The sequence below is a fragment of the Molossus molossus genome, unplaced genomic scaffold, assembly GCF_014108415.1.
Source record: "Molossus molossus isolate mMolMol1 unplaced genomic scaffold, mMolMol1.p scaffold_m16_p_2, whole genome shotgun sequence".
Classification (NCBI taxonomy): Eukaryota; Metazoa; Chordata; class Mammalia; order Chiroptera; family Molossidae; genus Molossus; species Molossus molossus.
This window is the reverse complement of record NW_023425355.1, coordinates 29,521,545-29,593,633: the sequence shown is the minus strand read 5'-3', so window position 1 is coordinate 29,593,633 and position 72,089 is coordinate 29,521,545. Positions and strand designations below refer to the sequence as shown.

At 39.7% G+C, this 72,089-nt stretch overlaps 2 protein-coding genes and 1 pseudogene across 3 annotated transcripts; 2 read left to right on the top strand and 1 right to left on the bottom strand.

The window, feature by feature from the left end:
• Positions 1-19,212: 19,212 nt before the first annotated feature.
• Positions 19,213-20,769, bottom strand: BEX4 (brain expressed X-linked 4). 2 transcript variants are annotated; one of them, XM_036271254.1, is made up of 3 exons: positions 20,658-20,769; positions 20,152-20,229; positions 19,213-19,811 (listed from the first exon to the last, which is right to left on the bottom strand). In XM_036271254.1, the coding sequence occupies exon 3, from the start codon at positions 19,804-19,806 to the stop codon at positions 19,444-19,446; it is 363 nt and encodes a 120-aa protein (XP_036127147.1). In that variant the 5' UTR covers positions 19,807-19,811; positions 20,152-20,229; positions 20,658-20,769; the 3' UTR covers positions 19,213-19,443. The 2 variants fall into 2 exon arrangements, with proteins under 2 accessions (XP_036127147.1, XP_036127146.1); XM_036271253.1 differs by lacking the exon at positions 20,152-20,229 and having other exon boundaries at positions 20,658-20,744.
• Positions 20,770-30,107: 9,338 nt separating this feature from the next.
• On the top strand, positions 30,108-30,821 carry LOC118636384 (annotated as a pseudogene).
• Positions 30,822-44,013: 13,192 nt separating this feature from the next.
• On the top strand, positions 44,014-52,734 carry NXF3 (nuclear RNA export factor 3). The gene is given in 17 exon segments (XM_036271192.1): positions 44,014-44,206; positions 46,411-46,582; positions 46,803-46,956; positions 47,575-47,658; positions 47,753-47,857; positions 47,980-48,060; positions 48,206-48,384; positions 49,728-49,764; positions 50,366-50,434; positions 50,520-50,575; positions 50,695-50,802; positions 50,934-50,992; positions 51,098-51,213; positions 51,331-51,373; positions 51,932-52,004; positions 52,546-52,594; positions 52,597-52,734. Coding segments are annotated over 17 exon segments (1,716 nt in total).
• Positions 52,735-72,089: the final 19,355 nt, after the last annotated feature.

The following is a 72,089-nucleotide window of genomic DNA, read 5'->3' as shown; positions in this document are numbered from 1 at the left end:
TTTCTCTCCTTTGGCAAAGACACCTTATCTTGCTCTTTCCCATCTGATGGTGTCAGTACTGAATTGTTTGGGAATGGAAGAGATGAAGAAAAGAAACACAACTAGCATTTAAATTCTGTTTCATGACTGAACTATTTGAATATATTACAAAGCTAAAAATATAAAATATGCTGTGTTTAAGTTAAATTCCAAGGTAAATATAGCTTATATGTTGTGAAATTGCTCAGAAAACAGTACTTGATCACAAATTGATCACCACCTTCATAAACAGTTCAGGATATTCTCTATCAATAACTCCATTAAGATCATGTTAAGGTTGCCTCTGACTACTGACTACATGTAAGCAGAATAAGGAGAGGAGGAGTCAATAAAATCGCCGCTCCCAACTTTGTGTGGGCAGAAAGAAGATATACTGTGAGCTAATCAGCAACTAGCTTCTGATCCTCTAAGATTTCTGGAGATGCACAATTTAAACATAAACATAATTGACTGAAGCAAAATGAAAATGTGCACCTGACTTATCCTGGCACCTAACTTCTTGAGTAAATAACTTCTAGTCCCCTCTTACCCACACTGGAAAGGGGTAAGGGACAGGCCATCCTTTGTTAAGGACCACAAGGGGTGGAGACCCCATGTGTTGTGCATCAGTGACAGAGTTGGAAGTGATCACTTCTAGCTGGCATGGTCTCAGGTGCTGTGTGGCCAGAGCTGTACTTCACAGAATGAGCAGTACAAGGATCTAAGAGGAAGAGGAGTCCAAAAGAGGGAAGGAGAAATATGGAACTCTATCTCACTGTGCCATGATGTTTGATCCTTACTGGGTCTTCCTTAAAAGCCAAATTAGCCCCTCTTCCCTTGTATTGGTAAGGATGTTTCTCCCTTATTTGAAGACCTATAACAACCTGCCTGAAGGCACCTTTCAAGGGAGAACAATTGTTCTCATTCTCTTCCCATGGCCCCACAGACATATTTATTTTATCTAAATCTATAACAAGAATAAAACCCCAGCATTCCAGAGCTGAAGGGTGGGGTGGAGTGTAGGAGGACACTGCATTTAGAAAAATCACATAGACAACTCACACACCACATGAATTACAAACTTTTGAATATATATACTGTTATATTAGGAAATAAAACATTACCTATTTCAGTCTCATTTTGGGTTGAGGTTGAGGTACCGATGACTTCCAAATTCCAAGGTGTAGAACAAGGTGATGGAAATAGGTCTTGCAAAGGACTTGGATGAGTACTGACTTGGATACCCTTAGAAAACCACCCACTTCCAGACTACAAAAGACATTTGAGAGGCTAAGAAGATTTTTGGAGATTAGAACAGAATTTCTAATGAGAACTTTTGTGATTTCATGAATCTTTCCACCATAGAGGAGGAGTAGGGGTTCTTCTCTGTCACCTCAAGCGTAAGGCAAAAAGCCTCAATGGGACTAATCAAAGCCCCTGGAACTTGGTAATACAGTAGGTATTTAGCTCATTTCTGAGAAGTCTAAAAGACAAGAGACTGACTGGCCCACTTTGACATAACAATGAAGAAAATTTAAACAGAGACTAGACTTCTTTAACTTGGAAGTTACATCAAACAAAGGATACGTGAGCAGTTCTGTAGATGTAACATGAGCCATGCAGGAGACAGAACTAGTTTGGGGATGTCATAGATCTAGGTCAAGATGGCCTTCTGGAGGAACAAGAAAACGTCATCAGAAAGAACCTGGAGATATACTACTAAAAGCTTAAAAGTTAAAGAAGAAGCCAAAAGTGAGTAGACCAGGGATATGTATTTACCCATTTTTAAGAGAACAGCAGGTGAGAGTTTGTTAAGAAGGGGTGACTTCCTCCAGAACCTACAAAGAAACCACACAAGAGAAGGAGTCAACTTTAAATACCTTTTGTTTTTAAATATCTAAAAAACAAACTAACAAAGTGAGAGGCAACAAGCATTTATTAGAGATTCAAATGAATAGCTATTCTGGAAGCACAGATTTAGGCAGAAACTCAAATAGTGTTCCAATTATGAGGGGAAAGCAAGGGATATTTATGAGAAAGAAAAAGGTAATAATTATATAAATAGAAGAAAGGGATTCTATGAGTGTTAATAAGCCAAGGAAGGGATTTCTATAGGTACAAATAAGCTAACATAATGATGCTAATTCTAAAGCATGTAAAACATGTCTTTAATTTTCAGTTGGTAGTTGTAATGTCTGCTTTTCTGCTAGCTATGAAAATAGCTATTTGGAATACAATACTGTTTTAGGCCCAGTCCAAAGGTTATTTTGCTCAGTTTAAACATACCCAGAGTTTGAGGAGTAAGACATAAAAGGCAGTTCTGGGATGGTGGCTTTGACTCTGTATATATTTTTAAAATTTTATTTTTGTTACAGATGTTTCTCCTTTTTTACTCCATTGACACCCTCCTCCCCATCCCCCCGCCCCGTCCCCGGCGTTGTTGTCCATGTCCATTGGTTATGCGTACATGCATATAAGTTCTGTGGTTTATCTCTTTCCTCCCCCACCACACCTCTTCTGAGGGTTGTCAGTCTGTACCCTACTTCCATGTTTCTGGGTCTACTCTATTCCTCAGACTGTTATGTTCATTATATTTCACAAAAAGTGAGATCATGTGGTATTTGTCTTTTTCTGCTTGGCTTGTTTCCCTTAGGATAATACTTTACAGGTCCCTCCATGTCATCTCAAAGGATCAGAGACCTTTCTTTCTTACAGCTGCATAGTACTCCATGGTGTATATGTACCACTGCTTTTTTATCCATTCGTCTACTGATGTACACTTGGGCTGTTTCCAGATCTTAGCTATTGTAAATAGTGCTGCTATGAAAATGGGGCTATACTCTTTCTGATTGGTGTTTCAGGTTTATTAGGGTATATTCCTAGAAGTGGGATCACTGGGTCAAATGGCAGTTCAATTTTTAATTTTTTGAGGTAACACCATACTGTTTTCCACAGTGGCTGCACCAGTCTGCATTCCAACCAACAGTGTACTAGAGTCACCTTTTCTCCACACCCTCAACAACACTTGTTTGATGATTTGTTGATGGCGGCCATTCTGACAGGTGTGAGGTGATACCTCATTGTTGTTTTAATTTGCATCTCTCTGATGATTAGTGATGTTGAGCATTTCTTCATATGTATCTTAGTCATTTGTATCTCCTGTTTGGAGAAATGTCTATTCAGCTCCTCTGCCCATTAATTGGGTTCTTTGTCTTCCTCTTGTTGAGTTGTATCATCATTCTATATATTGAAAATTAACCCCTTATCTGATATATCATTGGCAATTATGCTCTCCCATATACTGGGTTGCCTTTCCATTTTTATGATTGTATCTTTTGCTGTGCAGAAGCTTTTGAGTTTGATGTAGTCCCATGTGTTCATTTTCTCCTTTGTTTCTGTTGCCTTAGGTGATGTATCAGTGAAAATTCTGCTGCGAATGATGTCTGAAATTTTGTTGCCTACATTTTCTTCCGGGATTTTTATGGATTCATGAGTCACATTTAAGTCTTTTATCCATTTTTAGTTTATTCTTGTGTATGGTGTAAGTTGATGGTCTACTTTCATTTTTTTTTGCATGTAGCTGTCCAATTCTCCCAACACCATTTATTAAAAGAGGCTGTCTTTTCTCTGCTGTATGCTCTTGCCACCTTTGTCAAATATTAATTGAGCATATTGCCTTGGGTCCATTTCTGGGTTCTCTGTTCTGTTCTACTAGTCCATATGCTTGTTCTTATGCCAGTAGCAGGCTGTTTTGATTATAGTGACTTTGTAGTATAACCTGAAATCTGGTAATGTGATCCCTCCAACTTTGTACTTTTTCAAGATTGCTGTGGCTGTTCGAGATCTTTTTTGATTCCATGTAAACTTTTGAAGTATTTTTTCTAGTTCTGTGAAGTATGTCGTTGACATTTTGATAGGGATTGCATTGAATCTATAGATTGCTTTTGGTAGTATGGACATTTTAATGATATTAATTCTTCCAATCCATGAACAAGGTATGTGCTTCCACTTTTTTACATCTTCCTCTATTTCTTTTTTCAATGACCTGAAAAAAGTTCCTAGTTTTCTGTGAATAGGTCCTTTATTTCTTTGGTTAAGTTTATTCCTAGGTATTTTAATTTGTTTGCCATGGTGGTGAATGGGAATTTTTTTTTAGTTTTTCTTTCTGTGAGTTCATCATTGGTGTATAAGAATGCCATCGATTTTTTGACATTAATTTTGTATCCTGCTACTTTGCCAAATTCATTTATTAAGTCCAGTACATTTTTGATGGAGTCTTTAGGGTTTTCTACGTATAGTATCATGTCATCTGTGAATAATGACAGTTTCACTTCCTCCTTTCCAATTTGGATCCCTTTTATTTTTTTCCTCCTGATTGCCGTGGCTAAGACATCTAATACTATGTTAAATAAGAGTGGGGAAAGTGGGCATTTTTGCTTTGTTCCTGTTCTTAAGGGAAATGCTTTTAATTTTTGCCCATTGAGTATGATGTTTTCTGTAGGTATTTCATATATAGCCGTTATTATGTTGAGATATGATCCCTCTATTCCCACATTTCTGAGCATTTTTATCAGAAATGGGTGCTGGATTTTTTTCAAATTCTTTTTCAGCATTTATTGATATGATCATATGATTTTTATCTTTCATTTTGTTTATGTGGTGTATCACATTTATTGATTTGCGAATATTGTACCATCCTTGCATTCTTGGGATGAATCCTACTTGGTCATGGTGAATAATTTTTTTGATGTATTGCTGGATTCAATTTGCTAGTATTTTGTTCAGGATTTTGGCATCTATGTTCATTAGGGGTATTGGCCTGTAGTTTTCTTTCTTTGTAGTGTCTTTTTCTGGTTTTGGAATTAGAGTTATGCTGGCCTCATAAAAGGAGTTTGGAAGTCTTCCTTCTTCTTGAATTTTATGAAATAGTTTGAGGAGAATGGGTATTAGTTCTTCTTTCAATGTTTGGTAAAATTCCCCTGTGAAGCCGTCTGGGCCTGGGATATGTGTGCTGGGAGAGTCTTGACTACATCTTCAATTTCTTCTGTTGTTATTGGTGTGTTTTAGTTTTCTGTCTTTTCTCAGTTCAGTTTTTGGAGACTATGTGTTTCTAGAAATTGGTCTCTTTTGCTTAGATTTTTGAATTTGTTGCCGTAAAGTTGTTCATAATATTTTTTAACAATCTGTCGTATTTATGTTATGTCAGTTATTATTTCTCTTCTTTCATTTCTGATTTTGTGTATTTGGGTTCTCTCTCTTTGTTTCTTGGTGAGTCTAGCTAAGGGTCCATCAATCTTGTTTATCTTTTCAAAGAACCAGCTCTTTGTTTAATTGATCCTTTGAATTTGTTTTTTGGTCTCCATGTCATTTCTGCTCTGATCTTTACCATTTCCTTTCTTCTACTTGCTCTAAGGTTTTCTTTTTGTTTGCTTTGTAGTTCTTTAAATTGTGAGGTAAGATAGTTTGCTAGAATTTTTTCTTGCTTCTTGAGGTAGGCTTGTAGTGCTCTGACCTTCCCTCTCAGAACTGCTTTCACTGCATCCCGTAGATTTTGTGGTGTTGTGTGTTCATTTTCATTGGTTTCCAGGAAGTTTTTAATTTCTTCCTTGATCTCCATGGTAACCCATTTATTGTTCAATAACATGCTATTTAGCCTCCATGTTTTCAAATGTCTTTGCATGTTCTTGTTGCAATTGATTTCTAGTTGCATGCCATTGTGATTTGAGAAGATGCTTAATATGATTTCAATCTTCTTGAAATGGTAGAGACTTAGTTTGTGTCCTAACATATGGTCCATCTTTGAGAATGTTCCATATGCACTTGAGAAGAATGTGAAATCTGCAGTTTTATGTTGTAATTCTCTGTAGATATCTATTAAATCCCTTTGATCTAGCGCTTTATTTAGAGTCAGTGTTTCCTTGTTAATTTTTTGTCTAGAATATCTATCCAATGATGTCAGAGAGGTGTTGAAGTCCCCTGCTATGATTGTATTGCTGTTGATTTCTCCTTTGAAGTCCTTCAAAAGATTTTTAACATATATTGTTGCTCCTATATTGGCTGCATATATATTTACCAAGATTATATCTTCCTGTTGGATAGATCCTTTCAATATTATGTAGTGGCCTTCTTTGTCTCTAGTTATGGCCTTCATTTTGAAATCTACTTTATCAGATATGAGTATTGCTACCCCAGCTTTTTGTTGTTGTTGTTTTTTGTTTGCTTGAAAGATTTTTTTTCCATCCCTTCACTTTCAACCTATGTGAGTTTTTTGTTGTGAGGTGGGTCTCTTATAAACCACATATATGCTTTCTTATACAGTCAACTACTCTGTCTTTTTATCGGAGCATTCAAACCATTCACATTTAAGGTCATAATTGATATGCACTTATTTATTGCCATTTTTGTTTAGTGTGGTTATATTTTTCTTTTTATTTCTTCTGTTAATTACAGCTTTCCTTTTAGCATATCTTGCAGTGCTGGTTTGGCCTTTTTTTGGTCTGGAAAGTTCTTTATTTGGCCTTTTATTTTCAATGATAGCCTTGATGAATAGAGTAGTCTTGGATTCAGAGCATTTTTTTTCATGACCTTGATTACTTTACCCCACTCCCTTCTGGCCTGTGGTGTTTCTGTTGAAAAGTCAGCTCAGAGCCTTATAGGGTTTCCTGTGTAGGTAACCTGTTGCTTATCTCTTGCTGCCTTTAGGATTCTCTGTTTGTCTTTAATTTTTGGATTTTACTTACTATGTGTCTTGGTGTGAGCCTGTTTGGGTTCTTCTTACTAGGGGCTCTCTGTGCTTCTTGAACTTGAATGCCTTCTTCCTTCACCAAGTTAGAAAAGTTTTCTGTCATTATTTCTTCAAATATATTCTCTAACCCTTGACTATTTTGTTCCTCTTCAGGGACTCCTATGATGCAAATGTTATTATGTTTCCAGTTGTCCCATAGTTCTCTTAAGCTATCTTCCTGTTTTTTAATTATTTTTTTCCTTTTGGTTTCCTGATTGGTTGATTTTTTTCTACCCTGTCTTCTAATTCACTGATCCACTCATCAGTTCCTTCTACTCTGCTGTGTAGTCCTTCCAATGTGTTCTTAATTTCTGCTATGTCATTCTTCATTTCCACTTGGTTGGTTTTCAATGTTTCTATATCTTTACTCATGGTGCTGATGTCCGTACTCATGCTGTTGAGCTTCCTCAAGATCATGGCTCTGAACTCTACCTCTGATAATTTTCTTAGCTGCATTTCATTTTTGATAGAGTTCTCTTGTTCTTTCATTTGGGATTTGTTTCTTTGTTTCACCATTTTGGCTATTTCAATGGGTTTGGAGCCTGCCAAATTTTCCCTGTGGGTGTTTTTGTTCTGCTGTTTGTGGCTCCCTCTACTGGGTTCAGATGAGCCTCGGTGGGCCCACATTAAACACCACTGTCAAGTTTTACTTTCCTGGGTAGATTTGCAATCCCAGTAAGGTTTCAGTTATCCTGTAGTTTTTTTTCTGGAGGCTAGTAGTCTCAATTACCTAGTGCCTTGGAATGTAGCCCTGGTGTTCTGCATAAGAGGATTTCCAGAGGGTGGGATAGATGCTGGTTGTTAATGAGTCTCAATTTACATTTATTTGCCTTGCGTGGAAAAGGCTGAATCTCTGAATTGGGGGGCTGCTTTTTCCCCCATAACTCTGGGAAGGAGCACACTGGCCACCATCTTTTGTGGCCGCAACTCAGCAAAAACTCTGAGTGCCCTCTAATTCCCAGGTGTTTCCACAGAGTTCCAGCCCAATCTGCCCTCCCTCAGCAGCAGTCCACAGGTGAGTGGCTGTGGCTATTTTAGTGCTCTGTCTGGGTTCTCTGAGCTGGGGAGTGGGCTTGGTTTTTATTCCCCAAGGGCGCTGCTCACAGCTATGACTGCTTGTGACTGCTGTTGTCCATGGGCTCCCAGTCCGCCATCCTCTCGTGATTCCGCAGATCCTGCCAGTGTCCCTGGTTACATCGTCCTGTCCTGCTGTTTTTCTGTTGCTTTTTTCCCAAGGATTTGTCTATATTTTAGTTGTAATTCCCATTTGGTCCTGGGAGATTGTCTGTGTAGCTTCTATTCACTCAGCCTCAATTTTCACATCCTCTAAACCTATCTTGTGTGCAGCTGGGTTGCACAGGCCTTTCTGGTGCCCCTGCATACTGCAGGTCTCGTTGGTAACTGGATCGCACAGTCCCTTTGGGGACCCTGCTATATCCCTATTTTTTGGGCTGCTGGGTCCCACAGGCTTTTCTGGTGCTTCAGCACCCCACAGGTCCCTTGGGTAACTGGATGGCAGTCCCTCCTGCATTGTGCAGGCCTCTTTGGTGCTTCAACACCCCTCAGGCCCTGTGAGTAACTAGATCGCGCAGTCCCTTCTGGGTCGCAGAATCCTCTCTCATGCTTCAGCACCCCGCAGGTCCCGGGGGCAATTGGATGGCACAGTCACTGCTGGGTCTCACAGGCCTCTCTGGTGCTTCAGCATCTCACAGGTCCTGCAGGTAACTGTATTGCACAGTCCCTGCTGGGTTGCACAGGCCTCTCTGGTCCCTCCGCACTCTGCAATTCCAGTGGGAGGGCAGCTGGACTGCTCAGGCCTCTGTGGAGCCCCAGGGCCCGCTGCTGGCAGCTGGGGAGTGCTGCTGCCCAGTGGGGCTCAACTCCTGCTCAGCTTCTGCTGTAGATTTTGAGGATGGGTCTCAGCTGCTGGTCTGTGCTTCTGTTGCCTGGGGATGGATGTTTGCTCCCTAGCACTGTTCCTGGGGGTGTATCTGGACTCTGATTGGGCTGCTACTATGGGGGATGGTGCTGGGCTCCAGGCTGTCCACGGCTTCCACGACCAGCACCTTGGCAGCTCCACTACTGTGTACAGGTCTGTGTTGACACAGAGTGTCCACTGTTCCAGTGGTGCCAGGTGCACTGGTGGGCTCAGGTTGCTGGGCCCTAGGCGCTTTCACTGCCCCCTCCCAGGGAAGACCAGGGATCTTCCTAAATGGTGGGACCTCCCCGTGGCACAGGGAGAAGCCCCCTGAAGGGCTGCTTACCAAGGTAGCTGGCTGCTCCCGTCCACAGCACAGGAGCTTTCTGCTCCAAGTCTCTGCACTGCTTGGGTTTGGTCGTCCACCTTCATGTCCACTCACACTCTCTCCCACACTGGCTCACTCTCATATACACTCACCCTCCCTCCTGTCCTGCCCATCGAAAAGGTCTATACAGTTTTTCTTATTTATGTTCTTTTTAAAACTTATCAATTTTTTTTATCCTCACCTGAGGACATTCTTCCACCTTTTGTTCAGATAGAGTGGGAGGGAGGGAGAGGGAGAGAGAGAGAGAGACATCCACATGAAAGGGACACATCATGTCGCTGCCACCCGCACAACCCATCCAGGGCCATGAAAAGGACACATTGAGTGGCTGCCACCCACATGACCCATCCAGGGCCAAGGACAAACTGCAACCGAGGTATATGCCCCTAGCGGGAACCAAACCCGGGTCTCTCTGGACTGCAGGCTGACGCTCCAACCACTGAGCCAAACCGGCCAGGGCTTAAAACTTATCTTTATTGTTGGATGTATTACAGATGTTCCTCCTTTTTTCCCCCTTGACCTCCCCCACCGTCACCCCCCTCCTGCTCTCCCCACAGTGTTGTCTGTGTCCATTGGTTATGCATATTTGCATATAAGTTCTTTGGTTTCTCTCTTCCTGCCAAATCTCCCAGCTTCCTTTTGAAGTTCCTCAGTCTAACAATTTGTACTTTTTAATCCCTTCACTTTTTTCACCCATCCCCCCTCCCATCTGGCAACCAACCTAAAGTTGTCTGAATCTATGAGTCTGTCTCTGTTCTACTTGCTCATCTTGTTTGTAGATTTAATTGTTGAAAGATATGTATTTATTGCCATTTTATTGCTCATATTTTTTTATCTTCTTCAAGAAGACCCATCAACATTTTATATACTGGTTTGGTGGTGATGAACTCCTTTAGCTTTTTCTTATCTGGGAAACTCTTGATATGGCCATCAATTCTAAATGATAGCTTTGCAGAATAAAGTAATCCTCATTGTAGGTCATTGCTTTTCATCACTTTAAATATTTCTTGCCACTCTCTTCTGGCCTGCAAAGTTTCTTTTGAGAAATTGGCTGACAGTTTTATTGGAGTTCCTCTATAGGCAATTAACTGCTTTTCTTTTGCTGCTTTTTAGATTCACTCTTTGTCTTTAACCTTTTGTATTTTGGTGATGATGTGTCTTGGTGTGGGCCTCTTTGGGTTCATCTTGTTTGAGACTCTCTGTGCTTCCTGGACTTGTATGTCTGTTTCCTTCACCAAAGTAGGAAAGTTTTCTGTCATTATTGTTTCAAATAAGTTTTAAATTTCTTGCCCTCACTCTTCTCCTTCTGACACTCCCATGATGTGAATATTGGTACACTTGAAGTTGTCCCACAGGCTCTTTATATTGTCCTCATTGTTTTGGATTCTTTTTTCTTTTTGCTGTTCTGATTGGGTGTTTCTTTTTTCCTTATATTCAAAATCAATGGTTTGCTTCTTGGTTTCACCTATTCTACTATTGACAGCCTGTAAATTATTCTTTATTTCAGTTACTGCATCCTTCATTTCTTACTGGTCCTTTATTGTGCTCTTGAGGTCCTCACTAAGTTCATTGAGCATCTTTCTGAGCAGTGTTTTGAACTCTGCATCTGTTAGATCGTTTATCTCCATTTCATTTAGTTATTTTCCTGAAGTTTTGTTCTGTTCTTTCATTTAGGACATGTTTCTTTGTCTCCTCATTTTGGCTGCCTCTATGTGTTTGTTTCTATGTATTAGGTAGAATTTCTATGTCTCCTAGTTTTCCTTGGGTGGCCTGTAGAGTCCAGTGGCACAGCCTCCCTGGCCATCCAGCTGGGCCCTTAAGGTGCACCCATCGGGTGGACTTTATAGCCTTCTGGTTCACTTGAGTCTTGATTGCTGTTGGCATGTCAATGGGAGGGTTTTACTCAGGCTGATTAGCTGCAACAACTGGCTGTGCCCATTAACCAGTGATCTCTAACTACTTTGGAGGATCAGCTCTGCTGGGGCCACCATACAGAGCAAGACTTACTTCAGCAGGGCTCTGGTACCTACTGAGTCCACTCATTGAGTGTGTCACATGTGGAGGTGGTTGGGTGGTGGTGTTTTGATGTGTCCTGAAGCTGTCCACTGGGTGTGCTGGCTCTGGAGCAAGGTCAGCCGCTGACTGTGTTCTACCTGAGGCCATCAAGCATAAGCTATAGAGTGATCTGCTAATGGCTGCTTTTTGTGCTGGGCTTCTTGTGCCCCAGCAAAGCCAAGCTCTGAACCAAGGCCAGATGCTTCTATTGCTAGACCTGGGGCCACTTATTGAGAGGTATGGGGCTTGCTGTGACCAGATGATGCTTGCTTGAGAGAATTTAGAAAAATTTGAAACAGGAGCCAAAACAGGCCAGTCCTATGGTAAAGCCACTGGAAAATGCTTGGGTGGGCCCATAAGTTGGGCGGGGTAGGGCCTCAAGGAATCACCAGGGCATGGAAACCATATTAGTCAGGTTGCTGGAGTCCCAGATATGGTGCCCATCTTCCGGCCTCTTAGGGGAAGGGCTCAACAAAGGAACAAAGGCTCCCATCAGCATATCTGTGTGGGAGAAAGCTGCCTCTCCAGCTCTCACCCCAATGCCAAACAACTCAGTTTTTCCCCATATTCTCTGGTGCCTTTCAAGCTGCCTCCCCCATGCTGGAGCCTGGAGGGTTTGAGTCTGAGTAAGTTCATGCATGGGCCCTTTAAGAGGCCTGAAGCTCCAGCAGCCTCAGCCTCCTTCAGCCTCAGTTCCTGCTCGTTTTTGCAAACAGAAATTATGAGGCCTTCTCTTCCTGGCACTGGAACCCTGAGATGGGGGTCCTGGTGTGGGATGGGACCCCTCACTCCTCAGGGAGGACCTTCACAGCCAAGGTATCCTCCTGATTTTCATCTGCCACACTTGGGTGTGGGACCAGCCCATCTGCGCCTCTGCCCATCCTGCCAGTCTCGATGTGGTTGCTTCTTTAATTTCATAGTTGTAGGACTTCCGTTCAGCTTGATTTCAGGTGGTTCTGAAGGATGTTTGTTCTGTAGTTTAGTTGTAATTTTGATGTGGTTGTGGGAGGAGACGATACCACATTTACCTATACGGCCATCTTGACTGGAAGTCAGGAAAGGTTTATTGGTCAAGAAGCCCCAGTTTGAGAAGATGGGGGAGCTAGCAGATCCTCAAATCCATCCTAAGCTACCACCGAGTTTAGTCTTCTTTTATGTCAAGGCAAAGGAAGGGAAAAGGAGAAGGGAAAGAGGTGACTGACAACCACAGACATCTGGGCACCATCAGAGTTCATGGAAGACCTTAAAATCTCTAAATCTCTTTGTTCCCAGTTTACTGAACCTGACCAATCTGAGTACAATATTGAGGCTCTTGCAAATCTTTATTAAACAATTATTATTTTTGTACATATTTCTCCCACTGCCTCAGAGGAGGCACCTACCAGCAAGCAGCTGTTTTTAAAAAAAATCAAGCCACAAGCAAGATTCTTCTAATGATTAACACATCTATAAGCAGGAGTTATTAGCCTGCAGTCCATGGAAACAATGCACGCTGGGATAAAATAGAGTCAAAGAGACCTAGCATTTCACTCTGTTACACTAGAATTAATAAATTAACTTAGTAATTTTATAGGCTATAAGAATAATATAGAAAAAATCAATTGTATTCTTATATAGTAGTAACAAACCATTGGGAAATTAAATTTACAAATTATATTTACAATTGAGTCTTGATTGCTGTTGGCACATCAATGGAAGAGATTTGCTCAGGCTGATCAGTACAAGGACTGGCTATGCCCACTAACCACTGGCCTCTGACTCCCTTGGAAGATCAGCAGTGTAGGGGCCCAACACACAGAGCAAGAGTTACTTCAGCAGGGCTCTGGTACCCACTGAGTCCACTCATTGAGTGTGTCACTTGTGGAGGTGGTTGGGTGGTGGTGCTTCAATGTGGTCTGAAGCCGTCCACTGGGTTTTCTGGCTCTGGGGCAAGGTCAGCCTCTGCCTGTATTCTACCAGGGCCCTCTTGGCATAAGCTACAAAGTGATCTGCAGTCAGCTGCTTATTGTGCTGGGCTTGGAGGTGCCCAGGAAAAGCCAAGTTGTTAACCAAGGCTGGTTGCTTCTAGGGCTAGGCCTGGGGCCACTTATTACAATAGAAGCGTATGCAGTCCACACTTGGGGCGCACCTCAAGGGCCCACCCACGGTGATCAGGGAGGCTGTGCCACTGGACCCTACAGGTCACCTACAACAATAGGCCACCCTACAAAGTCTAGGAAACATAATAACTCTACCTAACACATAGAAACATCACAGGGAAGCAGCCAAAATGAGGAGACAAAGAATCATGTCCCAAGTGAAAGAACAGAACAAAATTCCAGGAAAAGAACTAAACAAAATGGAGATAAGCAATCAATCAGATGCAGAGTTCAAAGCACTGGTTATAAGGATGCTCAAGGAACTTAGTTAGACCTTCAAGGAACTTAAGGAGAACTCCAAGGAACTTAGTGAGAACAACAACATAAAAAAGAACCAGTCAGAAATGAAGGATGCACTAACTGAAATAAAGAATAATTTACAGAGAATCAATAGTAGAGTATTTGAATCCAAGAAATAAACCATCAAATTGGAATGTAAGTGAGCAAAAAACACCCAATCTGAACAGCAAATAGAAAACAAAAACAAAAACGAAAAATGAAGACAGTGTAAAGAGCCTCTGGGACAACTTCAAGCGTGCCAACATTTGCATCATGGGGGTGCCAGAAGGAGAAAAGAGAGAGCAAGAAATTTAAAACCTATTTGAAAAAAATAATAACAGAAAACTTCCCTAACTTGGTGAAGGAAATGGACATACAAGTCCAGGAAGCACAGAGAGTCCCAAACAAGATGAACCCAAAGAGGCCCACACCAAGACACATCATCATCAAAATGAAAAAGGTTAAAGACAAAGCGTGAATCTTAAAAGCAGCAAGAGAAAAGCAGTTCGTTACCTACAAAGGTGCTCCCATAAGATTATCAGCCGATTTCTCAAAAGAAATTTTGCAGGCCAGAAGGAAGTGGCAAGAGATGTTCAAGGTGATGGAAAGCAATGACCTACAAACAAGATTACGCTATCCTGCAAAGCTATCATTTAGAATCGATGAACATATCAAGAATGTTCCATACAAAAAAAGCTAAAGGAGTTCATCACCACCAAATCAGTATTATATGAAATATTAAAAGGTTTCCTTGAAGAACAAAAATATGAACAATAAAATGGCAATAAATACATATCTATCAATAATTGAATCTACAAACAGAAAGAGCAAGTAGAACAGAAGCAGACTCATAGATACAGAGAACTTTTTGTTGTTTGCCAGATGGGAGAGGGCTGGGAGGATGGGTGAAGAAGATGAAAGAATTAAGAAATACAAATTGGTTGTTAGACTAATGGACCTCAAAGGGAAGGGGGAGGGAGGGAAGGAGGAGATAAACCAAAGAACTTCTATGCATATATGCATAACTAGTGGACACTGACAATAGTGTGGGGAAGGCAGGAGGGAGGTGGGATTGGGGAGGAGAGGGTCAAGAGGGGAAAAAATAGGGACATCTGTAATACATTCAACAATAAAGATAAATTTTAAACAAACAAACAAAACAAAACACATTCAATTTACAGCAGCAACAAAACCCATAAAATACCTATGAGTAAATCCAATAAAATATTTCTAAGACCTCCACAAGGACAACTGTAAAATGTTGCTGAGAGAACTGAATAAGATCTGAATGGAAGATATACAAGGTTCATGTATTGAAAGACTCTATTAATATAGCTATTCTCACCAAATTTGTTTACAGATTCCTGATAAAAATTCCTGCAGGCTTAAAAAATTTATATGAAAATTCAAAGGACCTAAACTATCTAAAGCAATTATTTATTTTTATTTTTTAAAATCCTCACCCAAGGATATTTTTCCATTGATTTTCAGATAGAGTGGAAGGGAGGGAGAGAGAGAGAGAGAGAGAGAGAGAGAGAGAGAGAGAGAGAGAGAGAAAGAGAAACATCGATGTGTCACATAGATAGGTTGCCTCTCGAACAACCCCAACCAGGGCTGGGAATCCGTAAGGTGCCCATGACCAGACTCTAACTGCTGAGCAAAACTGGCCAGGGCTATCTAAAGCAATTTTAATAGAGAAGAACAAATTTGAAAGAACTTTCCCTACTTACTTTCAAGACTTACTATAAGGCTACAATAATCAAGACAGTTGGGTATTGGTGAAGAGATAGACATCTAGATCAATGAAAAAGAACAGAGAGTATAGAAACAGAGCTACATATGTATGAGCACTTGATTTTTGGCAAAGGTACAAAGGCTATATATACAATGGAGAAAGAAAAGTATTTTCAACAAATGGTGCTGTATTAATTGGATATCAAAATGGAACAAAATGAACACCATAGTTTACCTCATACTGTACACAAAAATTAACTTGAAATGGTTCATAGACCAAAATGAAAAGCTTAAAGTATAAAATTATCAGAAGAAAATATAGCAAATATTTGTAACATTGGCTTAGTCAGAACATTTCTTAAAAAGAACACAATTATAAAATAAGAAGTGGGTTAAATGAACTTCATAAAAATGTAAAACTTTTGTTTTTTGAAATCACTAAGTAAATGAAAAGGTAAGTCAGGACAGAGGAAATTCACAAACCATATATCAAAGAAATCAAATGTAGATTTTATAAAAAAAACTGTTGCAACTCAGTAATAAGAGGACAAACAACCAAATTTAAAAAGAACAAAATATCTGAACAGATTATTTTACAAAAAAATAACCCTAGCCGGTTTGGCTCAGCGGTTGTAGCATCAGCCCATGGACCAAAGAGTCGTGGGTTCAATTTTGGTCAGGGGCATTGCAGTTTGGTCCCTAGCCCTGGTCAGATCATGTGAGAGGCAACTGGTCGATGTGTCTCTTTCACATCAATGTTTATCTCTTTCTCTCTCTTTCCCTCCCATTCTATCTGAATATAAAAAAATATCCTTGAGTGAGGACTAAAAAAAATATATATGTATGTATGTATATATATGAATAGCCAATGAGTACATGTAAAGATGCCGAACATCATTAGTCATCAGAGAAACAGAAATTAGATCTACAAGATACCACTATGCACCCTTTAGAATGGTTACAATTTAAAAATATTAGCAAAAATACCTTGACCATTCTAAGTATTGGTAAGGATGAGGGGAAATTGGAACTCCAATTCTCTACTGATAAAAATGCAAAATGGTGAAACTCCCTTGGAAAAGACAGTTTGTAAATTTCTTAAAAATTAAACTTACAACTTCCATACAATATAGCCATTCCATCCCTAGGTATTTACTCAAGAAAAATAAAAACATACATCTACCTAAAAAATTGCATGTGTATGTTCAATATCAGCTTTATTCATAATAGCCCCCAAATGAAAAATATCTAAATAGCCATCAACAGATAAAAGGTTAAACATTTACCAAATCATGGAATACTACTCAGCAATAGAAAAGAATATGCTATTATTGCATGCAAAATCATTATATTTAATAAATAAAGCCAGACAAAAATGAGAGTGTATGCTTATGATCCAATTTATATAAAAATATTATCAAATGCACACTATAGTGACAGAAAGTAGATTAGAGATTGCCAGGGATTGAGGATTGAAGGAGGGATAGATTACAAATGGCAACAAAGAAACTTTTTGAGGTGATGGAAGTGTTTATTGTTTTGATTATGGTCATGGCTTCATAGGCTTAAATATATGTAAAACAGATAAAGTCGAATGCTTTAGATATGTTTAAAACTTTAATTGTACTTTAACAAAGCTGAAATGCTTACTCACATGTAGATACAGGCTGAAAGGACTAAAAGTGATGTGTTTTGGTATTTTATTCTCATATTTTGTTTGTTTTTACTTTTTTCATTGTAAATTCATTTTTTCCCTTGCTGACCTCTTTAGACTCTTCCACATATCTTCCTTTTCTGTATTTGAAGACAATAGCATATGCTACTGAAAGTCTGACTCCTGAGAGATTTTTTTCTTGTTAATTACTAGGTCTCTATCCCAAGCCTTGCTTCAAAATCTATAAAAACATATTTTTCTTCAAAAAACTAAAAAAATTACCAACATGAATATATAAATGACTAATAGGGATGAATGTGTTAGTTCCTTTTGTTGTTCCTGGTTGATTCACTTTTTTTTTTTCCATAAGAGATTCATTTCATTTTCTAACAGGTCTCTTTAGTGACACTCTCAATGACATCTCTCTATCATCTCCTTAAAAGCTCAGAATGTACTGCCCACCAAGATCAGAAAAAGTTGATACTCCCATGAGATGTATAAATTAATAAAAGTCTTCACTGTGGTAACTCAGCTCTCCTTCAATCACCTTTTGACTTGGACCCTTGACTTTTACTTTTTCCACAAAGTTCTGTCCTCACTTTTCCACCCTTCCAGAAACACCCAAGAAAGGGTGCTTTCTTCATTTCGCCTTCAATTATGTTCTGATCATGGTCCCTGAATTTTACTGCTTCTAGAAAGTTTTGTGCTCATCCACCACCATCAGATAAATATCCAGAAAGGGGGTCTTAATTTGGTTCTCTTTCAACCAATCACATTGTGACATTGTTCTCTGACCTTTACCACTTCCTGAAAGTTCTGACCATTATCATCCCACTCCCTCAGGAACACCAAGGGGAGGGAATTTATTTCAGATCTTCAAAAACACCATATTCTAAACCCCAACACTGAGCCTTATTTCTTCCAGAAAGTCTGTTTTTATCCCCATCATCACTCAAAAACCTTGGTGAGGCTTCCTTCAGTACTTTTACAAGTCGAGTTCTGATCTCACCTTCTATCCCCAAATTTTTTTTAAAAATTGAGGCTATTTTGGGAAATCTAGGATTGGTATAGAAGGTATGGTACTGATTTTCAGAGTGAACAAAAGCCCATTCATGAACATCAATCACCTACCCCTTAAGAAGTGTTTATGAGTTAACCACCTTACATTTTCAGATCACTCTCCATCATCCCCTTCTTCTATCTACAAAAAGGATGAAAGATCATTCTATGTCCAAAATTTTATAAGGGGCCCAGAGTCCTCCTTAAACATGTTTCTCAATTGAACATGCAGAGACTCTGATGACTAAAGTTTGAACATTAAATAAACAGTGACTTTTGTGTAAGTTGCACATTTGTTTATACACACCACTGGCAATCAGTACACACAGCAAGAATTTCCAAATCACACCTCGTGGAGGCACTGTAGTGAGCAGACAAGCACCCTAAAATGGAAACTGTGGTCCCAGCTCTACCACTAACTGGCTGTATGACCTTAGTAAAATCAATTTCCTATCGTTTCCTTATTTGTGAAATGAAGTTTGGATTGAAAAAGTGACCTTCATTTTTTTTTTATCCTATGACCTACAATTAGAAATACTTCTTAAAATACCTTTTAAAAGGTGACAATATTTCTTACATGTAAAACTAAAACATGTTTTTCAAAATAATTCTTTTTTTTTGTTTTAATCCTCACCAGAGGTTATTTTTCCATTTATCTTCAGATAGAGTGGGAGAGAGGGATTGAGAAAGAGAAAGAGAAGAGACACATTGATCAGTTGCCTCCCGCATGACCCTGGCCAGGGCAGGGGACTGAACCACAACCGAGGAATGGGCCCTTGACCGGAATCAAACCTGAGACTCTGGGCCACAGGTCGATGCTCTAACCGCTGAACCAAACCTGCCAGGGCTCAAAATAATTCTTAACACTACTTATCAGTGATGGATTCTGATATTTTTTGTTCTATTCCTTTGTGGGTCTGGAGGATAGAAGCCAGAGGTCCTACATTCTCAAAAAGTTCCCCCACCAAAGTGTTTTTTATGCAGATGATGAACTCGCACTGTTTGAAAAACAGTAGAAAATACATTCTTAAAATGGTATCTGATGTTGAATTATGAGAAGGATCCCTTCTTACTGATTGGGGGACCAGAAAATGTAGTCAAAGTGTAATGAGATTTTGAGCCCAGGTAGTTGGGGGAGGAAAGGTAATATTCACAAAAAATAAAAACTAGAATGAAAGAGGAAGATTGATTTTTTAAACTGCTTTATTAATTTCACATCATGAAAAGAATATTTTTTTTCTAAAAACTGGGTGAAATTGTCCTGCTGGACAAAGAGTTTTACACTGAGAGAAAAATAATATTCGATTAGAAACTATTAAGAGGAAACACTAAAAGGCCTGTTGAAAAGTAAATCACAAAACTACTAGCTTTTCAAGCAGAGGCCGCATTATTAACCTCAGGGAAAAACCTTAGGATTCAAGGTATAAGGCAAAAGTCATAATGATTATCAGGTTCAGGAGTTTGGAAGCGCTTATCATGTCTCATTTGCTGCTCCCTAGTCTTTCTCCTGATTTCCATCCGCTGCATTGCGATCTTTTCTGCATCATCTCCCACTTCATTGTGATCAACACGTTTGTTAGACATGGCCCATCTAAAATTAGGGACAAGTCGCTTAACCCACCCCAGCTTGACATTTCCTCCAGGCTTCTGGGCTTCGCCTCCTCCCAAATTGCGTGGTTCCTCCTCATTTTGCACAGGGGCCTCATTCTCTCCTTCGTTTTCCTGTTGGGCATTTTCCATGTTGAGATTTTTTACTGCTTGTTCCTCTTTGGACGCCATTGCTCCTAGGAGACAAGAGATAGAGGGACTATTGTAATGGTGAACTAATGAGCACCGAGGACAGAAGACCTACTACGCACCTTTCACGATTCAGAGCCCTGGAGTTCAAAGGCCTTTTAAAATTGCACTTTTCACGCTCGAGAGGCTCCCTACGCCCTCTAGGGGGCCTCCAGTCCCAGCCCTGCCCCCTCCCTCTGACTCCCCTCCCCTCCCCTCCCTCGCCCCAAACCCACCATTTTCCCTGCGATCCAAGCCCAGAGGACGAGGTCGAGGTGGGTGTAAGCATTCGAGGTCTCAGGGCTTTCCACTCGTTCCCCGCCCCCCACCCCTGCACCCCGCACCCACCTGGGCCTATCCTTGCTGTCTGCTCCTCCTCCCGATTCTCGCCGCGAGTGCGCCGCCGCGACACTGGGACCCGAAGACCTGCAGAGGGCCGGGCGGGGGGCGGGGGGCGGGGGGCGGGGGGCGGGGGACGCTGCAGCCCAGCGCTCGGCGCCCACCCTTCCCGGACCCCCGCCCAGCCGCGCCGCCCGCCCTGAACCCACACGCCCACGCCCCCTGCCTCCCGCCCCAGCCGCCCCGGCCCCGCGCTGACCACCATTTTCCACACCGAGAAAGATGGGGGCGGGGCGGGGGGCCGGGAGGCAGGTGTTTCCGAAGGGTCGTCGCCTTGGGCCATCCAGCCCTCCCCCGGGAAAAGCTCAGCGTTTTCTGCAGACGCACCCGGGGCCGCGGCGTGGGAGCTGCGGTCCCTGCGTGGCTTCGCCCGGGGCAGCCCGATCCCCCGGAGGGCTCCGCCAGCCAGGCCCACTCTGCACACCACGCCCAGGGAGCCGCTCCCAGTCCCTTACCTGCTCTCCCTCCGCCTCCTTTGCTGGGGGCTCCCCTGGCCTGTGCGCCCTCAGGGCCACCTGGAGCAGCGAGCGGGAAGGATGCAGGGATCGCCGGGTCTGGCGCTCGAGCCTGGCGCGCGCAGGTCTATGTAGGGCAGTCACGTGAGGCCTTCGTCACAGGAGCGGCCCCGCCCCGGCCCCGCCCCCTCCTGCTGCGCGGGGTCACGCAGAGCCTGGAGCCTGCAACCCACCCCTGCCCCCGCCCCCGCGTCCCTTTAACAACGTGAGCATGGGCTCTGTTGATGTCCTTTCTTTGTGTAGTCCTGGGCCTTTGCTGGTTATCTACTCAGGGGCCTGGTGGCCATTCCCAGTGCTTCTCTGGGGACTTGCTTCTTCCCACTTGTATACACCCCTGCCCCCGCCAGGACTCACTTGTGAAATATAAGGTGATGCAAAAAAAAACCCCCCAGTGTTGAAGATGAATTCCATTTTAGTGCAATATTTAAAAACAAAACAAAATTTATTCAAGAATATCTACGATGAGCAATATGCAACATCTACTGTACTCCCAAACTCTGATCCACTTTGCTGGCAAAGCCTACCATTTTCTTTTAACAAAAATGCATGGGGGGCCCTGGCCCGTTTGGCTCAGTGGTTGGAGCGTCCACCTGCGGTCCGGAGAGACCCGGGTTCAGTTCCCGCTAAGGGCACGTACCTCGGTTGCAGTTTGTCCCCGGCCCTGGTTGGTCGTGCGGGTGGCAGCCACTTGATGTGTCCCTTTCACATCGATGTTTCCCTCTCTCTCTCTCTCTTCCTCTCTCTCCCTCCCACTCTATCTGTACAAAAAATAGAAAAATGTCCTCGGGTGAGGATAAAAAAAAAAATGCATGGGGGGACAGGAAATGAGTCAAGGACATGGATTTTTTTCTAATTATCCTTAATACCTTTGTTCATTCCTTTTTTGTTTAAAATCCATTCTCTTTATATAGTTTACATTAACTTTATAATAACTTTTTTAATGGAAAATTTCAAACATATTAAAAAAAAATAGAATAGTACAATCCTCCCTGGATATCCATGGGGAATTGGTCCGGGACCCCAGGGGATACTAAAACTCCAGGATGCTCAAGTCCCTTATATAAAATGACATGGTATTTGCATATAACCTACATATACCCTCCCAAATACTTTAAATTATCCCTAGATTAGTTATAAAATGTAATACTGTAAATGTTATACAAATAGTTTATACTGTGTTGTTTAGGAAATAACAAGGAAAAAAGTCTGTACATATTCAGATACACCTATCATAGTCCTAACAACAAAGTACATGTCATCAGCAACATCAATTTTAAAAAATATTCTTGATCTGCAATGAGGATGCAGAACCATGGATATAGAGAACCCACTATATAATGAAAGCAAATGTGTTGTTCACAGTTAACAACTTATCGTCAATCTTATTTTATCTATATCCTTACCCATTTCCCACCTTTAGAGATGATTTTTAAAGTAAATCCCATACGTAATATCACTTTGTGCATAAGGTTTCAAAGTGCATATTTACAAGGACCTTCTTTTCCATGTAAAACCACAGTATTATTATCACACCTAAAATTAATAGTTCCTTAATATCATGTTATGTAATGCTTGTTCAAGTTTCCAATTCTTTCTCTCTTTTTCTAAGTTTGTTTGGATTAGGATTCAAATGAGACCTCATACCTAATGCTTCTTTCAAGACACTCTTTATTTTTGGCTTTGACAATATGATTAAAATGTGTCTCCGTAAGAGTATTCTGCTTAGGATTTGTCGAGCTTCTTGGATGTTTATATTTGTGACTTCCCTTAAATTTTAAAGTTTTGTCCATCACTTCTTCAAATAATATTTCTGCTCCTTTCTCTCTCTTTTCTTTCTCATTCTGCTCCTCAGAGTTCATAAATTCAATCGACTTATCTGAAAGTTACGTGTTTCTTTCTTCTACCTGTTCACATCTGATTTTTTAATTTATTTTATTTTTTAATTTTATTTTTGTTACAGATGTTTCTCCTTTTTCACCCCACTGACACCCTCCTCCCCATCCCCCCCACCCAAGCTCCTGCTTTGTTGTCCATGTCCCTTGGTTATGCATACATGCATATAAGTTCTATGGTTTATCTCTTCCCACCTGCCACCACCTCCTCTTCTGAGGGTTGTCAGTCTGTACCCTACTTCCGTGTTTCTGGGTCTACCCTATTCCTCAGACTGTTATATTCATTATATTCCATATATAAGTGAGATCATGTGGTATTTGTCTTTTTCTGCTTGGCTTGTTTCACTTAGGATAATACTTTCCAGTTCCCTCCATGTTGTCTCAAAGGATAAGAGGTTTTTCTTTCTTACAGCTGCATAGTACTCCATTGTGTATATGTACCATTGCTTTTTTATCCATTCGTCTACTGATGGCCACTTGGGCTGTTTCCAGATCTTAGCTATTGTAAATAGTGCTGCTATGAACATGGGGGTACATATATTCTTTCTGATTGGTGTTTCAGGCTTCTTAGGGTATATTCCTAGAAGCGGGATCACTGGGTCAAATGAAAGCTCAATTTTTAATTTTTTAAGGTAACACCATATTGTTTTCCATAGTGGCTGCACCAGTCTGCATTCCCACTGGCAGTGCACTGGTTGATGTTGAACCTTCTGAATTTTTCATTTCAGCTACTGTGCTTTTCAGCTCCAGAGTTTGTATTGGTACATTTTAATAATTTCCTCATGTTTATTGATATTTCCTATCTGGTGAGACATAATTCTTCTGGTTTATTTTATTTATCCTTTTTTGTTAATCCTCACCCGAGGATATTTTCCTTTGAGTTTTTGAGAGAGAGAGAGAGAGAGATGTGAGAGAGACACATGAATTGATTGCCTCCCGAATGACCCCGACCTGGGCTGGGGATCAAACCTACAACTCAGGTATGTGCTCTTGACCAGAACATGAGTCCCTTTGGTCCAAGGGCCAATGCTCTAACCGCTAAGTCAAATCAGCCAGGGCTGGCTTATTTTAGTTATTTGTCTATGATTTCCTTTAGTTCTTTGACCATATTAAAGGCAGTTGATTGAAAGTCTTTGACTAGTATGTCCACTGTCTGGGTTTCCTTAGGGACAGTTTTTTTATTTTATTTTTAATCCTCACCTGAGGAGATATATATATATATATATATATATATATATATATATATATATATTTTATCCTAACCCAAGGATATTTTTTCCATTTTTTGTTCAGATAGAGTGGAAGAGAGAGAGAGAAAGAGAGAGAGAGAGAGAGAGAGAGAGAGAGAGACATTGATGTGAAAGGGACACATCGAGTGCCTGCCACCCGCACGACCCAACCAGGGTTGGGGACAAACTGCAACCGAGGTACATGCCCTTAGCAGGAACTGAACCTGGTCTCTCTGGACCACAGGCCGATACTATAACCACTGAGCCAAACTGGCCAGGGCAGGATATATTTTTTAAATTTATTTTTAGAGACAGAGGAAAGGAGAAAGAGAAAAAAAAATTGATTAGTTGCCTCATGTATGTGCCCCGACCAGGGATTGAACCCAAAACCTACCTAGGTGTGTCCATTGACCGAAACTTTTACCTGCAACCTTTTTGTGTACAGGACCACAACATTCACCAACTGAGCCCCCCATCCAGAGCAAGAACAGATTTTATTAATTGATTTTTTCCTGTGAATAGGCCATACTTTCTTTGCATGCCTCAATTTTTGTTGTTGTTGAAACTGGATATTTTGAATATTATAATGTGGGAATCATATTCTTACCTTTCAGGATTTGTTGTTGCTGGTTGTTGTGTGTTGTCCGTTTATTGACTTGTCTGAACGATTACTATTTAGTAAAGTCCCCATTCTTTATTATGTGTGTCCACTGAAGTCTGTGTTGCCAGAGTTTAGCAGTCAGCTGGTGTTTGTTTGTTTTTTATCCTCACTCGAGATTATTTTTCCATTTTTTTGTTCAGATAGAGTGGGAGGGAGAGAGAGAGAGACATCGACATGAAAAGTGAAAAGGACACATCGAGTGGCTGCCACCTGTACGACCAACCAGGGCTGGGGACAAACTGCAACCAAGGTACGCACCCTCAGCGGGAACTGAACCCGGGTCTCTCTGGACCACAGGTGGATGCTCTAACCGCTGAGCCAAACTGGCCAGGGTTTAGCTGGTGTTTTGACAAGTACTTTCAATACCTGGAGTCAGTAAAAGTAAAAAAGAAGATTCTTCAAGTCTTTGCAAATTGGTCTGTGCCAGGGAACTCATTCTAGGCTTAGCCAGGCCATTTACAGCTCTTCAATAGTTTTCACTTCCTACTTGCACAGAGTCTGAAAGTCAGGCAGAGACGAGAGCTTTGGATCTCCTAAGGTCTTTAAAGCACATGCATCACACTCTGGGCATATGTGTGGGCTTCTCAATCCCCATGTATATTGGTGAACTTTAAAACGCCCTGATTTCCCCCTGTATTTTTTTCCCCCAGCTTCTTCCTCCCAGGCTTCTCATTCTGTTATTGTTTGTCTTGAATGTTATCCTTTGCCCCAGGCTACTGTGGCAAAAGCCACTCCACTCTTGGGAATGCTCTAAGTCAGAAAAACAAAGAAAAACCTTTGTGCTTGTCCTTGAGGAGAATCTGTTAAACAGGTTGAGACCTACAGCCACAATTCTTTGAAAATAAGGTCAATAATGCTCCTTCTGGTACTAGCAACCTTCACCAGCTGATTTAGGGTGTTGATGGTGAGCTGGCAATTTATAACACCATAGCACTCTCTTACTACAACGAATGAGTGTCTCTTTTCAAGTCTTTCCCTGGTTGTTGGGAAGTTTTGGGTTAGATTCTGTAGTTCTGCAAAAGTTGATTCTGACAGTTTTTGGACATGGAACCTTTGAGCTCTATATTCTGCCATTTTTGGTGATGTCTTCTCTCTCTATTTTTTTTTAAATTTTCTAAAATGAAATGGTAGCATACAGTTATTTATTTTTTAAAATGATCTTTTTTTTTTTTTTTTTTTTTTTTATCCTCACCCGAGGACAGTTTTCCATTTTTTTGTTCAGGTAGAGTGGGAGGGAGAGAGAGGAACAAAGAGAGAGAGAAACATCGACCGGGGACAAAATGCAACTGAGGTACGCGCCCTTAGCGGGAACCGAACCTGGGTCTCTCCAGACCACAGGCCGACGCTCTAACCGCTGAGCCAAACTGGCCAGGGCTAAAATGGTCTTCTTTAAGAGAGTAGTACAATATTATGTTTGCTTTCTTCCAGAAATGTTTAAATAGAATGCTTGGTTAATGATCATGTTTGACATTTTGTCACAAATAATATTTGCTATATTTGACTTGATTTGAAAAAAAAAAACAACATTCTTTTTTAGTTGCTTTCTGAACTATAGCTGTGGAAATTTCGTATTTCTAAATATGTTTAAAAGTTTTATGCAAGGTGAAAAAACAATAGATGAACATCAAAAGGTAAAAAAGTCTTGTTACCATTGTGAGTAGTAACTATTTGGGTACTGTTTGAGTGCTTCTGAAAACAATGAAAATACAATTTAAAAGTTATATCTATTCAAAAGAAATGTTCTTAAGTTTAAAAGGTTACTAGTAAACTTTTCCCCCCTTTTACCTCATGCTGTTTCTGTATGCTGAGAGAATACATTCTCTCCCTCAAGTCCTTTAAAAATAACCAGGGCAAAAAGAACAGTGAAAAAAAAAACTACATATGACAAAATATCCAAAATTATAAAAGGAAGTCATCATAGAAAAGAATTTGTCCTGACATCATTTAAAATATCCATCCATGTTGTAACACCTCCCAAACACATGGAAATAAGCACATTATACAAACATGCTTGTTCCATGAACCAGACTTTGCAGTTATCCAGAAATTACCAACTCCAAAAATGAAAGAAGATTTTACATATTTAAACTCAGATCTCTATTGCTTGAAATGTATCACATAAACTTTGGGAGTGAAGGTTTTTTCATTATGGCAAATTGACTGCATAAACATCAACTTGATTCTCCAGCCAAAACTGCAGAGAAGAGACTGAAAAGCAAGTGTTCTGAGTCTGAATTTGGTATATTTTTCAATACACAAGGATACTTCTCTGTTCAATTATTCCTATCAGAGATAATTGGGATGAAGTTATATTCTCCAACATTCCTCCTTCTCCTCCAATAAGTAAGGCTTGGCCTATAAAATAAACAAACTGAACTTGAGTCCTCAACTCTGCCACTATCTCTATGAGCCTTAACAAGTCATTTAACTTCTCTCAAGTCCAGTTTACCAGCTCATAACCAAATTAACTAAATTTAAGAGTATTTGAAAAGATTATATGAAGTAATATACTTAAAGGTGATTGTAAATTATAAGCACTATTCAAATATGTTACTGTTAATGACTGTCATCTCCCTGAAAACACACACATACACACACAATGAGGTGGGTCTGTCAGCCAGGAGCCAAAAGAATTGGTGACTTGGACAAGAATGACAAGGTGGGAAATAGTATATAATCCATGAACAGAGAAACATGGATGTATTTATTAATAGAGAAATATTATTAAGAGGGAAATACAGAATTATGGTGCATTTATACAACAGAACAGTATGCACTATTAAAATGAATAACCTACATCTTCACTTAGCAGTATGAGTGAATACCTTAAACATAATATTACATAAGAAAAGCAGGTTGAAAACACAATTTCTTTGACAATGTAAACATTATCAACATGTTTGCATTTCTAAAAGTAATCTATATATAATATATTTTAATATTACACATTTTATATATACATATCTAGTAAAAGTATGTAAACATATGTGGAAAGATATACACCAACTTAGGAGTGTGGTTACCCCTGGGGAGAGGGTGGAGTAAATAGAGAGGCAAACTCAGCTATATTTATTTAATGTGATTATTTAAAAATTAAATGGAATAGTCTTCATGAATCTAAAAGTATGAGCTAGCTTTACTTTTAATGACAAAACCTATAACCAAGACTTAAAGTGAAAATCAGATTGGTATACATCATATGATTCCACTAAACACATTGATTAATATATGATACATGTGTTTTGGTATATGCATATAAAAAACTTTAAGTCTACACACTGATGTTTCACTTTTTCTGTTATTCTAATTGTTTATTGCTTATCAAACAAGGCCCCAAATTAGTAGCTTAAAACAACAATTTGTTTCTTATCATCATCATCATCATCATCATCATCTCTTATAGTTCTGTGGGTTGACTGAGTTCAACTGGGTGTTTTCCCATGGCATCTCTTATGAAGTTGCAGTTAAATCTCACCTGGAACTCTGAGCATCTGAAGACTTAAATGGGCTAGATCTCCTGGCAGTAGATGCTGGCTGTTGGCAGGAAGCTCAGCTGGGGCTGTTGACCAGAGTGTCTAAGGTGTTTCAGTTACCTATTGCCATGTAAGAAACCACAACAAAATTTGGGGTGGCTTAAATAACACCAAATATGAATATCTTTAATGATTCTGTGTGTTAACTTGGCTCAGCTGAGCAATTTTTCTGTACCACGTGGTTTTGTTTGGGGATGTAGCAATCTGGAGTCTCAACTGATGGAATATCCAGAGTGGTTCACTCAAATGGCTGGCAGTCAGAACTGGAATAATTCTGCTCTACCTAATTAGTACATTTTCCACAGCAACAGAATTAGAAACAGACAAGAAATACTACATAAAGTGTTCTGCCCTTTTCATTTGCTTTACATAATAATATAGCTAAGATGTAATTCCACCCCTTTAGGTGTATAAAATCACACCTTTCTCTTTATTTTTTAAAATTAATTCATTTATTTTTGTTACAGATGTTTATTTTTTATTGTTTTTTATCCTCACCTGAGGACATTTTCCCATTTTTTGTTCAGATAGAGTGAGAGGGAGAGAGAAGAAGAGAGAGAGAGAGAGAAAAACATTGACGTGAAAGGGACACATTGAGTGGCTGCCACCCGCACAACCCAACCAGGGGCGGGGACAAACTGCAACCGAGGTACGTGCCCTTAGTGGGAACCGAACCCGGGTTTCTCTGGACTGCAGGCCGATGCTATAACTGCTGAGCCAAACTGGCCAGGGCAGAATTACACCTTTCTCTTAAATGGCTGCATGGAAGCAGCAAGAGAAAAGCAGTTAGTTACTTACAAAGGAGCCCCCATAAGACTGTCAGCTGATTTCTCAAAAGAAACTTTGCAGGCCAGAAAGGAATGGCCAGAGATATTCAAGGTGATGAAAAGCAACGACCTACAGCCAATATTACTCTATCCTGAAAAGCTATCATTTAGATAAAGCAATGACCTACAACCAAGATTACTCTATCCTGCAAAGCTATCATTTGGAATCGATGGCCATATAAAGAGTTTCCCAGACAAGAAGAAGCTAAAGGAGTTCATTACCACCAAACTAGTATTATATGAAATGTTGCCCTGGCCGGTTTGGCTCAGCAGTTAGAGCGTCAGCCTGTGGACCAGAAAGTCCTGGGTTTGGTTCCCACTAAGGGCATGTACCTTGGTTGCAGTTTGTCCCTGGCCCTGGTTGCGATCGTGTGTGGCAACCACTCAATGTGTCTCTTTCACGTCGATGTTTCTCTCTCTCCCTTTCTCTCTCCCTCCCGCTCTATCTGAAAAAAAAAAAGAAAAAAAAAACAGAAAAAAAAACAAAGAAATGTTTATGAGTCTTCTTGAAGAAGAAGAACAAAAATATGAACAACAAAATGGCAATAAATACCTACGAACAGAAAGAGCAAGAAGAACAGAAACAGACTCATAGATACAGAGAGCTTTTTGTTGCTTGCCAGATGGGTGGTGGCTGAGGGGATGGGTGAAAAAGATGAAAGAATTAAGAAGTACAAATTGGTTGTTATACTGATGAACCACAAAAGGAAGGGAGGGCGGGAAGACATAAACCAAAGAACTTCTATGCATATATGCATAACCAATGGACACCAACAATAGTGTGGGGAAGGCAGGAAGGGGATGGGATTCGGGAGGAGAAGGTCAATGGGGAGAAAAGGGGGGGACATCTGTAATACATTCAACAATAAAGATGAGTTAAAAATAAATTGATTAATTAAATTAAAATAAATAAATGACTGCATGGTGCTTTGACATGTCTATGTACTCTGTCATACTTATTTATTCAACCAGAACCTTATTAATAAACATTTAGGCTAAATCCATCTGTCGTGGGCTACAGAGGACATAGTGATGAGCAGGATAGTGCCCAGGTACTTAAGGGACTTATATCCTTGTGGATTGTAGGCACAGGAAAGCAGGCCATTACAAAAGGAGAGATAAGTCTAGTGAAATGGGAGGGTTACCTGTCCAGTGTGGGTAGAACCCATAAACAGCTACTTCACAGAATTCTGTTTTGGGCTATTAGACCCAAAGGCTGGGCCTAGCTCTTGCATCTCAGCCACTAACATGCCATCCAGACTGAGGAAGACCTGGAAACAGTGGTGCCACGTGAGCCACAGCCACAGCCACATTGGCAAGCACAGGAAGCACATGGGAGGCCTAAGTAATGCTGGTGGTTTGCATCATCACAGGATCCACTTTGACAAATATCACCCAGGTCACTTTGGGAAAGTTGGTATGAAGCATTAGCATTTAAAGAGGGACCAGAGCTTCTGCCCAATTGTCAATCTTTTATTTTTATCCTCACCTGAGGACATTTTTTTTCCATTTTTTGTTCAGATAAAGTGGGAGGGAGAGAGAGGAAGAGAGAGAGGGGGGAGGAGAGAGAGAGAGAGAGAGAGACATCGAGTGGCTGCCACCTGCACGACCAACCAGGGCCAGGGACAAAGTGCAACCGAAGTATGTGCCCTTAACAGGAACAGAACCTGGGTCTCTCTGGACCACAGGCCAATGCTCTAACTGCTGAGCCAAACCAGCCAGGGCACAATTGTCAATTTTGATAAACTGTGGACATTGGTCAGCAGGCAGACACGGGTACATGCTGCCAAAAACAAGACTGGAGCTGCTTCTGTCATTGATGTAGTGCAATCAGGTTACTACAAAGTTCTGGGGAGGGGAAAGCTCCCAAAGCAGCCTGTCATTGTGAAGGCCAAATACTTCAGTAGAAGAGCTGAGGAGAAGATTAAGGTTGTTGGTGGGACCTGTTTCCTGGTAGCCTGAAGCCACATGGAGGAAAGTTCATTAAAATGCCACAAGTAAAAAATAGAAAGAGGAAAAAAAGGCCCTGGTTGGTCTGGTTTAGCAGTTAGAGCATCAGCCTGTGTACCGAAGTGTCTTGGGTTTAATTGCTGGTCAAGGGCATGAACCTGGGTTCAATCCCCTGCCCTAGTCAGGGTAGTGTGGGAGGCAATCAATTGATGTGTCTCACTCAGATTGATATCTCTCTCTCTCTCCATCTCTCTCTTCTTCCTTCCACCTATCTAAAAACCAATGGAAAAATATCCTTGGGTGAGGATTAACAGACACACACACACACACACACACACACGGTTGGGCCTACTCTGAAGAGGTTCATCCTAGGTGTAGCATCCTGTAGAAGAAAGAGCACAGCTGAATCAAGAGACAAATGGCCTGGCTGTTCATTTTCTGTCATGTACTCACTGACGACTCTTGAAGTTCATATGTTGTGAGTTGTTTGGTGCCCATTTTTGGCCACCTTCCCCTGTCACACCATAGTGTCTCCTTAGGCAGCCATTTCATCTATACCTGTATCTTCAGTTGCCATTCACTCATGTATGATTCCTGCATTTCTCTTTATAACTCAGTCTGTGATCTAAATATCTTGCTGCATTACTAATATCCCAATGAGGTATACAAAGGTACTAAAAAATCAAGTTGGTCCATCATATTGCTTCCAAAAAGGATTCATTATATGTTTCCCATCCCAGTTAACATCACTGCCTACTGCCTATCACACCGATGGTAAGGGCAGACTACTGAGAATCACATTAACACCTCCTTCTTATACTCCCTCACCCAATTCTCAAATCTTCCATGAGTTCATATATTTGTCTATTCATGCATATATGCATTAATCTAGTAGAGAGGAATTTTACTGGCTGAAGGGAGAAGGAGGATAATTACACAATCACGGTCTTGGAGTGTGTGAGCCATTGCAAAGAGAAGGGCTACCTTAGGTTTGTCACAGGAAGGAAAGCGAGAGTGTAGCTGCTGATGCAGATAAATTGATAGGTTTGGTGGTAGAACCATATAGACAACCTCTTCTGTGATAATGTCTACTTTTCCAAAGAACAGAAAGATGAAAGAGCAGTTGAAAATGTTGAGGTGTGAGAGAGTGTTGAAGATGTGCCACAGTGGTCTCAGATATTGAGAAAGTATTTTGACTAGAAATGTGGTAAGATTGCCAGCCAGGCCTGAGTACTGCCCCATATCCTGCAATAGCTTTCCTTCTACCTTATCTCCCACACCCCCTCCCTTTTTCCACCAGGCTCCAGTCACATTGGCTTTTGTCTTTTTCTGGAACAACTCATGCTCCCTTATACTTCAGAATGTACTGTTCCCTAGTCTAATATCAAAAGACCTTTACACCCACACAGTTCTTTCTTCTTGTCAAGGTCTCAGCTGAAAAGTCAGGTCCATAGCATGGCCTTCTCTAGTGATAAAGCATGGCACAAATCCAAGGATCATTATGCATGGCATAGTCTAAGTATGGTCTTTGAAGTTGTTAAATTGGGTAGCCCTAGACATCCTTGACTGCTCTCTCCATAAATAATATTTTCTATCCCATTTCTCTGTTTTGTTTTCTTCATGGCACTCTTTGGCCATTGAAATTACACTGGTTATTATTTATTTTATGTGTATCAAAGGAGAATGTAAGCCCCATAAAAGGAGGGCCCTTTTCTCTCGTGTTGCCTAATAGCCAACCTGCAACATGCTATAAGTCTGGATTACCTACCAGATACCCCAAAACAGAAACAAATACTTAAAGTTGAGTGGCAAAACCATTTGACATTGGAATTAGAGGTAACAGTATGTAAAATATTTAAAGAAATCTTGGATATTATCTTTTTAGCAGATCTTAAACTATAGGAAACATCAGAATCTATCAGGGAAGTTGTTTAAAATACAGATTCCTGAGCCTCAAACCCCAGGTAAAGGATTTAGCAGGTCTAGGGTAAGGTCTCAGAAGTTCTGGTTTTAACAAGATAGCAGGTGGTTCTAATAAAGGTGGCTTGTGGCTCATGCTTAGACTAACACACACACACACACACACACACACACACACACACACACATGTTTTTATTGATTTTTTAAAATCCTCACCTGAGGATATTTTTCTATTTGTCTTCAGAGAGAGTGAGAGGGAGAGAGAGGGAGAGAAAGGGAGAAAGAGATAGAAACGTCAATGTGACAGAGAAACATCTATCGGCTGCCTCCTACATGCCTCCTACTAGGGATCAAGCCTGCAACATGGGCATGTGCCCTGGCTGGGAATTGAACTAGGACCTCTCAGTCCATGGGACCACGTTCAGTTCAATGAGTCATACCGGCTGGGCAAAACCAACACATATTTTTAAAAATGGTGTTTTACTAGGAGAAACTGCTTCTATACCACTAATCTATTACCTATCATGCAGAGTTCTGTTATATCTTAATTTTGACTGCTGGTGTAATTGCTTGGATGCACAGTGTTCATATAGGACCTCAGATTGATTTTCCAAATGGGATTTCATTTTACTCTTTCCCACTTTTTCCTAGTTGTATATGAGATGGAGGCTCATTTCATGCTTCCTGTTTGAGAAACTAATTTGTGAAAATTAGTTTTAAAATGTTTTTTTTTTCTTTTGCTTTGGCAATGTAAAATATGGACGTTAGGTGATAATGGATGTGTCAACATAGGCTCATTGATTATAACAAATGTAGCATTTTGAGACAGGATGTTGATATGATAGTTGGGGGAGACTGTGTGGGAACAAAGGGTATATGAAAACTCGGTACTTTCTGCTCAGTTTTGCCTTGAACCTAAAACTGAGCTACAAAATAAAGATTATTTAAACACAAAAATGGTTATTGTTTTAATTTTCTCTCCTTGTTAAAAAGGCATGCTTGAAAAAAAATGTAGGAAGTAGAGTTCTTTGCACTCTGGTGACAGGAACTGGAATTGCAACTTGAACCTCACAATGGAGGACAACAAATTAGGAGAAGATGAGGGAGAAACAGGGGTTCCTTAAATCTACCAGATGGATTTTTCTATAGCTGAAATGTGGCACAAGACCCTGTGCTGTCATTACTATTATCCTTGCAGTCTTTGAGCCTCATGACAGACACACCCTGTCTCATTTGTAAAATTTTGGATGATGCTATACATAGTTTCTAACCTGCCTCCCCTTCTACTTCGCATGTAGTTGTGGACATATTTTCAGAAAAGTAACTCTCTCTACAACAACAATTTTGTGAATCAATTTAATACCGTGTTCCCACTTCCCATTTTCAAATATAATTTTTCTTATAATTACATAAGTAGTAAATCCTGGTTGTAAGGTAAATTCAAACATAAAATATATAAATTCTACATTTCCTCACAGCCCTGGAGATATCTATTACTTGTAGTAGTTTGGTGTATGTTCTTGCTATAGCTTTATAGCAAGACCTTTTTGTAGAAGAATATCATCTACACCCAGCCCCTTGAAAATATCGAATTGAGTGTTTGCACAGTTTCCTGGCAATGCAGAAGAGTCAGACAAAGTAAAGGCTGACTGTTCCTGTTCTTTGTCTGAACTCTTAGGCCTTGAACTCTCTATTTTCTTTATTGGGCTTTCCTTTTTCATCATTAATATGAACTGCTTTTTTTTGTTTATCTTTCCGATTAATAGACAATCATATATATAAAAAACCCTCCCCTACGAATCAATTCCCTTAAGCTACATCGTCCCTTCCCTCTTCTCATTTTCACAAACAACAAAATTTTCAAGGGGGGGGGTCAATAGTCATTGTCTCCACTTTCCAAGCTCCTCAACTGACCCCTTTCTATTTCCTCTCCATTCCGCTGAATCTGCTCTCAACAAGGTCTCCAGTGGCATCATTGTTATAAAACCCAAAGGGGTTCCTTTCAGCCCTTATCTGTAGTGTAAGCCCATATTTATTTTGTTTCTAATGAAAACAATACATGCTCCTTGTTTTTTGTTATTGAAATGAATTTCAAACTTGCAGAAAAATTGCTAGTGTAAAACAAAGAATTCTTCCCCTTTCCTGGACTATATGCAAGTAAGTTGCTAACAAGATGCCCTGTAACTCCCAAATACTTTAGTATGTATGTCTTACAGAAAAGAACGTCCTCCTATATCAGCGATTTTCAACCTTTTTCATCTCATGGCACATATAAACTAATTACTAAAATTATGTAGCACACCAAAAAATATTTTATATATATATTTTTACCGATATGACCAAAAAAAAGGTATAATTTTGATTCATTCACACTATTGTGGATATTGTTATGTTGGCTGTTGTCATTTTTTTATTTGACAATTTAAGGGAAAAGAGGTCAGTGCCCCTGACTAAATGTCAGGTATTGCATGTTTTAAAAATTCTTGCAGGACACCGGTTGAAAATCGCTGTCCTGTAGAACCACAAGACAATCATCCAAACCAGGAAATTATCATTAATAAGATTTACCAAAAGCTAATCCTCAGACCTTGTTCAAATTCCACCAGTTGTTCCAATAATGTCCTTCACAGCAAAAAAAATCGAGGACAGAATCCTGTATTGTATTCAGTTGTCATGTCTCTTTAGCCTACAGTCTAGAAAAGCCCCTCAGTTTTGCCTTGACTTTCATGACCTTGGCATTTTTTGATTGTGGACCCATTATTTTGTAGATTGTCCTTGATTTGGGTTTGTCTGAAATTTCCCCATGATTATACATAGGGCTATTATAGAAGTGATGCTGTATTTTCCTCATTGCATCCTAGCAGACAGTGTGTAATTTGGGTTTTCCTATTACTTACGATATTCTACTTTGATCATTTTATTAAGGTGTTGTCTCCCAGTCTTTTCTATTGTAAAGAAACTCCCTCTGCAATTAATAAGTATTTGACACTATGCAAATATCACATTCATCATTAAAGCTTCGAATTTATCAATAATTAAATAAACATTCAATTTAATTATTGATAATATCTTTATGCCATGGATTCATGTTTTTCTGTGTAATTGAATTGACTATAATATATTTGATTGTTATATATATACTTTGAATTCTCCCTCAAAACATGTTCATTGATTTTTTTTTTTAGAAAGAGGGGAAGGAGGAGAAGCAGAGAGAGAGAGATATGAGAGAGAAACATTGATTGGTTGCCTCTTGTATCTGAGCACTCTGACCAGGGGTTGAACCCTCAACCTAGGTATGTGCCCTGACCTGGAATCAAACGCACAACTTTTCAGTGTATTGGACTACCCTCCAATCAACTGGGCCACATTGGCCAGGGCTATTATGTGTTCTAATGCTCAAATGGTTCTCTTCAAGATGCTTTTTGTGTCCTTTGAATATGTTCCTGATCTTCTTTGAGCACGTCTTTGATATCTGGCACATAATATCCCAAGATTATTTGGTAGTTTCCTTGTCTAAAATTTGGAATTAAACATTTATTTAAAGAGCCCTGGTTTCTTTTAATGAGGAAATGTATTTAGAAAGCAAGCTATAGGCACTAGGTGGCCCTACTTCTATTGGCGCATGCTCCTCCCAGGTGCTCTCAGTGGGCACAGCTAGGGTATACACACAAACATTTATTTTTAACATCTGATTTTCCCCCAAATCTCTTTAAACATTGAAATTATTTGTTCCCATTTATAACTCCAATTCCAATCTAACACTTTTGGGTTCATCCCAGTTTTCTTCATTTTCATATTTGTAACTCCCTTCCCCAACAGTGGGAAACTTGTTTCCAAATTTTCTTAATATATTTACCTATGTGCCCAATACTCCTTTATGCAATCACCAATTACCTGTATGTAGATAATTTCTCATTGAAGACACCATCCCTTCTCTTCCACTGAAGGCTTCTTTACCTGACACAGGCACCTATACCCTGAATAGTCCGCTGCTGGTACCTCCACCACCATAAAAACACCCTCCTGAAATTTCCTGTGCTCAAACAATCCAAGCCAACTGGCCCTCTTCATGAAGGGTCTCCTCCTCTCCCCACGTGTGCTGCAAATAATGGTGCCACTTGAAGTTTTTCTGAAAATCATCTTGATTTTAGCACTGAAAACCTTACATGGTGGGAAATCCCTCCTGAGAATGTGAAAAGTTATGGTTTTGGCAATGGGTGCAGAAGATTGAGGTGCAAAATCCATAAAGTGGCCCCCAAATTAGGGAGTGAAAGCAACATTGTTTTTAGTGCAAAAGGGATAAGGCATAGATTATCCATCTTTTCTAGACCCGGTTGCAAGTTTTTCTACACTGCTGATGCTGGAAGTTATATTTTGTGATTAACAATAATGTATCATCTATTGTTGCATCACTTCCAGTGGTGCGTCTTAAGTGTGTATTGTAATTGTGAGCAATAACATTCTTTCTTTAACTCTGCTGATAGGTTAACCATTGTGCTTTTTATTGAGATAGTACTATTTGTTAACAGTGTGCATATAGTTACTTTGTTTTTTGAAAGTTCAGATAATGAAAATGGGAACAATTAAAATACCAAGGGCTACATGATCCAGACATCACTAAAAAAGAAAGCGAAATGACTGTGTCATTTTAATGACAGATGGAAGGATATATAAAACTAGACTTAGGAAAGTAAATACTAAAACAGAACAACTTGCACAATATGCAGAAAATAATTTAGAATTAAGTTTGGTAGAGAAGGTGATGTGGAGCACCTATAAATATTGAATCTCCCAAACAGGATAAGACAAACAAGTTTTTCTAAGTCAATCATTATTTTAGACACCATGCTCAGTTAAAAGTAATGGCAGCTGAATTACCTTGGGTATACCAAAAATATGAACACATATAGTTCTTTTGATTGTTGAATGAAACTAAGTAAAATTATATTAAGTGATCTGGAGGGTGCAACTAAAATGTCCTGGGGATGAACAAAAGAGGAAAATTTTATAACAAATGTGAAGGCCCTTTGGAGTGTGGGACCAATTCTGTCAGATCATATTAACAATCATGCTTTTTACAGTATATAAAGTGATGCCTCAAATTGTGGCCAATAAAACAAACAAACAAAGTCCCCTTAGCTTTTAGGTACTTGTGTTTGAAATGGTGTACTTCTTGTAAATAACATGGTAAAGAGATAGGTGATTTACTTACCTGGGACTTTGAGACTTTCACTAAAAATGTTTTGGTCACTGTTCACTTTCCTCAAAATGAGCAGAAGCTCTCAATAAGATTTTGAACTGTATGGAAATAGAAGGAGAGAGCCTCCTTAGGCATGTGCCTTACAAGATGCCTACCATTGTTGCCGGGCATAGAAAATGAATTAAAATGTTGGTCAGACATAAAAATCACACTTTCAGCCCAGAGAGTGTGGATCAGTGGTTGAGCATTGACCCTTGCACGAAGAGGTAAACAGTTCAATTCCTAGTCAGGGCACATGCCCAGGTTGTGCACCTGATCCCCAGTGGGGGGTATGCAGGAGATGACCAATCGACATTTTCTCTCATCGATGTTTCTATCTCTCTTACTCTACCTTCCTCTCTCTCTAAAAATCAATAAAGTGCCCTGCTGGTTTTGCTCAGTGGTTAGAGCTTCAGCCTCTGGACTGGAGAGTCTGGGGTTTGGTTCCTGCTAAGGGCACGTACCTCCGTTGCAGTTTGGGGTCGTGTGGGTGGCAACCACTCGATGTGTCTCTCTCACATCGATGTTTCTCTCTCTCACTTCCTCCTTCTCTCCCTCCCATTCTGTCTGAAAAAAAAAAAAAAAAAGTGTACTCGGGTGAGGATAAAAAGAAAGAAAGAAAAAAAAAAATCACACTTCCAAAAAAACAAATCAAATGATCAATGAAACAAAGAGCTGGTTCTTTGAAAAGATAAACGAGATCGATGGACCCTTAGCTAGACTCACCAAGAAACAGAGAGAACCCAAATACACAAAATCAGAAATGAAAGAGGAGAAGTAATGACTGACACCACAAAAACACAAAGGTTGTTAGCAAATATTATGAACAGTTATATGCCAACAAACTGGACAATCTAGGCAAAATGGACAGATTTCTAGAACCACATAGTCTCCCAAAACTGAATCGGAAAAAGATAGAAAACTTGAAAAGATCCATATGAGGCCAGCATAATTCTAATTCCAAAACCAGATAAAGATACTACAAAGAAAGAAAAAAACAGACCAATATTCCTGATGAATGTAGATGCCAAAATATTAGCAAATAGGACTCAGCAATACATTAAAAAAAATTATTCACCATGACCAAGTGGGATTCATCCCAGGGATGCAAGGCTGGTACAATATTCACAAATCAATAAATGTGATACACTACATAAACAAAATAAAGAATAAAAACCACATGATTATATCGATAGATGCTGAAAAAGCATTTGACAAAATACAGCATTAATTTCTGAAAAAAATGCTCAGCAATTTGGAAATAGAGATATCATATCTTGAGATAATAAAGGCCATATATGAAAGACCTACAGCCAACATCATACTCAATGGGCAAAAACTAAATGCATTTCCCTTAGGAACAAGAACAAGACAAGGATGCCCACTTTCACCACTTCGATTTAACATAGCACTGGAAGTCTTAGCCACAGCAATCAGACAGGAAGAAAAAATAAAGGGATTTAAATTGGAAAGGAGGAAGTGAAAATGTCATTATTCGCAGATGACATGATACTATATGTAGAAAACCCCAAAGACTCCATAAAAAATTTACTAGACTTAATAAATGAATTTGGCAAAGTTGCAGGATACAAAATTAACATCTAGAAATCGACGGCATTCTTATACACCAATGATGAATTCACAGAAAGAGAAACTAAAAAAAAAAAAAAAAAAAAAAAAAATCCCACTTACCATCATGGCAAAAAAATTAAGATACCTAGCAATAAACTTAACCAAAGAAATAAAGGACCTATTTGCAGAAAATTACAGGACGTTGAAAAAAGAAACAGAGGAAGATATAAAAAAGTGGAAGCACATACCTTGTTCATGGATTGGAAAAATTAACATCATTCAAATGTCCATACTACCCAAAGCAATCTGTAGATTCAATGCAATCCCCATCAAAAATACCAATGACATACTTCACAGGACTAGAACAAATACTTCAAAAGTTCATATGGAATCAAAAAAGACCTCAAATAGCCACAGCAATCTTGAAAAAGAAGAACAAAGTTGGAGGGATCACATTACCAGATTTCAGGTTATACTACAAAGCCACTGTAAAAAAACAAACAAACAACAACAAAAAAAAAACACACACACAAAAAAACCAGCCTGGTACTGGCACATGAACAGGCAGATAGAACAATGTAACAGAACAGAGAACCCAGAAATGGACCCAAGATAATATGCTCAATTATTATTTGATAAAGGTCGCAAGAGCATACAGTGGACTAAAGACAGTCTCTTCAATAAATGGTGTTGGGAAAATTGGACAGCTACATGCAAAAAAATGAAACTGGACCATCAACTTACACCATACACAAGAATAAACTCAAAATGGATAAAAGACTTAAATGTGACTCATGAATCCATAAACACCCTTGACAAAAATGTAGGCAACAAAATTTCAGACATCATACGCAGCAGAATTTTCACTGATATACCACCTAAGGCAACAGAAGCAAAGGAGAAAATGAACACATGGGACTACATCAAACTCAAAAACTTCTGCACAGCAAAAGATATAGTCATCAATATGGAAAGGCAACCCACTGTATGGGAGAGCATATTGCCAATGATATGTCAGATAAGGGGTTAATTTCCAATACATATAGAGTGCTCATACAACTCCACAAAAGGAAGACAAAGAACCCAATTAAAAAATGGGCAGAGGAACTAAATAGACACCTCTCCAAACAGGACATACAAATGGCCAAAAGACATATGAAGAAATGCTCAACATCACTAATCATCAGAGAGATGCAAATTAAAATAACAATGACGTATCACCTCACACCTGTCAGAATGGCCGCCATCAACAAATCATCCAACAACAAGTGTTGGTGAGGGTGTGGAGAAAAGGGGACTCTAAAACACTGCTGGTGGGAATGCAGACTGGTGCAGCCACTATGGAAAACACTATGGTGTTGCCTCAAACAATTAAAAATTGAACTGCCATTTGACTTCTGGGAATATACTCTAAGAAGCCTGAAACACCAATCAGAAAGAATATATGTATCCCCATGTTCATAGCAGCACTATTTACAATAGCTAAGATCTGGAAACAGCCCAAATGTCCACCAGTAGACAAATGGATAAAAAAGCTGTGGTACATATACACAATGGAGTACTATGCGGCTGTAAGAAAGAAAGATCTTTTATACTTTGAGACAACATGGAGGGACCTGGAAAGTATTATACTAAGTGAAATAAGCCAAACAGAGAAAGACAGGTATCATGTAAGCTCACTTATTTGTGGAATATAATTAAATTAACAGAATGGGGTAGTCTCAGAGATTTGGAGATGGGGTACAGATGACAATCCCCAGAAGGGGGGGTGGTGGGGGAGAGATAAACCACAGAACTTACGTGCATGTATGCATGAACAATGAACATGGACAACAAAGCTGGGGACAAGGCGGGGAGGAAGTGGGAGTGGGGAATCAGTTGGGGGAAAAGGAGAAACATCTGTAACAAAAATAAATAAATTAATCAAACAATCAATAAATAAATCTACAAACAAGTGCTGGTGAAGATATGGAGAAAAGGAAACACTCGTGAACTGCTGGTTGGAATGCAGATCAGTGCAGTCATTGTGGAAAGCAATATGGAGTTTCCTCAAAACATTAAAAATGGATCTGCCTTTTGACCCAGTCATTCCACCTCTGGAATATATCCTAAGAAACCTGTAACACTAATTTGAAAGACTATATGCACCCCTATTTTCATTGCAGCGTTATTTACAGTAACCAAGATCTGGAAACAGCCCAAGTGCCCATCAGTAGATGAGTGGATAAAAAAGCTGCAGTTTATTTACACAATGGAATACTCCTGGGCCATAGAAAAGAAGAAATTTACCTCTTGTGACAGCATAAATGGACTTGGAAATTATTATGCTAAGTGAAATAAGCCAGTCAGAGGAAGACAAATACCATATAATCTGACTTATATGTGGAGTCTAATCAACAAAATAATTTAACCAACAAAAGAGAAACAGAATCATAGATACACAGAACAGACTGACAGCTGTCAGAGAGGAGGGATTTAGGTGGCTGGGTGCAAAATGGTGACGAGTTTAAACAAATATATATATATATATACACACACACACACACACACACACACACACACAGTCATCCCTCGTTTATCGTGGCTGATTTGTTCCAGACTCTAGCGGTTGCACCTGGCATTGAAGGATTCCCGGGGTGCTCGAATACATAGGCCTACAGTCCATATGTACAGTAATTTTAATTTTAATTGTAATTGTAATACAGGGGTGTTTAATTGACTCAGGCAACCGAGTGCGCACTGTATCATTTTCACTGTCTTGGTCAACTTTTTAATGAATATTTGATAAAACCACGATAGAGTGAAGCCGTGAAAGTCGAAGTGCGAAGTGGTGAGGGACTACTGTATGTCACATAGACACAGACAACAGTATGGTGATAGCCAGAGGGAAAGGAGGGTCAGGGAAAGGAAGGTGGGGGAAGGTGGAAGTGGGCAAAGGGGGATAAGTAGGACTGGAAAGAGGATTGAGTTTGAGTGGTGAGTGCATGATGCAGTATACAGGTGATGTTTTATTGAGTTATGCACTTGAAACCTGTATGGTTTTATTAACCAATGTCACCACAATAAATTCAATAAAAAATAAATGAAAATTTGGAAATGTCATAACAGGTGAAAATTTTAATTTGCAGAGACTTATGTGATTGCAAATTAAAAAAAAAATATATATATATAACAAATATATATTACACAAATATTTTAAGGTAGGTATACACATTACCCAAAGAGAATACAACTGGAAAATATGCACCGATATATTTACAGGGGATATCTTGGATATCTGTGAGTGACCATGAGAGGATTATATAGATGAAAGGTACAGAATGATTTTATTTTCTAAGTACATATTTTTAATGTTTAATGTTTTCTGATTAGGCAAATTTGTTGAGAGAAACACTTGAAAAGATCTAATAGCTAATTGACAGAAAAGTTCATATATATTTACCATGTTATAAAAATGTTTATGAGACTGCTTTATATAAAATTAAAAATGCAATTTTTGATTTGACAGTTTATCTGTGTATGTGTGTATATTTCTATCTTACACTTCCCTCACCCCAAATGTTCACATTCTCATGTGCAGATTTTTTTTCACCTTTCTCAGTAGCTGGACTTCCTCTCTCAGGGCATAGAGATTTGGTGAGGGATAATGGACAAGGAGTAGAAAATTCAAGAAAATTCTGGATGATGCACTGAAACAACCCAACCCCCACTCCGTTCTAACCCATCCCACTCCCAGTCTCCTCTCCCCTTTCCTTCCCCTTGCAAAACCCTCTGATTGTACATTTTTTAAAAAAAGGAACACATGATTTGTTTTTTTCTACTCTTGTTACAGTGACCCACCAAACTCTGCTTACTATTCCCTTTATATTTTCCAGGTCTGTTTTTGTTTGTTTTGGGCATCATCTTTCTGAGATGGACTTCGATGAATTCTAGCCATGTGACTATTTTGATAACATTTTGTTACACTACCCTAACTTAAGAAAATCCCACACATTGCAGTAAGAATTTAATAAAGCTATGCCCGAAGCAGTCGCCCTCATTACATGGAGTTCAATTCCAGTCTCTTTCTCCAGTTATCATCTGAATGCCTCCAGATAAGCTCAAGCACTACATTGTCACAGAAACCTTGAAAAGCTGGTGATTCTGATATCAGAGTCGCCTTGTGAAGAATACATGAAAGAACAGATGCAATGTAGCAAGTACAGAGCCTGGCCAATAGCTGGCCCTCAAAGTTCGCTGGGTTTGCAGAATGAGAGAACACAGTACAGTGCAGCCAACCCAGCTCCTGGCATTCAGAATTTCCTGTGTTTAGATACAGCTACCTAAGTCCCAAGGCCTCCTGATTGTAGTTGGCCTCCTCCGCAGGGGTGGTTCCATTGGAAAGAGTTTCCTGGGTGTTAGACTGATAGGAAACTCAAAGGGCAGTATTTATAGGAAGTTTAGACTCCTCTGGTCCCCAGAGCTTTCTACTCTATGCCTTTAAGGAAGAGACTTCCTGTAAAGATTCCATCTTGCACTGAAGAAGTTGTTTGGATCCAACTCTTGTCTTCCTCAGCAACCCACCCCGACCTTTTTCAAACTTCCAGCTCCAGACCGCACAGATACTCTTCACAAGAAACCTGTGAGGACATTGGTGACAGGTCACTGTCTTCAGGCCACAGCATGGGTGAGTTGATAAGCATGAGGCCTTAGACTTAGATTTCCACAGGGCTAGAGGAGTTCTGGGTCCTCTCCTATACCCCAACCCACAGATAATTCATCCAGGTGAATTCCCCCTTTAGAAGAAGGGTGACAAGGGCCCAGACTGACTGTTTTCTGTGCTCTTGAGGAAATGGGCCAAGTGGTCCCTGACACACTCATCCTGGTTCCATGTGGAAAAGCTCCCCTCCTATGGATTTGGCTGAGGTGAAATTTATTTTTCTGCTTAAGGGGAAAGACTTGAGTCATACAGTCCTCTTAGGTCCAGGGTTTGGAGAGTGGGGAAGGTCATCTAAGTTGGCCATGTATAAATTAACATTATTTGGATGCATACTAGAAGTAAGGGGTGGGGCAGAAAACCCATTATTAGCCTTGAATCTTACATCAGCTATTCAGGGTAGATTGTATTACCCCATAACAATTTCCTGGGGCTTGCTTTATGGCCCAGAATATGACCTATTCTGGAATGTTCCTTTTGGGTTGTTATGTGCACTGTTTTATATTAATTTACTTAATTCACATTTTTAAATCTTCTAGCTGAATTTTTGTCTGCCATTTTATGTGTCAATCAGTGAGCTGTATTAAAAGTTTCCACTATGACCATAGATTTTTCCATTTATCTATTTACTTTTGTCATTTTTTGCTTTGCAAGCTTTGGCTCTATAGTAAGATATTCATACAAATTTAGAATTCTGTATTAATATCTTCTTATTGCATTAGGTGTATTATAATAAAATTTTTACTCTTTTCTTTAGTAATTTTTTAAAAAGTATAGCTTTTACCAACACAGTTGTATGAGCTTTCAGGAGGATAGTGTGTAAATGATACATTTTGCCAAATTATTTATTCAAATTTTGTAGATCATGAAATTTTAAATATATATCTCTTTAAAGGAACATTTGACAGAATGCTTTTTAATCCATTCTGATAATACTTGTTTTTCTATTTAGAATATTTAATCTGAAACCATTGATGTAAATATAGATACAAATTGGTTTTTGCCTGTTCTAAGTCACTTTCCTATCTTTTTTGAAATGATTAATATATTTAACTATTAAATTATTCCCTCATTTGGCTAGATAGTTAAACACTCTTTATTTTCTTAGTGTTTACCCTTAAGAATATGATACATAGTCTTGCCTTTTCATAGTCTAATGTAAACTAGTTTTTAAAAGCTCCTCACACAAGTAAATGACCTTGGAACACTTTGATTCCATTGACTGCCTCCCAATATATTGTCATACATTTCAATTCTCTCTCTCCCTCGAATATATCCCCCCCCCCGAATAAAGTATCATTGTGCTATATAATCAACATTCCTTTAGATTACCCTACATAGTCACAAATATCATTAGTCTTTCTTTTCTGCATTTGTGTGCATCCATCTGGAATCACATTTCTTCTCACTGAAGAACAATCCTCAATATTTCTTTGAGTTTGAGTCTTCTGGTCACAATGTTCCCAGTTTTTGTTATGTCAACATCATTTTGAAATGTATGTCTTTTCTTTAGGAATGTTTTATCCTTAAAGTATACTCTTTCTCCTATGAATATTGTTATACTGACTTCATATCTTATTACTTTTGGAAACTTCACAACCATGATCTCTTCAAATAACATTTCTGCACTGTACCTTCTCCTTCATACGGGGACCCAAATTAAACACAGATTAGATATATTCACCAGATCGCTTTTAATTCTCTCTCCTTTTTTGGGGTTCTCATATTATGTTTCTCCAGATGTTATTCTGGATATTTTAATCAGACTTCTCTTTCATTTTTCAAATTGCTTTCTCATGTGTGAACTCACCTTTGACCCTTGAACCCTAACACCAAACTTTCAGGGTAGATCTTATTATCCCCCTAGAGCAGAGGAGGGAAGTAAAAGTTAGAGATGATAAACAACTTGTCCCAGGCCAGCTAGCCTGAATGGGGCAGATGACATACTAACATCACAGATTAAACTCAACACCCAAACTCTTTCCTCTCTGCCTTTCCTCTTGGCTGCGAATATTCCCTATCCCTCATCTCCGAGGAAGTGGAAACAAAGTGAAGTCTTTCAATGTTTTTAGCACTGTCATGTATTCCATTTTAGATTATTAAGTCAGTAGTGTCTATTCATTAGCTATGATATTACACCAGGAAATTTTCTGGTATGTTGTTTTTTATTTCAGGGCACAATACTCAAGGTAATACCATATATAGACGATCAAGCTGGGGTATTTACCGAAGGAGATATATCAGTTTGTCTGAACAAGTAAGGTCTGGTATTCCTTCTTCATACCTCCAGCAACAAGATGGAGATGCAAGCAAAAGTGATGGTCACGTGGACACCCGAGTAAGATAGTAAGTGACAAGATAGCATGGCTGAAATGTACCCGCCAGTGAGAAACATGTCATTGTAGTTAAATATGTCATTCTTCTCTCCAACTTGGAAGAATGAGGAATGATAGGATGAAGTTAATCATTGAGAAAACTATTTCAGCCTTTGTATCAATGGGATGAGCATGTATAGAAGACTTGCTGATCATATGTGGTCTACTTTTTTCCCATCAATGCCCCACAGTGCTCCCTATGCCATTCCACGCTATCACCGGAGAGCCTATTTTCAGACACAAAACCACACCCATGTTAACATGGAAAGAGAGCAAAATCCTCCAGAGACAAAACTGGAAGAGAAGAGGCAGGGTGAGACCTCAAGAAAGTGGTTCAAGATCACTGTAAGTGTCCTGGAAAAGTGGAACTAATGTGTAGAATGTGAGCAAAGGAGGCTGTGTTGGACTCATGTAGAGATGCTAAATACCTTGCTGGGGCACAGGAGTTGGCAATGTGTCTTTTTATTACTAGGAGATAATATCCTAGGTCATCTAAGGGCCGACTCAGGGAAGCAATACAAAGGAAACTGACTGACCTCCAGGAGAATGGGACAGGTGGTCTAAAAGCAAAGGAGGAAACTACTGCCAAGGAGAGGGAGCAACTCCATACCAGAAGGCACAGTTTGGCCCAAGCTGGGTGTGGGAGGACATTGAGTCTCTGGGGTCCTTGTGAGAGGCAAAGGCCAGGTCTGCCTTAGGTAGGATCCCTTGGAACTTTGTAAAAGGAAGAACATATTAAACATCTTAAATTGATTATTGGAAGACAACGATTTAAATGGAATGAATGGTATTTAGGAAATTCATGTCTGGTACAACAATGAGCAATAATGGATATTGTCTTATCAGAAACAATTATTTTAAAGGCTGAAAAAGGATCTGCCAGAAAAACATGGTTGAGTTTTTTCTTAACCCTAGGTCCCATTATATATCCATCTCCTCTCCTTTCTTTTCTTTGGCTCCTAGATTCCATTTGGCATAAAATATGAGGAGAAGTGGTTGCTGAATTTGATTCAGAGGCAATGCAGCATCCCCTTCACTCCAGTGGAAGTAAGAGAGGATGGGGAGGTGGATGAGAAGAAACAGGGCACATGAGCAATGGCTCTGGTCTCATATTCTGTTTCTCTTGTCACTCTCCCTATAGTTTCACTATGACAAAATGCAGGCCCAGTTCTTCGTTGAGAATGTCAGCATTGCCTTAGCATTGCAGAATGTCAATGGCAAAATTTGGGATAAGAATAATGAGAAGGTGTGTGAAGGGCATGACTAGGGCTAGCTAGGGGCAAGAGGGGAGGACAGGGGCAAGGTATTGTTTAATCCCAATGCTCAAATATCCAAGTGCTTACCCAGCCCCTCTTGTGTTCTCTGTAGATATCTCTCTTTATCAGCCCCTCTGATGCACCCAAGTCTGTGCAGAAGGAGCTGAAGTCAGAAAAGGAGGAACAGATAAAGGTAATGTAGACTCAAGACAAATTATGCATCCATATTCAGACCCACTTTTTCCCCCACCTTTCTCCCCCTTCACCTCCTCAGACTCAAATCTGCTGAACCCCATGGGGTAATAACAAGGGGCGGTGAAGTAGATGTGTTAGAAAAGGAAGGGACTGGGGATAAGGTCATCTTGGCCCTCTTTCTCTGGTCTATGTGTTCCTCTTCATAATCACAGGTGAAGTCAGCAGAGGGATTGGACCAGGGCAAAGGGCTGGAGCCGGGAGAGATGAGTGCAAACATAAACCCCCTGTGCACCACCTTACCAGATAATTCAACCAACATAAGGTTAGTTGCACCCTCTTTCACCCCTTGTGAGCCTGAGCTATCCCTGATAGTACCTGTTTGTAGAGGCAGCAAATAGGTCTTCTTGGAGGACCACAGGCCCTAGGCTCTCTTCTCTGTGTCCCTCACCTGTGCTCAGAGGCCTCCTTTCCTTCCTCTGACCTGTTCTCTGGTCTGGGGTTTGTTTCCTGACTCTGCACCCAAAATGCCCCAGCATGCCCTCCTAAGATAGTACTCCAGGAAGCATGATATCCTCTTATTACCAGCACCAGGGTCGACCAGCCTTGGGTCAGATGGTGGTGACCTGGAATGGGAAGGGTCCTCCAATAGTGGTCCTCATCTTGAGACAGACCTTCCTATTGTGCTGGGAAGGGGCTGCCCTCCCCTGCCCTGAGAGGAGCCCTCCTTCCCTTGTTCCAAAAGGGCACTTCTCCAATCCCACGCTGACGTGGGGACTTTACTGCTTCACGCTGAAGGCTGAGTCCTTGGGTGGCTGCCGTCATGACTTCAGTTCCTCTGGAACCATGCCACGAGTTGGGCTTCCTTGAGAAAAACCATATCTCCCCGAGTTAAGGGGCCAGAAATGGGTCACCGCCAGTAAGCAGTGGGCTTCTTAAGGTAGCAGTGAAAGGCAGAGGGAGGAGGTGGTTGAAGACACTGGAGGACAAGCCTCTCAGGGGCACTGCCCCGCCTTCCACATAACACATCACCTGCTTGGTCCTTCAGAGGAGCCCTGGGTAGCCTGAAATGGGTATGATTCCTTCAGCAAGGAATCAACGAAGATAGGCACAGGTGCACAGGGGCCATGAGAGAGAAGTCAGTGGTCCTAAGAGGAGGCCACAGACCCCCAACGCCACGCTGAACTGGGGCATGATGCTTACTCCTTCTGGGGAAGGTCTCCTGATCCCGTGGCTGCTGATTCCCCTGCCCAGCTCAGAATGAGTTCCCACGGGTGACAAAGTTTCAACCACTATCCAATGGACCCCCAGTCCAACATGTGCAAGGTTTTCATTCCTACCTGGGACCTGAGGGTCCGACAGTGGTACGTAGAGGAAAGGTTTGCACTCCAAATGCTGCTCCATAGGCCCCTGGAGAAGGGAGTCAGGGCATGGAAGTGGGAACTATGCAGGAGGATAGAGAGGGAGAGCTGGGAGGGTGGGAGGGAGGACAAGTGCTCTTTCTATGGTCAATCCATGTAGAAGGTTCCCAGGTCCCTGGCGGGCTGGGGCCCTGGACTATAGGTGGGACACACTGGGTTGTATGTCTGGTGTAGGTGTGGTTGGTCCAATGAGGCAGGACTGCTCTGCAGAGTCACTTACATTTCTGTTTTGTCTTGATTTTGGCAGTTCCATCCTCGAATTGTTCCCCAAATTATCATGCCTGGTAAGTGTATTCCTCCATCACTGATGTTTTTTGTTTTTTTTTTTATCCTCACCCGAGGACATTGTTGCATTTATGTTCAGATAGAGCAGGAGGAAGAGAGAGAGAAACATCGATGTGAGAGACACATCGAGTGGTTGCCAGCCACACGACCCCAACCGAGGCCGGGGACAAACTGCAACTGAGGTATGTGCCCTTAGCGGGAACCGAACCTGGGACTCTCTGGTCTGTGGGCTGCTGCTCTAATCCCCTGAGCCAAATTGGCCAGGGCCATCACTGACTTCTTTAAGTGATGTTGACACACTTAACCTGTTCTGACCTCATTTAGGTCAGGCCCAAGTTACATTTTTGGATCTGACTGTTAATCCTCACTGGTGCATTGACCCATGTAGTAACCTGACAGAAGCTCGGGACCTTCTTCACACAAGTTCTCCATAGGCCCCAGGGCCCCATGATGATGATACAAGTGTAGTTCTGCCCATGGACTTTCTTGGGCTCTTTTGCATCTGACTTCTGACCCCCACCCTCTCCTGGGTCCATCCTCTTCCTGATCATTCAGCACCACCTTCTGGTCTGCAAGGCTGAGGTCCTCTTTCTTCCTCAGGATGGCCAGGAGCCACCCCCACTAACTAATTTTGGGATTGAAGCCCCAAAGAAGTTACCATCCTACAAGGTGAGGAGGGGGGATCTAGCAAGGTTTTAAGTGGTGAATGAGGGTGGGGTATTATCCATGGTCCTGAGGACTGTTTTGATTTCAGGGAAGTTTCTTTGGTTCTGATACCCTGAAGAGTCTGATCATGCAATTTCTGCAGCAGTAAGTATCCATGGGAACTCCACCAGGAATGGGGAGGCCTGGGACTGCTGATTAGGACTCTCACATCTCATCTGGGGTTCGGTTAACACAGGCAGCCTGTCCCCTTTGCTCCTCCACAGGTACTACTTGATCTATGACTCTGGAGACCGGCACTGTCTTCTCTGTGCTTATCATGATGAGGCCTGCTTCTCCATGACCATTCCCTTCATCCAGGGCGACCCAGCCCCGTGAGTACCGCAACTCAGGCTCTGGTTCTGGGGCGTGTGTCTCCCCAGCAGAAACCGGCCAGCTGATGGAAACAGCCACACTGGCCAGACCGTCACAACCTATTTTGTTGTTGTTTTTTCTTTTCTCCTAGAAGCAACTTGTTTGTGTACTTCAAGGATAACAGGAATATGAAGAACCTCAAGGACTCCAGTGCGTGTGGGATGGGGACTATTGGGGCAGGAAAGGAGGAGTGAAGGGGTCGGTCATAGGGCTCAGGAAGAGGCAACCCTGACTTTTGCTATCCTTCCCTCACAGACCTGCGTTTTCAGCTGCTGAAACATAGAAAACATGACATTGTGAGCTCCCTCTGTGTATTGCCCAAAACTCAGCATGACCTCAGCTCCTTCCTGGTGGACATGTGGTTCCAGTCGGTGAGCACCCGCTTCCTCCCTCGGGCATGCCCAAAAGAGTCAGATATGTGGGAGGTGTAGGTGGTAGCTGAGCATCTGCAGTATTCTTCTTGTTCTTTTTTTTTTTTTTTTTTTCAGGAAAGGATGCTCTGCTTCTCTGTCAAAGGGATGTTCAAGGAAGGTGTGTTTACAGTCCCCTTTCCTGTTGCCCACTGCTCCCTCCCCCTGGCTGGGCTCCCTCTCAGAACTCTCTCAGCTTCCCTGATCCCTTCCCTTTACTTACTGTTTCCTCTGTGCTCTCCTGCCTCAGTCTGCCCCCAAACCATCCTGGTCTGACCTGCATCCACGCCTGTCAGCCCCGCACAGCTGAAGCATGGGGCACACAAGTGTGGTGTTTGATGGCTGTAATCCCAGATCCTGACTGTGCAAACATGGGCCCATTATCTCACCTCCTATTTTTCTCATTTACAAAATGAGATTTATAATGCCCATCTCTTGGGTAGCCTCAAAAAATGAACCAAGTGAAATGAAGTATTTGTCCCAGGATCCGGCACATAGTAGTGCCTACATCACTGTGAGCAGATTGCTGCTATTTTGCCCTTCCCATACCCAACATCCTCACCACCAGTGAACAGTTGTCCCCTTGGCATGAGTACCAACTTCCACTCTGACTGGGGAATGCTGTGTGAGTGTGTGAAACGTGGCTCCAAGAAGTTTTTGTTTGTTGTTGTTGTTGAAGTGGAAGGAAGGTCTCAGGGTATTCTTCGTGCCTTCACCCGGACCTTCATCGCCACCCCTGCCGGCAATTCCAGGTGAGTGCTGTGCACTGGGAGGGAACATGGAGCCCAGCGTGGGTCAGGCCTGTGAGAATGTGCCAGTGCATGTCCTCGAGGTTTTCTCTGTGTTGTGGGAAGCCAACAGGTAGATCCAAGGAACAGGCCTGCACAGGGGTTTTGAGCATGGGTCCTAGAGTTAGAATACTGGGTTCTCTTCTTTACTCCAGCACTCATGAGGCTTGTGATGATGGTCAAGTCACATGACCTGTCTGTGACACTATGTCTTCTTCTGAAGATAGGATTAGACTGTCCACTCCCTTGGGTTTTTGTAAAGGATAAATGCTTGTATGAAATCAACTCTGGGTTGCAGGTAAAGTACAAATATAGTGAAGCTGATAGACAATCTCTCCAAGGGTGGGGTCTGTGAGAGGGACAGAGCTACCAGGCAAGGAATCTGGGTGCAGGTACAGGTGGGGTATGGGAGGAATCTGGTTGCTGACTGGGCATGGAAACAAGATCATTGTTGAGGGGTAGGGTTGTACATTCTTCAGTTGTCTGAGGGATCGTTTTTCTCCAGTCTATGCATCATGAATGATGAGCTGTTTGTGAGGGACGCCATCTCCAACACGACTCAGAGTCTGCATCCTCCATCTGAGTATCCACACCCTCCTGTAGCTCCAGGCCCACCCTCTCCCAGAATCAGCAGGAAATGGTGCAGGTTTTCTCCACCCCGCCTGGGATGAGCCTCCAGTGGTCTCAGAAGTGAGTGCTGGGTGTGCATAGGGATAGGAGTTCACTCTCAGTACATATTAAGCTACTTACTTGTTTTAAATAGGTGTGTATATTTATGAATTTTACAGACCTTGTTTCTTTACTGACACACTGTGCCATAAGAGCTTGTTCTACTGCATATGCTACACTAAATGTGGAGGGAGAAAAATCATTATCTCCACTCATAATACCCAAAGATAAGCCCCGAATGTTTTAATCTATGTTATATTTTTCCAGAAGTTTGCTTATGCAGATATTTATGCATGTAAGCATACATTTGTATACTTATCTACAAAAGATAAGGTCTCATCTTACAGTAGCTGCATGGGGATGATGGGTCCAAGTAAGGATAGGAGGAATTTTTAAATCTTCAAAGACTTACATTTTGAGCAAGTTGAGTGGTTTAAAAAAGCATGGTACATTTATACAATGGAATACTATGCAGCTGTGAGAAAGAAAGATCTAGAGACAACATGGAGGGACCTGGAGAATATTATGCTAAGTGAAATAAGCTAGTCAGAGAAAGACAAGTTCCACATGTTCTCACTTATTAGTGGGATATTATGAACAAAATAAACTGATGAACAATTCAGATCCAGAGACATGGAAATAGTAAACAGACTGACAAAACTCAGGAAAGCAGGATGGGGGGTGGGAAGAGATAGACCAAAAGACTGATATGCATATACGCATAACCAATGGACACAGACAACAGTGTGGTGATGGTGGGGCGTGGGTGGGAGTAGAGAGGAGGGTGTCAATAGGGGAAACAGGAGAGACATCTGTAATACCTTCAACAATGAAGATAAATTAAAAAAAAAAAAGTTAATGTGAATGAATCATCTCAACTCAAATTTAACCCTTGAGTTTGCCCACATATTCACTTCCCTTCTTTCCTTCTTGTTTCCACTACAGAGTTAATGAGACACTGCCCACGGAATAGGATGAGTTTTAAGCCCAATAGATATTTAGCTATTATTTAATGATAGAACAGAAAATTGTATGCCAAAGAAATGTTAGTAATTTAAAATTTTTTTCACACAGGTTGACAGCAGATAATTGAAATCCTGGCATGATGTAGATGGATAATGCGTGACCTGAAGACTCCTGCTCTCATGATTGTGGGGCGGGTATAGAATTTTCCTAGAAATATATGAAAATAGGGAGCCCTCCAGGAGCAGCAGTTAGGCAGTTACCACACCTTGCTGCCTGGTGTGATCTCTCACTGAGATCACCAGGTAAGTCAGAGACAAGCCTGTCTTCCCGGTGTGGGAACTGGATTAGGGTCTCCTCAGAGGTATGATGTTGGACAACTCTTACGAGCTTTAGAAACACCTAAAACAGTAGAGAACCTTCTAACTCCAAAACCTTGAACCTAGGTATATCAGAGGTATATTCTTCCTTCATAAAAATACCTGTCTTCTCATGAGGAGAAACAATGAAAAATGACTTTTCACAATGCCAGCCTTGACCCCGAGGCTCAGCCAGCCCCCACTGCGGTGTCCCAACATTTAAAGGCCATTGAAGTCCTACCACACGACATACATTTGGGCAGGTTTTCTCATTTACTCCGCAGGATATCTCTGTGATGAAGTTAGCCCGAGTCCCTCTTCACAGGTGACTAAGCTGGTTCTCATAGGTCCTATATCACCTCTCCAAATAATTGATAAGAAGGTAATGAGCTTTCATCTCTGGTCCTAGAAGACACAGAGCAGTCTCTCTTTTAGAACGTGGGCTTCCAGGGTGGGAGAAATGGTCATTTTGCTTTCCTCTGATATAATAAGCCTCATGGGTACTCAAAAGCCCCTCTTGATGATGAAGATAATAGTGCACATATATGTGCACATACATTCATTACCTTAGAAAAATACTCATTGTAATCAATTTCATGAGGAGATGAAATAGATTCAAATTAGAGTCAGGGTTCTCCAGAGTACAGAATCAGTAGGACATCCAATTGATAGTGGGACTTCTCAGCCTCCATAACTGTGTAAGCCAGTTCTTATAATACATCTCCATATATATGTAGGAATTGGCTTACATAGTTATGGAGCCTAAAAATTCCCACAATCTGCAATGAAGCTGAAGAACCAAGAAAGCAGTGATATACTTCAGCATGAAACTAAAAATCTGAGAACCCAGGGAGCCATAGTGTAATCCCCACTCCAAAGTAAAAGGCCTGAACACCAGGGGGCCACTGGTGTGAGTGCCAGAGTCCAGAAGTCCAATAAGCCGGAGCTCCAATAGCTGAAGGCAGGAGAAAATGGATGTTTCAAAAAAAAAGAAGAGAGAGAATTTGTCTTTTCTTTGCCTTTTTGTTCCATTTGGGTCCCCTAATGGATTAGATGATGCTTGCCCACACTGATGAAGGTAGGTCTCTTTACTCAACCTAATGAACCAAATGCTAATCTCTTCCAGAAGCACCCTCACAGACACACCCAGAAATATTGTTTTATCAGCTATATAGTCATCTTTGGCCATTCAAGTTGACACATTAAATTAAGCATTACAAGTCTAATCTTTTTATTTCCTCCTAAAAAAAATAATTGAGAACCATACCAGGCAGTGTTATACATTTCCTTCAAGCATCAAACAAAATTTAGAAATCTCAAGAGAAGGAAAAAAACCTATTTTATTTATTATATTTTTATTTCTTCTTTACTAATGTTGCAAGTGTCCTTCTTTACCAATTCATTTCTGCTTTTAGAACCTCTTTTAACCATTATTTTAGGGTGTATCTGCTGGTGCCAAATTCTCTTAGTTTTCTTTCATCAGAGAATGTTTACATTCTCTTTGATTCCTGAAGGATAACTTAGCCAGATATAACATTTTAGGTTGACAGTTTTTTTTTTCAGTGCTTGAAAAATATGCCAGTTTCTTCTACTCCAGGATTACTTATGAAAATTATTCTGTCATTCACATAGTTTTTGTCATATAGGTAGTTATGTCATTTCTCTGTCTCCGCTTTCAAAAAGTTTTTTGTGTGTGTGTTTAATTTATCTGAAGTTGGATCATGATGTGTGTTTGCATTAATTTCTTTGGGATTATCTTGTTTGGGTCCCACTGAACTTCTTAAACTTGTAGGTTTATGTGTTTTGCCAAATTTGAAGTTTGTCAGCCATTTTTCCTTCAAACACTTTTTATGTCATGTACCACTTCTCTTCCTTTCCAAGACATCATGACATGAATATTATATCTTTTGTTATAACACCACAGGTCTCTGATGCTTTGTTCCATTTTTTAAAAAATTCTATTTTCTCTCTGTTGTTCAAATTGGGGAATTTATGTTCTATCTTCATGTTCACTGATTCTTTTTTTTCTCTCCTCTCCATTTTACTACTGAATTCATCAACTGAGTTGTAATTTCAGTTATTATATGTTTCAACTCTAAAATTTCCATTCAGTTCTTCTGTGTCCCTTCTATTTCTTTGTCGAGACTTTATATTTTTTATTGTTTTCAAACATATTTGTATTTATACATTTCACTATTTCTATGATTACCTTAAAATTATGTCAGATAACTTCAATATCTGTGTCATCTTAATGTTGGCATCTGTTGATAATCTTTTCTCAAGTTAAGATTTTCCCAGTTCTTGGATAGAAGAGGGATTTTTGTCTATATCTGGGATATTTTGAGATATTGTTATTAGACTCTGGATCTTAATTAAATAATCTGTTTTAGCATGGCTTCAGTGATACCATACCAGTCGGGGAAGGAGATTGCAGTTTCATAACAGATAGGTGGGAATAAAAGTCCAGGTCCTCCTCTCAGAATTCAGTGACACTGGATTTGGCAGGGAAGAGGTGCCTCATTACTGTTTGGTAGATGTGTGATCTCTAACTGTCCACATATACTACCCTTTCTGGGAGAGGAAGAAGACCCCCTTGCCACTCCCCATGTGGCCTCCTTGACACCATGGGTTAAGGGGTGGGTCTCATTACTGCCAGGTAGTGATGAAAGTCCTGGTTACCCACTCAACCTCCACTGAAGTGTATGTGGGGGGTGGGGTGTGATAGGGCATGGGAGTGGAAGGATTATCAACACTATGTTAGATATATTAGTTGTAAATATTCTTTCCTAATATTTTTTGATTGATTATCATGTGTTTTAGCCTGCAAAGTTATTGTTACTTTTACCTAGTCAAATTTATTAATCTTTTTTTTTTCTTTAATGTGCTTGGATTTTAAGTCATAGTTAGGAAAGTTATCTCTACTTCCAGATTATAGAGATGTTCATTCATGTTTTCTTCTAATACTTACATGGATTCTTTTTTTTTTTTTTTTTACATTTAAATCTCAACTATTTGTAATTTCTCTTGATGTAAGATGGAGAAATAAATCTCTTTTTTAACTTTTTAACCATAAGGTTATCTAGTTATCACAATATTGATTCTTAAACCATCTATAATATATTCACTCATTTAAAATGCTGCATTAATCATGTTGAACATTTCTAAATATAATTGGACCTATATCAATATTTTCTATTCTGCTTCATTAATCTTTCTGTCGATTCAAAGGACAGTACTACATTCTCATATTGTACATTCATTACTATATATTTTAATATCTGGTAGGACTATCTGCCACCCCCTCCCACCACACTTCCCTTTCAGGCTTTATTTGATTATTCTAGTTTTTTTCTCCCAAGTATTTTTGATAATTTTGGTGAATTATTGTGTAATATAATAATTGTCTAAATCCACACAAACATGCTAATGACATTTAATTTGAAGCACAATGAATTAATACATTAATTTGAGGAAATTGGCACCTTTATGACATTGAATCTCCTCAACCAAGAATAGCATATCATTTTATTTGTTCAAGTTTAGTTTTGTTTTCTATATAGGATTTGAACATCACTTCTTAAGTCTACCCAGATTTGTTTATCGCATTATGTTTTCTCATTTTATTTTATTTTTGCATTGTTTAATTTATTTTATTATTTATTTATTTTCGTTACAGATGTTTCTCCTATTTCCCCCATTGAGACCCTCCTCCCAATTCTGCAACTCACTTCAGCATTTTTGTCTATGTCCATGGTTACCCATATGTTGTTTTTTTTTAAGTTGTACATGGGAAGGCTATTGATTTTGGATATTAATAATATAGCCTACTACTATACTAAATTGTCTTTTTGTTTGTTTTAATTTTTTCATTTTTACTTTGGGTTTTCCAATGTGTGATCATATAATCAGTAATAATATATTTCACCACATCCTTTTACTTTTGATAGCTTACTTTTTCACTTACATTATAAAATATCACCCTCAAAATTTAAAACATTAGGGGAGATAAGTTGGACTCTTGTCTTATTCTTGTCTTTAGCAAGAGAAGGGAGAAACCAATTTATTCTCATCAAGTAGGATGCTGGCTTTTTGTCTGGAGTGTTTATATATGTCACTAAGCTAGAACGGTGTCAACCAATTTCTATTTTCTTTTGTTTTGTTCATTTCTCTTCTAATTTTTTTATTTTTGAAAGTATTACAGATGTACCCCTTTTCCCTCCATTGATCCCCTCCTTCCCACTCCCACTTCCCTCCTGCCTTCCCCAGCCTAGTGTCTGTGTCAATTAGTTGTGCATATATGTATGAATCTATTTTCTTTCAGAAAACCTGAATGGACATTAATGTTGTTAAATACTTTTTCTTAATCTTTGGAGATTATAATATGATTGTTTTCATTGACTCTTTAATAAAATAGATTACTCTTTAATAAAATGGATTTCCTGATATTGAAACACTGTGTATGTGTATGTATAATGTGTATATATGTGTGTGTATAGTCTTATAAAACATCATATATCTAGAACCCATTCCTACTTCTAACTAGATGTGTGTAACCCTATAGTAGTAAGTTACCCTTTATAAACCTGATCTTGGTCATCTGTAAAATGAACATATTAATCTTTACCTCCTAGAGCTATTATGATAAAATGAGCAAACATATGTAAAGTATCTAACATGTAATACTTCAAAAAATGTATGTATTGGTCTCCCACCCACAGAAGATGTGGCTTTAGCATGAATGTCTCATAGAGATTAGTTGGATTTTAAGCAGCAGAAAATGTATACATATTTATACGATGGATAAGATTTGGTGCAGTTTCTTATAGAATGAGACACTTGAGGATGGTGAAGAAAAAGGTGAGAACGATAAGAGGATTTACAATATCATTTAACAAGAAATCTGGTGGATAGTTCCAGGATCGGTCAATTTAGCTGTTCAACAGTGTCATTGAGGAGTCAGTAATAGTTAATATCTACTGCTGGCTTCCTCTGTACCTGACACTGTTATAAATGCTAAACCTATACTTATTTCATCTTCACCACAACCTATGGGAATGAACTATTTTTGCCTGATTTTAACCATCAGGGAACTGAGGCACAGCAAAGGCAGAGGTAACCTGTCACAAGACTAAGATGTAAACAGATTCTGTGTGGCTACTAAGTCCCCATCCCTACCTAACCAGTGTACACTACTGTTTCTCACATAATAAGACCTTCAATCTTACTATTTGTTCATCAGGTCACAGCAAAATAAGTCAAACTGAGGTGTTATGTTTCTTTTATCAGTTTATGCAAATATTTAAAATACTGATACTAATTACTGTGCTTTAGAATGAGAAGAAATACGTCTAGTTAAACTTCGAAAGGGGCTCCCCCAATAGCGTGTCTCCTTCCTATGCCTCAAATATGTTTCCCATTCTAAAACAGAGTGACTTTCCTTTGGATGAGGTTGAGAATGTTTATGTTTTCTTTCCATTTTCTTTTAATTTTGTAAAATTGCAAGAGCAATAGGTATTTCTTCCAGGTAAAATAAATGATGGAGAACATGAAATAAAATGACAACACCTGAAAACATACCACCCAAAGATCAGCCCTACTAATGTTTTCATCTGTGTTGTAGTCTTTGAGAAGTTTTCTTTTCTTACTTAGATATTTACAGGTTTATGAAGGTATACATACATTTGTAGATTTATCTACAAAAGATAAGATCTCATCTTACACTTACTTTTGTAACCTGCTTGTCTCACCATAGTGGGTTGAATTGTATCCTAAAACTTATGTCCAATTCCTAACCCTCCATATTTGTGAAAGTGAACATATTTGGAATTAGGATTTAAATAAATAATTAAGGATCTCCAGATGAGATAATCCTGGATTTAAGGTGTGCCCTAAAACCAATGACTTATGTCTTTATAAGAGAAAGGAGAGAGAGATTTAACACACACAGGGAAGAAGATCACATGAAGACAGAGGTACATATTGCAATTATGCTGCCATAAGTCAAAGAAAGCCAGGAGCAACCAGAAGTTAGAAGAGGCAAGGAAGGCTTCTCTTCTAGAGCCTTTAGAGAAAATATGGCCCGGTTGACACCTTGATTTTGGACTTCTGTTCTATAGATCTATGAGAGAATGAATTTCTGTTGTTTTAAACCACTGTTTATGGTGATTTTTATAGTGACCCTAAAAATCTAATGTATGCATTAACAAAATACTTCAACTGTCACTGATTGTGAATAAAAATCAGTTTATATCTTATTTTTCATTGTTATGGAAATAATAATGTCAACAAATACATATATATTAATAAATTTAAATAGCTAGATTTTATTAAGTGCCAAGTTTTAAAAATTTATTGACTTATTTAATGCTCACAACACTTATGAGGTAGATGTTGTTGCTAATCTCCACTTTATAAATTAAAAAAAACTGAGGGACATTCAACAATTGGTGTTGGAACAAATAAATATCCATATGCAAAAAAAAAAAAAAATCTAGACACAGACCTTACACCTTTCACAAAAATTAACTCAAACTTTATCATAGACATAAATGAGAAATACAAATGATAAAACTCTTAGAAGTTAACATAGGAGGAAAATCTAGAGGATATTAGGTTTGATAATGATTTTTAGATACAATATCAAAAGCACAACTATGAAAGAACACATTGATAAGTTGGACTTCAATGAAATTAAAAACTTCTCCTCTGCAACATGTACTGTTCAGAGAAGGAAATGACAAACCATAGACTGGGAGAAAATAATTACAAAACATATATCTGATAAAGGGCTGGTTTTCAATATATATGGGGAACTCTTAAACCTCAACAATAAGGAAATGAATAACCCAATTTTTAAAAATCAGCAAAAGAACTTAACAGACACTTCACAAAAAAATCACAGATGACAAATAAACATATACAAAGGATACTCAACATCATATGTTTTCAGGAAATTGCAAATTGAAACAACAATAAGATACTTCAGTACACACCCACTGGAATGGCCAAGATCTAAAGTACTGACAACACTAAATGCTGGTGAGGATGTGGAGCAATAAGCACTCCCATTCATTGCAGTTGGGAATGCAAATTGGTACAGCAACTTTGGAAGTTAATTTGGCAGTTTCTTCATCAAAGTTAAATATAGACTTTATATGTTCCAGCACTTGTATTACTTGTTTTTTTTTTAATCCAAATGAGTTGAAAAGTTATGTCCATACCAAAACCTGCATACTCATGTTTATACCAACTCTATTCAGAATTGCCAAACTTGGAAAAAACCAAGATACTATTTAGTAGATGAATGACTAAACACATTGTGAAAAATAAAACTATTCTGTGTGGTGGTATAATGGTGGATATGTCATTAAACATGTGGCAAAACTCATACACAGCACAAATAGTGAACACTAATGGGTTTAATTATTAATAATGGTGTATCAATTTGGTTCATCAATTGTAACAAATGTAGCACTCAAATACAAAATGTTAATAATAGGGAAAACTTAAAGAGGTTGAAGAAATGTATGGGACTCTATGTAAGTCCTACTTATTTTTCTGTAAATCAAAAACTGTTCTAAAAATAGTCTATTAACTGGAGGAAAAAATGACAGCGAAGTGAATGGAAACTACACAGACCATATTCCAGGACCGAACTGGAATTACAACTAAAATAAAGACAAATCATTGGGGAAATCAACTGAAAAGCAGCTGGAGAGAATCCTTATAACCAGGGACAAAAAGAAGACATGAAATTGAGCCTGGTAGGAATAGCAGAGGCATAAGAGGGCGTGCTGGGAGCCCAGAGACATCAGCTGAGGGTTGTTTTAGCTGTGACCAGTTCTCTCTGAGAAGTTGAGAGTTAAAACCAAAATCTGGCTCTCCAGCACAGAGTGGCAGCTCCCCAGCACAGAGGAGTGGCCCACCAGCACAGAGTGGCAGGATAACACCTGGCTGAGATCACCAGAGCTGAGGCTTTATCTGGCAAGGAGAGGCACAGGAAAAATGGCACATCCCTCAAGGGCCAGAGATCTAAATCAGCTATAGCCACTCCACTTGGGCTCCAGCAGAGGGAGGGCAGACTGCACTGGAACAGTGTGAAGAATCGGGGATTCATGGCACAGGGTGAGAGCTGGAAAGGACACCAGGAGTTATATGTTGAATCACTCGCTCATAAGACAATAGCCATCTTATTTAAAAAACCCATCCCATAGCCCTGAGGAGAAGGAACAGCCCTCCCTCAGGAATTAAATACCACCAGGCCAGGTAAGAGAAATGCAAATTGAGGCTCATTAACAGCTAGATACTACCAGCAAGCAAGGAGGGAAAAAAAGAGCCATTGCACCACCCACTGGAAATCCTTTTAACCTGTACACCTGAGGGATTTTTCATTCAGCTGAGGGCTACAACACAAAGCTCATCAAATAACTGAGACTAATAGCCTCCAGGCAAAAAGCTAGAGGATAGCTGAACCTTTGGTCTGCAAATCTATCCAAGAAAGTAAGACTTGAAAGTAGTGTTTAATGTTAGTTCTCCCACACTCATCTAAACCCAGTAGAGGAAGACACAACCAGAGGAACACCAACACCAACAGGAAAAATTTGTCAGGCTCTAAAACCCACTGAGACAGCCAAAATGGTGAAAGAAAAAAAGAAACAAATCCCAAATGAAAGAACAAGAGAATTCTACAGAAGAAGAGATAAAGGAAATGGAATTGAGCAAGTTGTCAGAGGTACAGTTCAAAGTAATGATTATGAGGAAACTCAACAACATGAGTAAAGATACAGAAACATTAAAAATAAACCAACAGGAAATGAAAAACCACAAAGCAGAAATGAAAAATCATATAGCAGAAATAAAGAACACATTGGAGAGAATAACCAGCAGACAAGAAGAAGCTGAGGATCAGATCAGTGAATTAGAAAACAGGATAGATAAAATTACCCAATCAGAGAACTGAAAAGAAAAAGACAATGAAAAAACAGGAAGACTGCCTAAGAGAACCATGGGACAATAGGAAATGTAATAATATCCACATCATAGGACTTCTAGAAGAAGAAGAAAATGAGCAAGGGTTAGAGAATATATTTGAAGAAATAATGACAGAAAACTTTCCTAACTTGGTGAAGGAAAAAGACATACAAGTTCAAGAAGCACAGAGAGCCACAAGTAAGAAGAACCCAAACAGGCCCACACCAAAGACACATAATAATTAAAATGCCAAAAAGTAAAGACAAAGAGAGAATTCTAAAGGCAGCAAGAGATAAGCAACAGGTTACCCACCAAGGAATCCCCAAAAGGCTATCAGCTGACTTCTCAACAAACAATACAGGCCGGAAGGGAATGGCATAAAGTAATCAAGGTCATGAAAAACAAGGATCTAAATCCAAGACTACTCTATTCAGCAAGGCTATCATTCAAAATACAAGGTGATTCCCAGGCAAAAAAAAAAAAGGCCAAGGGAATCCATAAGCCCCAAACAAACACTGCAAGAAATGTTAAGAGGACTGCTGTAATAAGCAGAAGAAATAGGAAGAGAAATATAACCATAATAAAAAAAATGGCAATAAATCAGTGCACATCAATAATAACCTCAAACGTAAATGGATTAAAGCTTCAGTCAAAAGACATGGATAAGAAACCATGACTCATATATATGTTGTTTACCAGAGACCCACATCTCAACAAAAGATTCACATAGGTTGAAAGTGAAGGGATGAAAAATAATCTTCCAAGCAAATGAAAAGGAAATAAAAGCTGGGGTAGCAATATTCATATCTGATCAAATAGATTTCAAAGCAAAGGCCATAAGTAGAGATTAAAAAGTACACTACATAATATTGAAGGATATATCCAAAAGGAGGATATAACCTTGGTAAACATATATGCACCCAATGTAGGAGCACCAAAATACATTTAAAAAACTGCTGGAGGACTTCAAAGGAGAAATCAACAGCAACATAATCATCACAGGGGACTTCAACAGCCAGCTGGATAGATCCTCTAGACAAAAAATTAGCAAGGAAACAGGGATGATTAATGATGCACTAGATCAAATGGATTTATTTATTTATTTTACTTTTATTTTTTATCTTTTTTCCATTCTTTATTCAGACAGAGAGGAAGAGAGAGAGAGAGAGGGAGAGAAACATCAACGTGAAAAGGACCCATCGAGTGGCTGCCACCCCCATGACCAACCACGGCCAGGGACAAACTGCAACTGAGGTACATGCCCTTAGAGGGAACTGAACCCGGGCCTCTCTAGACTGCAGGTCAGAGCTCTAACCGCCGAGCCAAACCGGCCAGGGCGATCAAATGGATTTAATAGATAGCTACAGAGAATTACACCCCAAAACTGCAGAATATACATTCTTCTAAGGGCACATTGGACAGTCTTAAAGATAGACCACATGTTAGGATACAAACTAAGTATCTACAAGTTCAGGAAGATTGAAATCACTTCAAGCATCTTCTCAGATCACAATGGCATGAAACTGGAAATCAATTACAATAAAAAAACTCAAAAAATTAAAACACATAGAGGATAATAGCATGTTATTAAACAATTATTGGGTTACTAAGGAGATCAAGGAAGAAATTAAAAACTTCCTGGAAATCAATGAAAATGAACACACAACAAAACAAAATCTATGGAACACAGTGAAAGCAGCCCTGAGAGGGAAGTTCATAGCATTACAGGCCTACCTCAAGAAATAAGAAATATTTCTAATTGACTATCTAACCCTACCACTTAAAGTACTAGAAAGTAAACAAAAAAGAAAAACCCAGAGCAAGTAGAAGGAAAGAAATAGTAAATGTCAGAACAGAGTTAAATGACATAGAGACAAAAAATCAAAACAAAGAGCTGGTTCTTTGAAAAGATAAATAAGATTGATGACCCTTTAGCCAGACTCACCAAGAATCAAAGAGAGAGAACCCACATACACAAAGTCAGAAATGAAAGACAAGAAGTAACAACTGACACCACAAAAATACAAAGGATCATTTAAAAATACTATGAACAACCCTGGCAAGTTTGGCTTCAGCACTTAGAACGTCTGCCCACGGACCAGGGAGTCGTGGGTTCAATTCTGGTCAAGGGCACATACCTCAGCTGCAGTTCAGTCCTGGCCTTGGTCAGGGTTGTGCGGGAGGCAACCAATTGATGTGTCTCTCTCACATTGATATTTCTCTCTCTCTCCCTTTCCCCATCTCTCCCCCTCCCACTATATCTGAGGGTGAAAGGAAAAAATATTCTTGGGTAAGGATTAAAAAAAAAATACTATGAAAAATTATACGTCAACAAACTGGACAATCTAGGCAAAATGGACAAATTTCTGGAATCACACAGTCTCTCAAAACTGAACCGGGAAGAAATAGAAAAATTTAACAGACCAATAACAACTAAGGAAATTGAAGATGCAATCAAGACTCTCCCAACAAACAAAAGCCCAGGCCTGGATGACTTCATGGGGCAGTTTTACCAAACATTCAAAGAGGAACTAATACCCATTCTCCTCAAACTATTCCAAAAAATTCAAGAAGAAGGAAGACTTCCAAACTCATTTTATGAGGCCAGCATAATTCTAATTCCAAAACCAGATAAGGACACTACAAAGAAAGAAAACTACAGGCCAATATCCCTGATGAACATAGATGCCAAAATCCTGAACAAAATACTAGCAAATCGGATCCAGAAATACATCAAAAAAAAAAAAAAAATTATTCATCATGACCAAGTGGGATTCACCCCAAGGATGCAAGGCTGGTACAATACTCAAAAATCAATAAATGTGATACACCACATAAACAAAATGAAAGAGAAAAATCATATGATCATATCAATAGATGCTGAAAGAGCATTCGACAAAATCCAGCACCCATTTCTGATCAAAACACTCAGCACTATGGGAATACAGGGATTATACCTTGACATAATCAAGGCCATATATGAAAGACCTACAGCCAACAGCATACTCAATGGGCAAAAATTAAAAGCATTTCCCTTAAGAACAGGAACAAGAGAGGGATGTCCACTCTCACCACTCTTATTTAACATAGTACTGGAAGTCTTAGTCACAACAATCAGACATGAAGAAAAAATAAAAGGGATCCAAATTGGAAAGGAGGAAGTGAAACTGTTATTATTTGCAGATGACATGATACTATATGTAGAAAACCCCAAAGACTCCATCAAAAATCTACTAGACTTAAAAAATGAATTTGGTAAAGTAGCAGGATACAAAATTAACTTCAAGAAATCAGTGGCATTCTTATACACCAATAATGAACTCACAGAAAGAGAAACTAAAACAACAATCCCATTTACCATTGCAGCAAAAATTTTAAGATAGTTAGGAATAAATTTATCCAAAAAAGTAAAGGACCTGTCCAAAAAACCCTACAGGGCATTGAAAAAAGATATAGAGAAAAATATAAAAGGTGGGAGCATTTTTCTTGTTCCTGGATTGGAAGAATTAACATCATTAAAATGTCCATACTACCCAAGCAATCTATAGATTCAATGCACTCCCCATCCAAATACCAACGGCATACTTCACAAAACTAGAACAAATACTCCAAACATTTATATCGAATCCAAAAAGACCCCGAATAGGCACAGCAATTTTGGGGGAAAAAAAAAAAGAGGGATCACAATACTGGATATCACATTGTACTACAAAACCACTGTAATCAAAACAGCCTGGTACTGGCACAAGAACAGGCACATAGATAAATGGAAAAGAACAGAGAACCCAGAAATCAACCCAAGACATAATGCTCAGTTAATATTTGACAAAGGTGGCAAGAGCATACAATGGAGTAAAGACAGTCTCTTTAATAAACAGTGTTGGGAAAATTGGACAGCTACATGAAAAAAAAAAAAAATGAGACTAGACCAACTTACTGCATACACAAGAATAAATTCAAAATGCACAAAAGACTTGAATGTAAGTCACGAAACCACAGAAATCCTAGAATAAAATGTAGGCAGCAAAATCTCAGACATCACATGTAGCAGAATTTTCGCCAATACATTGCCTAAGGCAAGAGAAATACAGGAAAAATATAATAAATGGGACTACATCAAATTAAAAAGTTTCTGCACAGCAAACAAAAAACCAGCATCAAAATGAAAAGGGAACCCACTGTGTGGAAGAACATATTTGCCTATGTTACATCAGATAAAGTATTCATTTCCAAAATATATAAAACACTCATACAACTCACCATAATGATGATAAACAATCCAATTACAAAATGGGCAGAGGACCTGAATAGACACTTCTCCAAACAGGACATACAGATGGCCAAGACACATATAAAAATGTTCAATGTCAGTAATCATCAGAGAGCTGCAAATTAAAATAACTATGATTTATCACCTCACACCTGATAGAATGATTGCCATCACAAATCATTAAACAAGTGCTGGTGAGGGTGTGGAGAAAAGGGGACTTGGTACACTGTTGGTGGGAATGCAGACTGGTGCATCCACTATGGAAAACAATATGGTGTTTCCTCAAAAAATCAAAAATTGAACTGCCATTTGACCCAGTGAGTCCACTTCTAGGAATGTATTTAAGAAGCCTGAAACACAAATCATAAAGAATATATGCATCCCTATGTTCATAGCAGCTCTATTTACAATAGCTAAGATCTGGAAACTGCTCAAGTGTCCATCAGTAGATGAGTGGATAAAAGACTGGTACATTTACACAATAGAATACTATGCAGGTATAAGGAAGGAAAATCTCTTACCCTTTGAAACAACATGAGGGACCTGGAGAGTATTATGCTAAATGAAATAAGTCAGAGAAAGACAAGTATCACACGATCTCACTTATATGTGGAATATAATGAACACAATAAGCTGATGAACTAAATAGATCCAGAGACTTGGAAGTAAGAAATAGCCTGACAAACCTCAGAGGGAAGGGGGATGTGGGGGAATGGGAAGAGATAGACCAAAGCTCATGTGTGCATATATGCATAACCAGTGGACACAGACAACAGTAGGGTGAAGGCAAGGGGGCGGGTGGAAGTAGGGAGGAGAGTGTCAATGGAGAAAAAAGAAAGGACATCTTTAATAAAAATTTAACTAATAAAAAAATTATATTAATTTTTTAAAAAAAAACAGAGACAGAAAGAATAAGGCTTTTGTAAGAACTGCACAGTTAGCCCTGGCCAGTTTGGCTCAGTGGTTGAGTGTCGACCTGCGGACCAGAGAGTCCCGGGTTCGGTTCCCCCGAGGAGCACGTACCACAAAAAACAAAACAACAACAACAACAAAAAACTGCACAGTTAGACGTCAGGATAGCTTGGGTTTGTACCCCTCGCACCTTATGCACCGGAGCTTGGGGACATGCCAAATATTTGTTCTTAAGTGACAGAAGCAGTTTACACAAGCATGCATATTTTAGGTGGTCATTAAAGATAATAGTCAGTGTGTTAATATATTTATTAAAACTGTCTGGACCTAGTGAAAAAGAAAGGTAATTTATGACTTTGGTGTGAACATTTTCAATGTAATCATGAAGACTGCCATAATTCAGTGAAGAATGTTAACATTGAATGTAGAAATCAGTTTTGGAAATTATGTCTTTTAAGGGGAAAGAGGGAGAGAATGACAGAAAGAGACAAATAAGAACAAATATCTAGTTGAATGAAGATGAGTGGCTCCAGAAAAAATTGTTACTCAACTTGAGCAAGTCTAAAAGTTAATGTGAAGGAGCTATTTCATCACACATTTACATAGTTTCGGAGTTTTCCTTTTCTCACTTATAAAATGGAAACATTTATAGCTATATAAGACAATTGTTCTGAGGGGCATAAGGGCAAAGTATTTCAAGTGTCATACACAGCATATACTGATATGGTACCCAGCAGATGATAGTTCCCTTCCTGTCCCATACCCAGCCTTCCTTTAAAGGAGATTCCCTCGACATAATCCAAATAGAATGATTGTATGGGAATCATATGAAAATGTTAGATGGAAGGGAAATGTATAAGTTTCCATTATGTATTAACTTGTGTGTCATTTCTCTTTGCTGAAGGGACTTGTCAGATAATTTAGGAAAAAGGGAAACAATCGCTGAACTAGGTCCATAGGGTTTGAAAAAGAAAACCATCAAATGGGAGCAGAGACTAGAGTTATGCTGCTAAAGCATATTCTTACCAACACCCTGATTTTGAACTTTTGGTCTCCAGAGATGCGAGAGGAAAAAATTCTGTTGTTTTAAGCCACAAACTTCATAGCAATTTGTTATGACAATTTTAGGAAACTAATACACTCAGCAACAACATACCTCCAATGCACTGAGTATGAATAAACATCCGTCTAAATCTTATTATTTCATTGCTGCAGGGCAAGTAATATCACTAAAGATAGAGAAAAATTAAAAATTGGCTAAAATGTGTTATGTGCTAAGTGCTTTTTATGTATGAGTCATTCAGTACTCATGGCACTTCTGTGAGGTAAACACTATTGCTAATCCTGATTTTAAAGATGATAAACTGGGGAACAGAGACACAAGGACTTGGCCCAGGACTGCACAGTTAGGGAGCAGGCAGGACAGCTTGGGTTTGTACCATGCTTCAGAGCCTGGTAGCCTGTCAAAGATCTCTCTTGCTAAGTGATAGGAGCAGTATGCACAAGGATGCATATTTTAGGCAGTCATCAATAGTAACACTAAGTATGTTAATATATTTATACAAAATAGCTGGACCTGGTGACAAAGGTAACTTGGGACCATGGTGAGATTACATTCATTGCAGTCATAGGGATAGAAGCTACAGGCTGTGAGATAGGAGTCAGTGGGAAGTGCAAAATGTTAACAGAGAATGTAGAAAACTCTTTCTAGAACTTTGATTTAAAGGGCGAGAGAGACCGAGATAGATATCAATTTTGTAGTTGAATTGAAAGGATAGGACAAAGGAGTTTTTTTTTTAAACTTTTTTTTTTCAATTTTTTGAAACTTGAGCAAGTTTTAACGTGTATAAACAGGAGCCCTGGCTGGTGTGGCTCAGTTGGTTGGGCATTATCCTGTGCACCAAAAGATTGTCGGATGGATTCCTAGTCAGGCCCCATGCCTGGGTTGCGAGCTTGATCCCTGGTAGGGAATGTGCAGGAGGTTTGTATACAGGAGCTATCTCATATCAGATTAACTGTTGAATTTGCCCATATTTTTCTTCTATTTGCATACTAGGATTAATAGGATGCCTCTAGTGGGACAGTAAGAATTTTGAGTTCAATATACATTTAGTTATTAATGGAAAAGAAAAAAAAAAGAATAATTGTGCATCAGAGAAATATTAATAGTTCTTGGAATTTTGCCTCTCAGGGAGGTAGCAGATGGCTGAAACCCTGGTGTGATGTGACTGAATAATTCATGATCTGAGCACCCCTGCACTTATGGACAGGTCCTAAATTTTCCTAGAAATACATGAAGATAGGGAGTGCTCCAGGAGCAGCAGTTAGGCAGTCACCACACCTTGCTGCCTGGTGTGATCTCTCACAGCTCACCAGGTAAGTCAGAGACAAGCCTGTCTTCCCAGATTGGGAACAGGATTAGTGTTTGCTCAGAGGCCTGATGTGGAGCAGCTTTTATGAGCTTCTGAGTCACCCAAGAAGGCAGAGAAGCTTCTGTATTAAAAACTTTGAACTGAAGGCAAATTAGAGAGATATTTTCTTCCTTCAAAAAGGTACTTATCTTCTCAGTAGACGAAATAATGACAAATGACTTTTCACAGCACCAGCCTTGACCCCGAGGCTCAGCCAGCCCCCACTGCTGTGTCCCAACATTTTAAGGCCAATGAAGTCCCACCACATGCCATATACTCGGGCGGGTTTTCTCATTTACCCCTCAGGACACTATGAGGCAGGTACCAGGAGTAGTCTCCCTTTGCAGATGATGAAGTTCAGGCCGACAGAGCCTGTGTCACTCTCCAGATAAGTCACAAGATGGGAATGAGGTTCCATCCCCCACCTCCTCCCTAGAGGACACTGAGCAGCCTCCCTTTTAGAAGGGCTTCCAAGGCTGGAGAAGTGGTTGGATCACACTCCTTCTGTTGTGGGTCCCCAGGGACTCCCTCAACAACCCCTCTGGGTGATGACAATGACGAAGGAGATGAAATACTGCACTTGTGCCAAGAGACCTGGGTGTTGGGCTACATCCAACAGCTGATATCTGAAGGGGGAAGTAGGGACTGGGCAGCAATTCAGGTGAGATAGGTGATCTGAAGGGAAGGGAAGTGATGTGTGTAGATCTGCTTTAAGACATTGTACTTTATATTTCATCTTCTTTAATTCTAACAACTATTCAAGTAACTCATTTTTTAATGGGTCACATTACCAGGATCATTTTATTTCACTTATTTTTTAAAATTCTATTGAATTTATTGGAGTGACATTGGTTAATAGAATTATATAGGTTTCAGGTGTACAATTCTATAAATACATCATCTGCACACTGTATTGTGTATTCACCACTCAAAATCACGTCTTCTTTCATCACCATTTATCCCCCTTTACCCTCTTCTTTCTCCCACCATAGTGGTAATCACCATACTGTTGTGTGTGCCTATAAGGTTTTTCTTTTCCTTTATTGATTTTAGAGAGAGAGGAAGGGAGAAGGAGAGAGAGATGGAAACATCGATGAGAAAAAACATCGACTGGCCACCTCCTACATGCCCCCGACTGGAGATCGGGCCCACAACCTGGGCATGTGCCCTGACCGGGAATCAAACCAGTGACCTCTTGGTGCATGGGTCGATGCTCAACCATTGAGCAACACTGGCCAGGCAAGGTTTTTTTTATATGTTTTTTTTTCTTAATCCCTTTACATTTTCCTCCTAGCTGCCTATCCCCTTTGCCTCTGACATAGGCCAGTCTGTTTTCTGTATCAATTACTCTGTTTCTATTTTGTTTGTTAGCATATTTTGTTCATTTGATTCCAAATATAAGTAAAATCATATGTTATTTGTCATTCTCTGACTGGTTTATTCACTTAGCATAATACTCTCTAGGTGCATCCATGCGGTTGCAAAAGGTAAGACT

Excerpts from the sequence above, each read along its gene's own strand:
- BEX4 (XM_036271254.1), bottom strand. The coding sequence starts at position 19,806 with ATGGCGTCCAAAGAGGAACAAGCAGTAAAAAATCTCAACATGGAAAAT.